This window comes from Folsomia candida, unplaced genomic scaffold, assembly GCF_002217175.1.
Source record: "Folsomia candida strain VU population unplaced genomic scaffold, ASM221717v1 Fcan01_Sc022, whole genome shotgun sequence".
In the NCBI taxonomy this organism is placed as follows: Eukaryota; Metazoa; Arthropoda; class Collembola; order Entomobryomorpha; family Isotomidae; genus Folsomia; species Folsomia candida.
In genome coordinates, this window is record NW_019091214.1 from 1,371,155 (window position 1) to 1,443,243 (window position 72,089).

The window sequence follows — 72,089 nt, forward strand, 5'->3', positions numbered from 1 at the left end:
CCACTATGCAATGTCTTCAAATGCAATTCCTAAAATCGAATCAACTTCATGAGTTTTGAGATAAATGCAACTTTTGAAATTTTAATCTAAACCTAATTTTTGGTACTACAAACAAGTCGATTTGAAAAAAAAGTAAAAATTCATTTTGAGGAAATTTATTGTGAAAAAATGACAGATAATTTTTTTTCAATTCGACTTGTTTGTAGTAGCAAAAATTAGCTTTAGATTAAAATTTAAAAAATTGCATTTATCTCAAAACTCATGGATTTGATTCGATTTTAGAAATTGCATTTGAAGACATTGGATAGGGGTAGAGTGAGATTACGCGCCAACGCGTCATCCATGGGAACCTTAATTATTTACAAACTGTCCCACGATTTGTTAACCAGCTATTTTCCACGAGCGATTTAAAGGAATATAAACTTATTCATTCGTCCAGTTCACTCATCTAAAGTTGACAATTTAATTCTTTAATATTGTATTAAATTACTTTCGACGTTAAAGTTGACAATTTTCAGAGTTTCTAATTTATATTTAAGGCAATTTTAAAATTTCAAAATTCTGGTGACCGGAGTAACCTTTCAAAAAATTTGTAAGATAATTTCCCATAGAAATATTTGTAAAATTTTGAAAAAGTTTGCAAGTTAACAGAATTTACCGATTTTACAGTGACTGCGTGAACTGCCTCAATATTCCAATCAACAAAATTATCACCGTGTCGGTAACGAACCATTCTCCTTTAAAAACTGGATCAATTCTTTCAACATAAATTTCCACGTACAAATCTTCTCCGATCATACTTTTTTTTATTCCCACGTGCTAAAAGTTTACGGATTTCACAAATTTACCAAATCCTCCTTGAACTGCCTTAATACTCCTTAAACAAAATTATCACCGTGTCGGTAACGAACGATCCCCTCATAAAAATTGCATTAATTCTTCCAACATGAATTTACGCGTAGATATCTTTTCCGACGCAACTTTTTTTTTATGACCACGTGATAATTTCCCGTGGGCGATCTGGAGGGTATTGGCTGTCAGTACGGAGTGAGAAATGAGTTGGAAGATCCATTTTTCATATTCCACGCAATTCTCTCTCTCCCGAGGCTAATGGGCCTCAAGTCAGGTAATGAGAAATGAGTGATGATCTCCCTCTTCTTTTATCCCATCACACAAAATAATACTTGTGTAACAACCCTCCATCTATTTACACTGATTTTTTCTTCCCTTCTTCTCGGCACACTCACGTCAAGATAAATGATTCACGTACTCCTTGGTAATTTTGTAAAATGATTCAATTGTGTAAAATAATTTTTCAAACTTTTACGAAATAAAAAGACGGTTGTGAGAGGAGCAGGTAAATAGGTATGAAATGGGGGAACCTATTAAAAGAGTTGGGAAATTTGGTAAATTTGTGGAAATTTTGGGGACGTGAAAATGACAATTTTTACATTTTTATTGAGCAAAATTGAGGCAATTCACGCAGTACTTCCTCAAAACTTTTTGTATACTACGAAAAAATAAGAAATACAAAGGGAATGATCTATATCAATTTTTGGGGAGTATGAAATTATAAAATTTCTCATAATGGCGTGAAGCCTTATAAATTATCGAGTTTTGGACTACGCAGACACCATACCTGGCAATTTTATACCTTATTTCTGCCTTAATAAATTTACTAAACGGCTTGAAAATCCAACTAAATTTACAAAATAATTGGTTTCGACATTCTTAAATTTACCTAAATTAAGTTGTACATTTAGTAAAATTGTAAAATATTTTGAGACAATTCACGCAGCCCTTTGTAACTTTATAAAATCCGTAAACTCTGTATACTTGCAAAACGTTCACAAAAGTTTATAAATACTTCATAGGAGAATTTACGTCAAAATTTTTGTAAACTTGCTCATATCACGGGCGTCTTTTTATTTTGTAAAAGTTTGTAAAATTATTTTTAAAAAAATTCGGATTTTGTAAAGTTACTAAAGAACTGCGTGAATTGCTTAATTGACTCAATTAAAAAATGGGAATTTTACAAAAACCTTTTTTACGTACACAAAATTTCCATAAATTTTATCAAATTCCTCACAAATTATACCAAATTTTCCAAAAATCTTGTGACATGTGTTCCCACATTTTCGTTGTTTAATTATTTAGTCTAATTCCAAATTGAGAACTTTAACAGAAATCTTCAAAAAATATTTTCACGTCACCAAAATTTCTATGCATTTTGCCAATTTACCACAAAAATTGTATCAAATTTCCAAAAATCTTTTGACATGCATTCCCCCATTTCATCCATATTTACCTCCTCGTCACTCACGACGGAGGAAAACCAGTCATTAATTTGCCTGATGGATGAATTCAACTCTAATTATTTGTCCGTAAAGTGTATAATACGTCGTCATTTATCAACTTCACTCGCCCGTCAATCATGCCTCCATCCCCAAAACTCCCCAAATTTCAGATCAGATTACCAACAAATCAACCCAAAAGTCGACCAGAGAAAATCCGCACACACTTTTCCGCCATGATTGATGCCCCCATCGCTCACCAAGCCTTGTCTCATTCTCATTTCTGTATGCGCAGAATTATTATGAAACCCATTCTTCATCATCATCTGCTTCTTACTTTCTGGAGGAGGAAAATGTGTGAAATGAATAAATTTTTTGTGTGTCTACGTCTACACTCGATCAGAGTGGGATAAGATGTACACATGGGAAAATGGAAAGTGTGAATAATTTGGTAACACTTATTTTTACCGAAATGAAAGTGTAAATTCGGTAAAAGTTTTTGTATATTCGTGGTAAAACTTCGGTAAAAGAATTTGTAACCAGTTTTTTGGAAAATGTGCATAGATGGAACTTTTAAGAGTAGGAACAATTTTTTTGCATATTGGTGGTAAAAATACTGGTGGTAAAATTTGGTAAAATTTCGGTAAATGATTATGCAACCAATTTTTTTGGAAAGTGTGCATAGATGGTAATTTTAACCAGGGTTTTAATCAAAAAGTAACGACCCAGGGGTTTTAATGGGTTTTAATGGGTTTTTTGGGTTTTAATGGGTTTTATGGGTTTTATTGGGTTTTATTAGGTTTTACATAAGTAATACATTGAACAACAATTTTCACTACTATTGCAATCCAATTTCAATTAATATGCAAATCCTACTTGTCCATGTTAGAATTTGTATCCGTTTCGAAATAGTCCTGTTTAACTGATCATAGTTTAATACTTTATGAGAATATATATTACCTTTTTCTCGAATACTTCCTCTCATCATAATGAAATCCAAGTTGTTTAAAAGTTTTTAAAATTTAATATTTCAATGCGATCTTAACGTGTATTATCAATTCTGGAAAAAATCGAGTGCTTATGAACAATGAAAGTACGTATGTATTATGATCGAGAATATAATAAGTGCTTTTTACAGACACACTTCTTTTGCTCATAATAAAGTACTTCGCTGTCCATAAGTACTCGATTTTTCCAGAGGTGATAATTAAGATCGCCTTGAAACATTTTAAAAAACTTTATAAATTAAAAAAATACTACAGTATTTTGTTTAATTTATTCGCTGAGATGAGAGGAAGTATTCGGGAAAAAAGTATTAATTATGACAGCAAAATGTAAATTAAATGTAATTAAATTATGTATGCTGAGCATACTATGCTCAGTTAAACATACCTCGTTCCGAAATTATTATTTTTAAATATTTTTGTCACTTGAAACTTGTAATGGCACTCGCTGATTTATTCCTGGTTTTTAAAAATTACAATATTAATCGAATAAACTGCTTAGCTGCCATGAAACAACTTCGTCTAATGTACGACAGCTGTTTTCAGATTTTAGAATAGTTTTAAGCTGAAACACAGTTAAAACCCATTAAAACCCAAATAAAACCCATTTAACATGGTAAAACCCAATGGGTTTTATTCGTTAACAACCCATTAAAACCCATTAAAACCCAAAAAACCCAACCCAATAAAACCCTGGGTCGGAATACCCTGATTTTAACCTCAGCGTAACAATTTTTGTATCTTTTTTTGTGGTAAAAATATTTGTGTACCACATTCGGTAAAAGAATTGGTTACAAACTATTTTTACGTGTTAATCCTATCACATTGCAGCAATTTTTATATTGTATATCCCTTTGGTAAAAATATTGTTAAAAAATCCTACACAATTTCGGTAAAATATTCTCTGGTAACACAATCGGTAAAATATATCAAAAAGTGTACACAACTAATGAATTTATCTCCAAATTATTTAGCGTGCCTTCCACTTACAAAACTTCACTTTTTTACATATCTGCCTCACTTAATTCCACACACACACGGATGCAAATTAATTCTCAAGTGATTTATTACCCACCTGTCGGGCAGGAGGGGGTCAGCCTCTATTGACCTGAACTTGTCACGTCAAACGTCACGTCACTCACGTCATTTTTTTCATGTCACGATAAACAGAAGAGAAATAAGCAAATAATAAATTACTCTCAAATTTCTTTACAGGTGAGGCACGTGCATAAAGCACGTGGGAAAATTGTCACCTATAATTTTTGACCCATGGGTGACCTTTGACCCCTAAAATCACAGCCTCTTAGTCGATCACTTCCTTTATGCGCGGCCACGGCAAGAAATAAATAAATTTTGCTCAAATTTCTGAAACGCACGTGTATCCGTAAAGCAGGTGGCAACATTTTGACCTATAAAATTTGACCTATAGATGACCTTTGACCCCTATAACCTCACCCATTTAGTCGATCACTTCCTTTATGCACGAGCACGGCAAGAAATAAATAAATAAATTATGCCCAAATTTCTGAAAAGCACGCGCACACGTAAAGCACATGGTAGAATTTTGACCTATAATTCCACACGTGACAATGACCTTTGACCTTTACCTCGAAAAATCGACCACATCCTTTATGCAGAGCCACCACATGAAAAAATTGACTTAATGATTTCATTTCGCCTCGAGAGAAGTAATTGTTCTTGTTTCTTGGTCAGTTAAAAAGGTAATTAATACTTTTGATGCGTCTCCCTCGTTCTTTCTCACATCGGACAGATTGGCAGTCATCACACCTTTTATTTAGTTTCGATTCACTTGTTGGGCGAGGTACTCTTTTTCACAGGGTTCGCCATCATAATTCTGGGGGATAAATTTTACAAATTGAAATTTGGAAAAATTTCTGGAGAAATTGGGAACTTTACATATGTGAAAACTTATTTGAAAACTTAAAATTAGTTAGGTTTACTGAATTTCGGCGCTATTCATATTCCAAATATAGTTCAATTTGAATTAAAATATTAGTTTCAAATTTTCCATTGATTTCTAATTTTTGACGAAATTTCCGGTTTTTGTGAAATTCTTTATGAAATATGTATGTTTTCATGCAATTAAAAAATAAAATAAAATTAGTTCGTTTACATACAATTCTTTCCGTAATTCTTTAAGTAAATAAGATTACTTTTGTATAAAATTCATATGTTTTTCTGTACGAAATTTGTCAATTTTCATGAAATTTCATGTAATTTTGTATTTATTAAATTCCCGCCTGTTTTAAAACTTGCGTAATCTCTTGGTCGACGTTGCCGAAAAATCAGGAAAATTCGCGCCCCCGCCGAAAAAATTAGCCGCCGCCACCCTACCTAAACAGGATCCTGTCCACTTCTTCTAGATTTCCTATCCCCACGTTGTCATTCATTACTCTCTGTTGGATCACAAAGTAGTAATTATTCCGTTTCTTGGCTTGATTTTGATTACTACTCTCATTCTTTTTTATTAGCCTTTTTACTCAACTTGCTGAATACAAAATGTGCACTTTGTACCATAATCATTAATTTAAATAATGGTTATCCCACTACCTTCGGCTCACCATTAGTGCACAGATCCATCACTTACTTCGCTCACTTACTTATTGGAGAATTAATGATTGAGTGACTGACACAGATCCATAAAATAAAATCGAAACGAGCTACACAAGTTTTCATGGGGTAAACATTGTTATTATCGTTCATCACTCACTCATTCGCTTTTTTACGCCGAGGGATTGATGTGTGTCGTCGCTAATGATGAGTATAAAAAAAGTAAAGATGGAGTTTAAAAAGGTAAGCGCAATAAATAATAGTCAATGGTGATAAAATTTTCTAAAATTTTCTCAAAATATTTTAGAATAATTAGAAAATTTATGACCAAATTTGTTCTTCTTTGTATGTAAATAAGGAAATTTAAGGTAATAAATAGTGCAATAATTTAGTAGGATTTTTGCATAACTAGAAAATTTCTAGGTTAAATGATGGATTAATTTATTCTTTGTTCGTAAATCTAGAAATTTATTGTAAATTAAGGATTTTTGAATGTGGGAATCAATTAAATTTGTAATTTGGGTTCGATTTGGTAATTCGGTACATTTTACCAGGTTTTTCACGGTAATATGTAAAATGCTATTTTTTACCGGTATCGGTAATATGTTACCGGTATCGGTAATATGTTACCGGTTTTCGAAATTATCCCATTTTTCTAAGAAATGTGCTCCTTAATTAGAATTTTGTACATTTCTGTGTATAAATACTTCAATTGTGTTTAACGTTACCTTACATTGTTCATGGTACGAATTTTTTTACCGGTTTGGTAACGAAGTTCTCCGTCTAAATCTAATCAATTCCCCTCCAACAAAAACAATTAAGTAAATTACGCAGATTTTTTACCCGCATAAATTCCCAGATATAAAAATCTCTTACAAAATTGCTTTTCCTTTTTCCCGACATGCTCATTTAAACATTTTGCTAAATTATTGCAAATTTGCATTCGCAACAAATTTACTTATTTAATGCCGACATACACACATAAATAAACTTAATTTGAATTTTTTTCTTCTGCAAAATCCTACAGATTAGCTAAAATTTAAATTTTAGCCATATTTATGACTCGTATGATACCTAAAGCTTAAATTGCATGTATCTCTATTAAATTTATTATTTGCATAATCCATAACTCCTCCAAGGTCCTAAAAACATCAAGGTGTCCCGAATCCAATTAGACGTTTAATTTACCACATTCACATTTGTAGGCTTTGCAATAAAAATGCACACCTTGTTCAAACCAACTAATTGAACAAACCAAACTAATCGACAGGGTTCCGAAAACTTAGGAAATTTCAATTCACACAATGTTTCGCGTTGTGTTTTTTACGTATGTTAAATATTTTATGTTAAACAGTAATGTAATTCACGTAGTCTTCGGTAACTTTGTAAAATCCGCAAATTTACTAACTTTTACAAAATTATACTAATGTTTCGAAGAAAAATTAGCTCACAAACTAACTCAGATAAATTTTGTCAAAGTATGAAAAATTCTTGTACAAAATTAACAGATTTTACATAGTTTCTAAGGACTGCGTGAATTTCCTCAATATCGCTAAATTATACATTGTAATCCCCACAATTTAGTTTCCTAAATGTTTCCGAAGTTTCTGTATTTAAACTCCGATTTAATATTTTTTCAAAAATTGATATAGCACTTAACTCACTAAGAGGTCGGATAAGTTGAGAGAGGAAATTAAACTGAAGTAAAATTACAAAAATAGAAAAAGGAGAATAATATGTAATTTAAAATTTGTAAAATTGGAATGCAATACAATTTAAAAAAATACGAATAAAAAAATATCAAAAACTAAAACTAAACTTTAACTGAAAAATAGTTGAAAAATTTAGAACAAAATAGAAAATTATGTAGTACCAAAATTCAAAATAAAAAAACTAAGCCAAATTACGTATCTTTTAACAAAAGTTACGATTACTGCAAAATTTGAAATAAAAAAAATTGGCGTAGAAATAAAACAAAATTTTAAAAAATCAGATCAAGCCCAAAAACAAAATTTTAATGAAAAGGAAATGTAAAGTTTACAACAAAATTTAGAATTTTTGTAAAGAGTACAAAAATTCAAAATAAAAAAATTAGGCTCAATTACATCTTTTAACAAAAGTTACCATTACTGCAAAATTTGAAATAAAAAATGGCATACAAATTAAACAAAAGTAAAAAAAAACATCAAAAATTAAAACAAAACTTTAGTATAAAAAAACTCTAAAATTTACAATAAAATTTAAAATTGTTGTAAATAGTACAAAATAAAAAAACCCAATCCCTAATATACATCTTTTAACAAAAGTTACCATTACTGCAAAATTTAAAATAAAAAAATGGCATACAAATACAACAAGAGTAAAAAAAAATACATCAAAAATTAAAACAAAACTTTAATTTTTAAAAAACTCTAAAATTTACAAACAAAAGTTTAAAATTGTATAAATAGTACAAAAATTCAAAATAACAAAAATATTGTTAATACAAAACACATCACTACCTTTTTAACCAAAAATTACAAATAATTTAGCAACCCTGCCCCCAATAACTAACCAATCTGCTAGCTTTTATACCTACCCCACCTAATCAATCGTACATACATACAACGTCACAAAATTAATTGACAGCCATCAATTTCATTTCATTTTTATGAAACGATTTTAATTCACGTGTCAACATTTTATTATTATTTAAACATTTTAAACACGTTCGCTTGTCGCAGGAAACCTTTGAGATTTTTTTCCTGCAGCTGACAGACAAATGATTGATTGGCAGGTAAAGTAAGAACACGACGCAGGGAATGACAGGCACGACAACAATATTTAATAAGGAATATCACAGACAAGCCGAGTAGTCAGTTGCAGTCCGTGTAATCAAACCAGTAAGTACAAAAACCTGATTGGAATACAATCAACAACGAACAAAAAGCATATGTCGGTACGATTCTCGTCTTGCATACTAACCAAGTGAGAATTAATGGGGGGAAATTGGGAATAATTTGTGGAGCGGGGGGATTCATATGTTACGGATTTTTTTTGCAAATTTTGCAAATTTTGCAATGTTTGCAATGTTTGGGGATGTTTGTAATCTGGAGAAATTTGTAAATTTATTTTTGAATTGTTAGATTTGCAGTTTTTGAAGTTCGTAAATTTGCGCGGGGGATTTCATACGTTACGGACTTGTCTTTGCAAATTTTGTAATTTTGGGACTAAATATTTTTGTAATTCGACAAATTCGTAAATTATTTGGACGTCAAATTTTTGGAGTTTTTAAATTTTTGGAACGTCATAATTAGGACGTCGTTATTAGGATTTTGTGATTTTTTTAATTCAAATTGTTTGTATCTAGATTTCTTAAAACTTTGAAATTTCTATATTTTTGGGCTGGTTAAATAATCATTTTCTTAAGTTAGATTATGAATTTTTTTCGTCTTCTTTAAATTTTATTATTGGAAAATCTCTAAAATCTTCAAAATTCCCGCAACTTTGCTAAAATTTACCGCCAAAATTTATGCACATACCTCCACCAAATGCCACCCGTTCGTTCAATACCTCGATTTCATAATAATTCTTACCGTGATGGTCAATCAATCAAGAAGATGTTGCCTCAACATCAACAGCCGCATAAAATGCGAAACTCTCGCTAAGAAAACGACGACGACGACGACAACAATGAGAATTTTAAAGTATCAATTATCATCAAGATGACGACGAGTTTGCCATTTATTCAAATTAATTCGTCCCTCGATCCGTTCATCCATCCACTAATCACAGAATAACCCATTATTATTCTGACACGATAAATTATTGAGCCAAAGGAGATGTGATACATAAATTTATCTGCTACTGGTTCAATCAATTTGTTTATTTGGATAGGGTTCCAATTTTGCAAAAATTTAAGAAATTTCGTAAAAATGCAAAAAAAATTATTAAGCGGTAAATAATTTGGTAACTACAGAATTGATTTTGCATAACGGTGAGTAAATAGAAGTAAAAAAAATAAAGCCAAAATGCAAAATATTTTTGCACATTATTATTTACACATTTTACACATGTTCGCAAAATAATTTATATGTCATTTGCCAAGTTCGGTAGAAATATTAAAACGCGTGGAGAATAATTTGGTAAAATTATTAGTTTACCAGACAGATTTTTCATACCGGTAAATAAAGATAAAATAAATTATTAACCATAAAAAACACAAAATGCAAAATATTTTTACATATTACAGATACATAAATTTACAAATATTTTAGAATTTACCAAATTCGGTAAAAATACCAAATCACATATAGAAAAGAATCTGGTAAAAATATAATTGTTACTGATTTGATTTCTCATACAAGTAAAAAATTATAACCCTCCAAATGCATTTTGCAAAATATTTAATAATTTATGAAATTTAGCAGGAATACAAAATCATATACAAAAAGTAATTTGGTAGCTATTTACCGAATATTTCCCAACTTAACTAAAATTATGTATCTCTTCCCCAAAAAAATTCTAAAACTCCAATATTTTACAAATAAAAAAAACACCATACTTTTCCAAAATATTTGCTACCTCACTTATAAACCAAACAAGGTAGTCACGTATGTAAGTACCTCGACAATAGTACAAGAATTCTGCATATCCCTCATCTGTCAATTCGCACAACTTCTCTAATTAATCACCTCTCTTAAAAAAATGTCATCTCCGCTTAATTGCTATTTCATGTTGATCCAGACACACAATTGTTCTCCAATCGATTTCACGTAACGTAACGTACGTACGTAACAATTAATGCCGCTCTTTTTTGTCGGCAGTGCCAAAATATCCTTGTAAATTAAAGAGGACGTCGTAAAGGAATTTATTACCTACTAAAACGCTACCTCAGTAGTTAGTTAGTTGGTAAAGAATAAGTAATTACAATGCAGCTAATAACTAGTTTTGGGTGCTAGGTAGGTATGATACTTAATTTTTTAACGTAGGCTGTTCACGTCAATTTGTGCAAAAATTTTTGCACACATGCATTTTGAATACAGTTAGTTTTGGTGCTAAATAATTATTCGGTAAAATGATGATCCCAGTGCATGCTTAATGCTACCTTATTTTTTGCATTTTTTTGAAAAATCTGCAATTTTGTGCGGATTTTTTAATTACTTTTTTGCACAATATCGCTTCTACCAAAGATCTTAATATTTCAAAAATTCCTGGAATATTGGAGATACATTAGCTAACTTATATTTCTGATTTTCTTAGTAAACATAATTTAATTAAACTAAATAATTGCGAAATTAGTGGATTAAGTAAATTTCTGTAATTATTTTGGGAAATTGTATCACTAAATTCCCCGTCTGCGCGCCAACCGAGGAGGATTTGCTCTTGCACGAGCTCTCCTAAATTTATTTATATTATATTAATTTTAACTAAATTTAATTGGTAATAACATTAATTTTAATTGGCAATGTGCGAAAATCGTTCTTTATCAAGCTGGTCAACTATTCCAGTCAAAATTTGTTTATTAATTCTTTATTTTAATGTGTTTTTTTACAATCTGAATTACCACGCGGCCTCTGTCCCTCACTCCTCGGTTGGTTGGGGAATGAAAAATTGGTTTGTATTTCAAAATTTAGTTGGTTTTTTGTGCATTTTTCCAACACAATTTATAATTTAAGTAAGTTATTAATTAAAATTTGTCAATTGGTTAAATATTGGATTATCTTATATGTATCTAAATTTTACAAACATTACTAGTCTTGGTATGCAACCAACATAGCCGCGCCAGTAGGTAGCGAGTTAGTTTTGTTTTGTTCATCTAGTTAAATTTATAATTTGACGTCGTTGACGGTAGTAGTAATGGCTTAAATAGGATGTAAGCTCACGAAAATAGGCTAGTGTGCTATGCTAAATTCATTTTTGTGCATTCCCTAGTACTAGTAAATGAGGATAATAAAGGCTATTATTATTATTATTATTATTATAAATTTCCGAAATGATGTTTTTTTTAATTTCGAGTACCTTAACTTTTATTAAAAGATGGAGAAAACTTCGAAGGAAGTTCGATTTAGGAAGTTTTTAAAATATACTTTCTCAATAAATCTAGTTACTTGAAAACTGAGAGGAAATTTGGCACGATCAGTTATGAATTTTGCAAAAACTGGATTGGAATTGTATAATTAATTTTAGTAACTTGTATCAATAAATTTCCGAAAGGTATATTTTCTAAATTTTGATTATGATCATGATTAAAAGGTCTTTGGTTATTTTGCTGTTCACTAGTGACGAGCTGGCTCGAGTCCTATGGATACATTTGGATCAAAATAATTGTAAATTTATCATTGTGCTTAATTGGAAAAGTGAGGAATTTTGCAACCTTAAGAAAATAGAAGCTTTGCAAAAATTGCAAGTTTACGTATTTTTAGTAAAGTACATAATAAATTTCCGAAAGCCGAATTTTTAGTAGTTTCAGTATAGTTTAATAAGTTAAAGATCTTTTTTGGGTCGCGAAAAGTTGTGAACACTTAATTAAATGTTACTAATATTTTAAGTCATGCATGTTATCGGAATTTGAAAAAATTTAGGAATTTATAATAATAAAAACCTTGAAAAGATCTACACATTTTTTAATTACGTTAGAAAATTGTATCAATAAATTTCAGAGAGTTTTAATTTTTATAAAATTATTTGTCGCATTAAAAAATAAAAGTTGATTAGTCCAAAATCAAGAAACAATTCTAATTAAAATGCAGCAAATTTTGGAAAATTGATAAATAATAAATTTCTGAGAGGTGTATATTTTTTTTAAATTCAATTCACTAACTTCACTTAAATATATATTTCATCTTTTTAAATTTCATCCTCCTTCGACACAAAGTGCAAAAATTGAAAAATATATGACTCTACTAAAGTGGTATTGATAAGTAGTACTGTGTAGCTTGGTATTAAAGTTTTACCATACCGGTAGCAAGTTTCTACGTACCGGTATGATTTTAATACCAAGCAGTAACAACTTTAATACCGAGAAATCAATACCTGCCTAACTATTAGTAACTGTACAAGATTTCTAGCAGTGCAGTCATTTTTTAAGCAGTGGATTTATTATTTTACAATGAGTTTCAGGTAGCAGTTTTTTTAAGTAGTGGGTTTATTTTGGATACACGTGTAAATTCATTTTTTTAAATTTTGTTTAAATTTGATTTTTTTAAAATTTTTCTACCGATTTTGTGCTGGTGAAATTGTGAATTTAAAACATTGTGAGGATTTCGCGTCGAAAATATTTTTATTGGAAAAACAACATTTAAACATCTACGGTAAGATGAGTGACTTCCCACAAATCGACTACCAGATTTTTAACAGTGTAGTTAGTTTGAAAAAGTGAGAAATTTTACAAACTTTATAATAAATAGGACCTATGATTCATCATCATCTAACTAAAAAAATTAAGTTATTAAACAAGATTAAAATTATATAAAGGAAAATCATTGCAATTTTTTGTTAAACGGGAAAAATTTGAACATTGAAATAACATATTTCCGACAGGTTCTATTCAAGTATTTTTTTTAAAATAGAGATGGCACATTTTTTATTAGAATAATACTATACGCCCCAAAAAGTGGTACCAATGTTCTGTTTTTTTATATCATTATTTTATTAATTATTGTGGGTATTCACGTCAATTAAAAACACATCTTCGCAACTTTGCGGTGTTTGCGAAATCGGTGTCGACGACTTATTTTACATGAAAATGCGTAAATTGATTATTTACAAAAAATAATTCATTTGACGGAAAAGTATAAGGTTGTCTGGCAACGTTTCCAAAATTGAGGAGAAATTAAAATTTCACTTGACGACGAGTTTGTGAAAAATAGTTTACGACGATAATAGATGCCCTTTTGCTTCGCATGTTTCGTAAAAAAAATAAAGCAATCTGATTGGTTGTCGCATCGCAACTCTTCGCAAACATCGCAAACTTGCGAAGATATGTTACGAAGTTTACGGCTTTTACGAAGTTGACGTAAATACCCACATTGCTTAATGGCGTCAACTTTAAGAAAAATTTGTTAAACAAGGTTTGAGTTATTTAAGGGAAAATGATTGCAGTTTTTGAAAAACCAGGAAAATTCGAATCGAAACTGTAGGAAAAATTGAAATATCATTATTTCATAAAAAAATAATAACTACAAAAAATTGAAGTCATTAAACAAAATTCGAATTACTTAGATAGAAAAGAAAAATAAATTATTGATTATAATATATAAATACTCTCTCAATAATTTTATGACACAATTTTTAGTAACAATTTGTTACTATACAATTCTACCGCTTAGGTAATAATTTATCTCCGAAAGGACAGCATATATGGAGAGGCTAAATTCTGCTCAGCTCCCACTGTCAACGCTGTGCTAATAAATGTGCTTTCTAATTATCCACTTTTCTAATTAATTAGCAATTAGTAATTAGTTCCGAAAATTTTGCTCTAATTAATTCTTTAATTAGTAATTACTTCTGAACAAGCAGATCTAATTAATTTTTAATTAGCTAATTAATTACTTCTAATTACTTCTAATTAAGTTTAACATGGTCATTATTAGCTCACCCTGAGTAGCATGAGAGCTATTGAATTCCTCTTGTCCGTCTGTCCGTCTGTCTGTCCGTCTGTCCGTCTGTCTGTCCGTCTGTCCGTCTGTCCGTCTGTGTGTTCACGAGTTTTTTGCATCAATTGATGCTAATTAAAAATCCCCTTGCCCATTATTGAGCATCTTAACCTTTTAAGCATTTTGACCATGTATGTCATGGCGAACAATTTTACACGAAGTGCCGGACGAAAACATAACAATTAAAAAGATCCGTCCTTAGTTACATATATCAATTTTTTACGAAATTTATTAAGTAATTATTGTCGACTTTTAATCACATCGCAACGTTAAAATATTCGGATTACATCCAAAGACTGACTTTTTCTCGAGTCGTGATTTTTAGCCCGAACCAGGGCTTATGTAATTGTCATGTCAGTCGAACTGTCGAACGAGTTAACCAATTTTGACCAAATTTGGTGCATACATGTATCTGGGCAATGCAACGACCGAATTAGAAGATGGGTTCGATCAGAAAAGTTTTGAACCGGTGGGGGTCATATAAGTGGGTAGGGTCTTTTGCACCAAAATTTCAAAATTGTTGTAGAGAGCTGAAATTTGATACAGAGGTTGCTAATGGCTCCTAATAGAAAAAAATAACTTCAGGTTGGAAAAATTTTAATCTTGAGGGACCCTATGGGGTGACCCATACTGATTTTTAGAAATTACTTTAAAAAGATGAAATCCGGCACAATGGTACTTAATGGCTTCTAATTAAAGAATATGAAGTTAAAAGTGAGTAAAGTGCAACCAGAGTGACCCTATGGGGTGACCCATACTGATTTTTCAAAATCATTATATCGAGCTGAAATTTGATATGGAGGCTGAAAACCACTGCTGGATAGCACATACATACAGCTTAGAGCTTCAGGATGTTAAAGAAGCCCACTGGTCATGGTGGTCAAGACACATGATCTGTAACTTGCTCAAAAATTTGGGACCAAATAATAGAAACTATCTAACAAACTTTTAACCATCCACAACACGGAAGTTGGTGATATTATGTTGGTCAATTCGGAAAAAAATTTAGAAGCGGGCTCTGACTTATTGAGTCAGGGACTATGTCCCTGACTCGGGCTATATGGAGTCTTCACTGTAGGTTTTATCTATTAGGAGCCATTAGCAACCTCTGTGCCAAATTTCAGCTTTCTACGACAATTTTGAAATTTTGGTGCATAAGACCCCACCCACTCAGATGACCCCCACCGGGTAACCAGTTAACCGATTTCGCCCATCTTCGAACTCGATTCCTAACTTTGTCCAATATGCACATGGTAAAAATTTCAAGTCGGTAGCTTGTGTTTAAAGAGAGTTATCCTGTTTACGGACGGACGGACGGACGGACATGACGGTTCCATAAGCCATGACTCGGGCTAAAAAGCTGTGGAAATTATTATTTTCGACTTCCATGTATGTCATGGTCAAAGTATTTTCTTGCAAAAACAATCGCCATGACTTTGATGGTATTGGTCCTGCAATGCAAATTTTTGCGACCATGACTAACATGGTTTTGGTCTTTCGATGTGTAAAAAATATGACATGAACACCATGGTTTAGGAAACTTGGTGTAAAATTTTTCTCCATGACATTCATGGTCAAAGTTCATTCCCCATTTTCGACTATAAAATGTAAATGCTTAAAAGGTTAATCGCACCATTAGTATCGAACAATCCGTGACGCAATTGGTGCGAATCAACTCAGGAAATCGATAGGGAAAAGACTACAATTTTGGAATTACTAGCACCTTTGGGGTCGAATAATTGGATATCGAAAATGATGCGAAATAATTGGGATAATCTATGCAACACGCACCAAAAGTGCTAAATAACTGGAAGAAATAATTACACAATTTTGATCAATCAGTGTGCAAATGGTGCGAATTAGCTAGGAAAATTGATCGACAGCGGAGTACAATTTTGGAATAAGTAGCACCGTTAGTTTCGAACAATCCATTTATCAAAATGATGCGAAACAATTGGTTACATTGATCCAAAGCGCACCAAAAGTGCGGAATACCTAGAACAAATGATTTCAAAAATTTGACACCACGATCGCATTGTTTCCAGACAAAAATCCAAATTGTGTCAGAATTAGATATTTATTTTGTTGCCTTACTCTGCACTGTTGATGCAAAATTGTACCAAAATCCTACAACTGTTGTCCGATTATAATACACCATTGATGGAAAATAATGGAAATCTTATACTTATTTTGGGCGCTTATTCGGCACCTTTGGTGCAAAGTAATATCCTAATTAATATTACAGGGTGAGCTAATTCTAACGTTACTACGGTTTATTTTTTATGAACTAATTTTATAACATGTAAGCATGGCTAGTGCTTAAAAATTCGAATAAGTCGTCTTTCAGCGAATGCAAAATGTAGAATTATTTTGAAATTTGAAATAAATTGCGCACTACCTTTAGATGGCTGTGGTAATTAGAGCTGTAATTAGTTGTGCCGGTAACCGCTTTATTTGGACAAAATTTACAAGCACTTGTTACTTTGTCGCCGTCAACTTTTTGAAAAGTATACCATCAATTCACAGTATCAAACAAGTTTTTAAGGTTCTGTGTAAAGGAGTCCATTATATTCAAAGATATATGAAAAATATATAGCTATCTCGTTGTTTTAATACAAAGGTTTAAAGTTGCAACTAGAAGTGTAAAAAAAACTGTGAAGTTGATCAAACACACATAATTTTTTAACGGGAAAACGAGAAATGTGAATTAAAAAATTGTGTTTAGAAAAAACAAATTAATTAGTCATTGGTTTTTCGATCATTTTAATTAATTAGTAATTTTAAGGGTCAATTTTAAACCATCCAACGAAAATTTAGTTTATTCCAACCAAAATTAATAATTTGGCCAATGATGCAATGGGCAACGGGTTTAATTTTTGTGTCCAACGAAAATGTAAAAGCATCCGACCAAATTTTACATATCATATTACTCTACTTTGCCTATCATATTATTGACAGCATGGATAGATATGGGTATGGATTTTCATCATTCACAATTACCATCACTAACTCTCAATTTTTGTCAGGCCATTCCTTGTTATTTCGCAAAATAATTAACTGTAAATGTCAGATTTTTAGCGACTAAATAATTATCAATCCGACTCTGAAGACTCGGTTGAATAAACCCCACAAAGAAGCAAAAACGTAATCACGAATTTATTTCCTATAATTATGAAATAAAGCACTTACAGAGAGAAAGTTCCGTTAAGGCAATATTTTGGATGTATTATGAAACTTCTGCTAAATTGGTCTAGAGACAGAAACCCTGATAATCCAGACAGTAAATTGTTTCAAATTACACCATCAGTTTCAAATTTGCTGGTCAAAATCATATACTTGGGCACGGGAAAAAGCAGGACTTCGATTTAGGAACCTGGGTGAAACTTCCATGCAATGTATTTCACCAGCCGGAAACAAATCTATTCGAGAGGATGAAATTGATAGAATCCTTGGATTAATAAAAATAATGCATTGGAAAAAGTTTGAGTCGTACGCTTCAAGTAAACCGACGGATTATCTGGATTATCAATCTGGATTTCTTCCAGATTTCTCCCAGCAAATTCAACTTTTTTGAAATTTTCAATATTTTCTGACCAAGGGTATGTACTGAAAAAATTCGAAATTTCAAAAAAGTTGAGTTTGCTATCGGATATGATATAGCAACTATCTGGGATCACAAAAATGTAAATTTCTTGAAAATCTGACCCAAACTCGATTTTTGGCGATGAATTTAGTGCTACAACTCCGGGGGTTTGTGTGCCTTTGAGAGGGTGTGGCGGGCGTAAATGGGCCCATGGAGTCTAACCCTTTTTCACCTTTTCTACTCTCATATAGTACTACAACATATCCAAAGGAGATCAAAATCGGGCCCCGTACAAGTTGCGACCTTCCACTCCTAAGCGCTGTCGAAAAAAGTTAGTTGGAAATGCTTTGATCGTTGACTAAATATTTATGCCTCCTTGTTTATCGTAAAATTTGAAGTACTTAAGGACAAGGATTTCGTTTATTTCTTATTTGGAAATTTAATTATTTTGTTGTGCATTTTAATGAAAGTTGTTGCAAAAAAATCAATTCGTTGCCCATTTCATGATTGACGAAATTATTAATTTTGGTTGGATAAAGTTACATTTTCGTTGGACGGTTAAATTGGCACCCTAATTTTAATTAGGTGGTATTCTACTAATTAACTTTAATTAGTAATTAGTAATTAGACAGACATTGCTATTTAATTAGCTAATTAATTCGATTTCCTAATTAATTAGAAAGCCCTGAATATTACCAAGACCAGAGGCAATTTCTCACCCGCAGAAGACATTTTGTTACCACGCGGCAGAATTGCTCAGCACCACCGCCGGTAACACTCGTATCAGAAAGTTATTGAGAATCAACTAATCGACACGAATAGTCAATAAAATTCTCGATATGGCAAACTAGCGTATAAGCCCGTCTCCCGCCGGGCGAGAGTGAATTTGATGTTAAAAATTCCACCAATTAATATTATTGCTTTCTCTACTTTCACTTCCGTCACGGAAAATTATTTTGCTTCCGTTGCAGACAAACATTTCCAGCTTATAATATAGATATTTAGATGCCAATAATGGTTCCGTGATAAATTGCATATGCCAAATTTTTTGGTCTCATATCGCACAAAGTTTGCAAAAAAATTGCCACTTTATTATCCTCCTCTCCTAATTAGTGGCGGCTCACGACATGAATATTTTTTAGGAAAAAAGCTGTTTTCTTGGTAGCAGAAGGAGATGGGCAATTAATTATTATTGTGTTGTTTCTCTTTATGGGTGAAACATGACCAATAAATTTTTCACGTGGAAATGACACTGACTAAAAATTGAGACGTTTTGCAATTTATTGACGTTTTTGTTATGTGTGCACGTGATTTATTAAGATTTTTGTTAATGGGTTACCTTCTAAGGAATTAGAAATGACGCAAATTTTTAATGTCTGAAAATATTAACTATCTTTTACGTAGAAACTAAAATATAGCAAAATATAACTTTCGGAAATTTATGAAATTTTGTACAATTTATAATTTGTGAAAAGGAGAATAAATAAAATTTGAGACATTTTGCCTGTGCATTTTCCAATACCTGTCGGATGTAGATATAATCTTTTAATCTTTTAACGAATCAAAATTTATATAAATACAACTTTCGGAAACTTATTGTTACAATTTTCTAAGCTGTTACAATTTGAATCTTTTTGAAAATGAGACAGACTAAAAATTGAGATATTTTCCAATTTACGCATATTTTGTTGAAAGACGTTATTAATATTTTTCTTAATTTGCTACACTTTTTAAGGAGACATTGAACTAAAAATGCACCTATCACTATTTCGAATTGAATGAAAGCTTTAAGTCAAATTTGCATATATCTAATTATGCATTAACACCTTTTTTCAATTTAATCTTCCGGAAATTTATCGTATTTCATACAATTTACAATTTGTGGAAATGATATTGGGCCTTGGGCCATAAAAAAAATTTGGGTGTATATTTTTCAAAGAATTTTGGATCCCAGCCAATCAATCTTTTAATCCTTGACTAAATTAAAATTTAGATAAATGCACCCTTCGGAAATTTATTGATACAATTTTCATGTAGAATTTATAAAATTGTTTAAGCATTGTTTTTTGCTCTTACATATTTTCCAAGGTTATAAAATTCTTTTCATTTTTCGATTAATATGTTCATATATTTTAATACCATTGACACCTTCTTTGTTAATTGGTCATAGCTTATGGAGAAAGTTTAGTGTAAATGTATACACCGTTAGAAATCCAGTATTAAAATAACACCGAGAGGTATTCATATATGACTCTACCAAACTGGTAATGATAAGTAAGAGCTTGGTATTAAAATTTTACCGTACCAGTAGCAAATTTTTATGGACCGTTATAATCTTATTACCAACCGGTAGCACCTTTAACACCATGAAATCAATACCTGCCTGACTATACGAGATTTCTAACAGTGTATGTATAAAAATTACAATCTTAAACCGTCGTTCAAATAACCAGAACTTGGACATTTTTTGATATAATTAGACAATTTGGCAATCTACTGATTTTACAAGGTTTAGAAATTATAAAATTCCTAGATTTTTTTATGTTCATTACAAAAATTTTTGGCAATGGGTCACATATTAATGAGACGATTAATTAGGAATTAGGCATATCAAGAGAGATATTCAGCAATCTTTTAAACGTTATAGTAATCAAGATTTATAAAAATACAAATTTCGGAAATTTATTTATACACTGTATCAATTACAGATTAATTTGGTACAATTTTCTAAAATAAATAGAGATTCCAGTTTTTCCAAAGTGCATCACATATTCTGGTCATAAAACTCCTCTCATTTTTTAATTAACTATTGATACATCTGCATTTTAAAAGTCAAAATCTTCAAAATTCCTCGACTTTTTCACTATCAACATTTGTTTTTGCACTTCGTATCTTTTACACAGTATAATTATCAAAATTTAGATAAATACAACTTTCGGAAACTTATTCTTGCAATTTTCTAAGCTATTGCAATTCATTTTTTTAAGAAATTAGACAGACTAGGATTAAGATATTTTTGAGTTTATTCACGCATTCAAAATTTTGAAAACTGTATCTTTCAGAAACTTATCGAATTTGATACAATTCACAATTCGTGGAAATAAGCATGGCTAAAAGTTGAGATATTTTGGAACAAGCATTGGGAGAGTATTGCATCTTTTAATCTATTAAGTACGTATCAAACTTTAGATAAATATAATTTTCGGAAACTTATTCTTGCAATTTTCTAAGCTGGTACAATTTTTTTTTTAATTAAACAAGCTAAAAATTTAGATATTTTTTATAATTTATTCACGTTGTGTTGACGTTTTTTCTTAATTTGTTGCACTTTTTAACGATCCATTTAATTAGAAATATACCGATCGGTTTTTAAATTGGATGAAACCTTAAGGTCAAGTTGGAAATTTTATAAATTACACATTTCGAAAATTTACACATAAATTTTCCAAAACTGGCTGCATGCGTGTGATTTATTTAAGATTTGCATTAACGAGTCCTCTTTTAATGAGACCTGAAAATTGGAATTTCCCAGTCTCGGTACAGATTTATAATCATGCTTATCTTTTAATCATCATGGAAATCGAAATTTGGAAAAATATAACTTTCGGAAATTTATTTAATTTGATATAATTTACAATTTGTGGAAATGAAAATGACTAAAAACAAATATACATATTTTGCACCAAGTTTGCCATATAATCAATCTTTTAGTCCTTTATTTATCATAATTTAGATAAATCCAACTTTCGGGCTCTTATTGCCACAATTTTCTAAATTAATTATTGACGAAATTAAAATTTGAAAAAATACAACTTTCAGAAATTTATTGAATTTGATACAGTTTACAATTTCTCGTAATGACTATAAATTAAAATATTTTGCAATGCACGCAATTATTAAATTAATTACAAAATTTGTAGTTAATTATTCACACTTTATTTTGACCGTACTACAAATATCTTGACAGCATTTAAATAATAACCCAAACGTCTAAAAGATTCAACTTTCCGAAATTTATTGAGACACTTTTCCGAAATACGGATAGAATTTGTAAATTTGGTTAATCGCAGGTTTTGCATGCTCATGCATGCAATTATTTAATTGATCATTGAGATTATTTCGGAAATTTAGTAATACAATTACAGAATTGACCAATTTACGATTTTTGCAAATTTAACTCTAACTTTTCACTGTTAACTTTTCTCTATTTCACTATTAACAATTTTGATAATTTTCGATTAATTATGAACTACACATGTCAATCAGAGTTCCTGCCCAATTATCTTTTAAACATGGTGGTCAAAATTTATTAAAAAATTCAAATTTTGGAAATTCAGAGATACAATTTTCTAAAATATTTATAGGAATTTGCTTAATTCCAGGTTTTGTAAGGGTCATAACTTTCCTTTGGTCGTAAATTTCTTCTAATTTTTTCAATTTTTCAAATCATACATTCATGATGCTAATGATGCAATTTATGTTTTTAAAAGTTTAATAAATTAAAACGACGAAGTTTTCCAATTAGCAAAATTTTGTCAACAATCCACATTGGCACATACGTATGTAAGTGTTACACTAAAACACGTGATCTTTTAATAAAATAGGCACTAAAAATTTAAAACATCCCCATTTCGGAAATTTAGTGATACAATTTTTCAAAATAATTATAGAAATTTACTTAACTCCAATTTTTATATGATTCATGTTTATTCCTGTCACTCAATTTTTTTCCATTAACTAATGATACACATTTATATCTAAATAAATTAATGGCACGATTTTTATTTCCCAGTTTACAAAACTTGTACATATCACCATAATAAATATCGTGTCAATTTAATCGTGCAAATTTACTTTGTGCAAATAAGTCCACTTTATTACACTCATTTTGCCGACATTACATTCCGCGTGGGTTTTGTTACCTCAATATCTTGTCATGTAAACACAAAAGTACATTGGATTCATTTCTGTCCAATCGAGTTGAGCAGGAGGCCGTGCAGAAAAGTTGGCTTAAATCGAAACTAAATTTTTTAAAAATCAAGTTTTCAAACTTTTTTAGCCGTTAAATACGCAGAAATATGAATTATCTGGTTACAGAAATTTCAATTTTTTTAGAAAATTTCAATTATATCAGACTCACTCAAGTACGAATCTTAAGTCATTTCACTAAGTTATATTTCCTAGAAAATTTTAAAACGACTTTTTAACCCATCAATTTCCAAATTTTTAGCTAAGTTTGTATTTTTAGTTTTACAGTTGCACAGCACAAATTGTTATTAATTAGTTAAAAACTCATTATAGAATATGCCCTATTTTAAAATTTCCTAAAAAACATTATTAAAGAAACGTAGATTAAAAATTGAGTTAAATTTATTAGGCAATTTATTTATCATCGTGTAATTTTCATTTTATTAAGATCATAAATCAGCCCAAAATTGAGGACATCTTATACGCACGATCCCCACCAAGCAACCAGTTAATGGGTGGTCTGGTCTTCCTTTTTGTCTTATCGTGATCTATTTACTTCGTGACTTTTTAAAATTGCGTGGGTGCCTAAATTATTTATCATATTCGCAAACTCTCTGGGTCAGTTTCACATACAGAAATGTTTGCTCGAGTCAAAAATCGATTTCATACATACAATGAAACAAATAAAATTGTCCCTGTTTTGGTAACTAGTTTTTAGCAATAAGTCAAATTTTATATGACGATGAAATCAATTTATTTTCACAAGGTGAACTAATTATTTATTTTAAAAATTTCTGTCACGTTTCAGTCAAGAGATCGTTTCATTATTTTGGTACCAAATTTCTGCAAATTCCAAGAAATTTCATAATTCAATTTTTGTGATTTCCATTTTAACCCCGACAAAATTTATTTATAACTTTACAAAAACATCATATATACATATGCAAGTTAAGAGATAAACTATGTTACATACGCACAGGCAGTTTTGTTACCACAATATTTCAACCCAATTTCAAAATTTTGCCAAAAAAATCTCCAGATTTATTTGATCAAATTCCAATTAATTAATAAATTCATGACTGAAGAACTGAATCTACTTACCTGATTTGATTAAGGAACTGCTGTAAAATTTCTCGTTTCGACGTTATTCTTACTCGACTTTACTTTTATGTATTTTCAATTTTTTTTTAAATTTCAGTGAAAATTTATAACTTTATAACTTTATAGAAAATTTATAACTTTTCAAAAATTTCATAAATCCAGAGATCAATCGTTTTGCGATAGTTTTGTGACAAGATTACATATTTTCACAAAATTTCTGTTTTATTTGATCAAATTCTGTAATTAATTAACTCCAAACTTTGAAAACTTCTATTTTACCCCCCACAAAATTTATTATCTCATAAAGACCTCATAAATCCCGAGTTCAATCGTTTTTCCGGTAATTTTGTTACCACAATATTTTCCCAAAATTTCTAAATTTTATCAAAAAATCGGACCAGTTTGATTTGATCAATTAGCAAATTTATAACGTCACGAAACCGTCAGAAATCCATTTCATTAATTACTTGTCAATTTTTTAATAAAGTTCTCAACTCTCTCTCATTAATGCTCCTTGATTTATTAAGTCAATAAGAACTCACTCCTTTTTTTATTACTCGTTTTATTTATTTCATTCGCATTTCATTGTATGCATTTCTACTTATCTCTTAATTTACGACTTGATAAAATTTAAAATTACATAGAAAACCAATTTCATCGTTAATCATTAATAAAAATTGTAAACTTTATGTGCACATCTTGTCCCAATATCCGGATAAAAATCATATAAAAATACATCATAAATAAACAAGACCAGGCCGTGCATCAAAGGCATCCTTCATTTTGATTTACCGAAATTATTACCAAATAATTTTTGGTAACATTTACCGAACATGAAATACTTTTACATATGTTCAAATTAAATTGGTAAAATTATTTTTTTAATAAATTTTTTACCAAACCTTTTAACAAAAATTTTATACCAAAAATATGAACTTGAACTTTGTTTTCTGATTGGTAAACTATTGTCATATTTACCGTTTACAAATTGTAAATATGTTACCATGGTAACATTTACCGGTTGGTATCAAATAAATTTTTCTTCAAATTAAATCTGTATTTTAAAATTTATATAAAATTTGTTTTCAAATCTAACTCGTACTTTTTCAAATTTGTTTCACAGGAATTTATTTCCTACCCAAATTTACGATTTTGCGAAATTTTTTACTACGAATGTAAACTATTACCGAACAGGAATCACATCCTTTCTGCACACCTCTCTCGCTCTTTATTTATTCGCCTTTTCGTCGCGTCATTATAAAGCATTTTTCCATCCCAGGTTGGCCGCTGGTAATAAAATATGTTGATTTGAACACGATAAAACAAAAAGCGGTCATTTGAGACGATTCTCGCCATGGGAGAGGTTTCCCTCCTACCTCCTCGTCAAAAGGGCCTCACGCATAGCATGTGGTCAAATTTCACACCCACAGATTCTCCACCCTATTTTGTTATAGAATTACACAAAAAGCAGATGCACGTAATTTGTTTGGTAACATTTTACCAAGTAATGGTAAATGTTTTGAAATTTTGGTAAAGATTTTGATAAAAATAGTCTTTTATCAAATTGAAATTTGTATGCAAACCGAAGAAATTTTAAGAAATATTTATGTCCGATAAAATCATTATGTCAATTGGTAAATTTTAGCTCGTGCCCTTGTAAAATCCTGGTAACAATCTTGGTAAAGATCCTGGTAAATCCTGGTACATATTTGAGTAAAAAATAATTTTGGTATGAAATTTATTTCATGCTAAAAGTTCTCTTCTTCTACCCCAAAGTTTGCTGCCATCGTTTCTGCATGGCCCTAAAATAATACACCAGTCGCTTTTATTTTATACGTACAAATATGTGTGTGTGTACTCGTCAGATTATTTATTGGAGGTAATAAAGCCATAAAATATGTCCGCCGTAAAAACATAAAGACAAAAAAGATAAGCTTCTTCTTCTTACGTGCAAAGTATTAAAGAACTCACGGCACTCGAGAAGAAGATCGTGCACGCAGAATGTCATGTCATCCACCTTTGACTTCTAACTAACCCCTCATTAATTAAGTAATTAACGTTTAAAATTTTGGTAAGAATTTTGGTTAAATTTTGGTTAAATTTGGTAAAAACTGGTAACATCGATGGAAAAAGTATCATTTAAATTTGGAAGTCAAACATTTGTTACTCAAAATTTGCAAATAAAAATCTTCTTGGTCGAATCAGAACTTCAAATTTTGGAAGTTTCAAGTAAAAATCTTGCAAATCAAAATTTTGCACTTTTACGCCATGCTTTTTGCACGATCCTACAAAATCGCAATAATAATGTGTGTTCGTAATATCGTAAAAAAGAGCAGGATTTGATAAGAATTTGCAAAGCTGAGCAATGTACAACTGGTAACCGACTAAAGGATGATGAATCCACGGCGAGGGTGCTTAATAAACGAGGAGACAACTTTTTTTGCATATTTCATACGAGAGAGACATTTGACATGGGTAGTGTTATAAATTAATTGTTAATAAGTTGTTGTTGGGGTTGTTGCATTTATGTATGTAAATGGAGACGAGGAGGAAAGACAGGGTTGCGAAAATTCAGATAACGAAAATTTAGGTAAAATTCGGCAAAAGTTTTAGATAAAAACTTTTGTAGATTTCCGCAAAATTTATGGTAAACTTTGGTAAAAACTTTTGTAGATTTCGGTAAATTTTTTGGTAAACTTTGGTAAAAACTTTTGTAGATTTCGGTAAAATTTTTGGTAAACTTTGGTAAAATTTAGTAGAAAAATTAGGTAAACTTTTAGGTAAAACCTGTTAAAATTCGGTAACAATGACGGATTCTAATTTAAATATGTATAACTCTTAAAATGTAACAAGATCACAAATTTCCTCTGTGCAAATTTATTCCGTGCAATTTTTTTCAGTTTCCAAGCCTTATAAATTGAAATAGCTTCAAGATTTAGCCTGACTGAAATATAACCTGATTAATGTACGCAACTTAATTACAAAACAACTCAAATTTGCGTGTGGAAAATTACTTGCACAATTTTATAAAATTTTTATAAAATTTCGTCAAAAAATTATTGTCCTTAATTATGATTATATAATAAATAATCTTATTCTTTTACTTGAGAATCTGAGAATCTCAATTCTTATAATTGAGAAATAAATATTATTTATTTCTTAAATTCTCATTCCGAAACCTAAAATTCGGTTGTGTATTTCGCAACTTATTTTCAAAACATTTCCAAAAATTTGCATTTCACAAAATTAAGAAACATTGGAAAAATTTAAACTTTTGCAAATCTCGAATTATCTTACATAATTTTTACAAAAATAAGAGCTCATCTTTTCCACAAAAACTTCTTAATAATTATTTGTTAACCAAACTTTTCTTAAAAAAATTTCAAAAAAATTATATTCGCACCCTGCCTCAAACTAGTTCCTCTCTTTTGTTTGTAAAGTTAAGTAGCCTTCTTCTTTTTAATTCTGCTCAACCCTTTCTTCTTCTTCTTCTTCTCGGGATGATTAAAGTAAAAAGTAATAAAATGTTGACGCCATTATCTCCCCTTGGTCGTTTTATGTTGGTAATCCTACAAGTAACGCCACAATAAAAGACAAGTCAGTAAAACACATGGAGATTTTTATATTTTGACTGTCTGACTGACTCGCCGAGTGGCATTTAGCTTGTTTTATGGCAGCGCGATAGTGTGCAAATGATGCTAATTTTTCTCGCAAATTTCTCCCAAGTGGTTCTACCTGCCATAATTTATGACGGATGTCGTCAAATAATGAGACAAGAGAGACGACGGCGTATGTATCACTTGAGTAAAAAGGATACTCTTAAAAATTGTGGGGATGATGAGTAAGCAATTTGTTTTTGTGGTGATACAAATTTTGGTAACAATACGTACTATTTTACTAGTTGGAAGTTAGTAACATTTTGTAATGAATACGGTATTTTTTGCTAATTTGGTCATTTGTTTACCAATTTTTTACATGGGTTTGTAAGGATATTACTACCTTGTAGAGATTGGTAAATTTGTAAAATATGTATCTAAAAATTTTGGTAATGATATTCAGTAAGTTTTGGTAATGTTTTTGTATAACCAGCAATTTTGGTAACGTTACATATCAAATTATATTACCAGTTGGTCAGATTTTGTAATGAATCTGGTATTTTTTTACCAAGCTTATTTTTTACATGGTTTTTTAAGTATTACTAAATTGTAGAAATTTGTAACTATACAAAATCTCTTGGTAATATTGTTTGGTAAGCTTTGGTACATGCTTGTTACCAATTAAATGAGTTTTACCAATTTGGTTTTCTCGTTGCTACCAAAATAATAAATAATGTTTTTTTTTACATTTTGGTACAAATTTCATTTCTAAATTTGTTACAAATTTGGTCGTATTTTTTTTTAATTTGCGACCATTCTTTTACCAAATTTTGTTCTCGTCTCATGTTTTACCAATTTCCGACATCCTCAAAAATCCCTGAAAAACTTGCTTCCCCAATTTTTAAGAGTAACATTATAAAGTTGTGCCAATCAATGAAGTACTAATGACGACTGTACATTTAATAAAATTGATGCCTCGTCCCATCCGCCTCACACACACACAATTTCACTCGTATCACATATTTATCGTCATACATATTTACAACTTGTAACCCTCGCCTTAAAATGTGTCACCCTTTTTTACACGCCTTTCTTAAATGGCAATCGCATGCAGTAAAACTTTTATTATTTAAGGTGAAAAATTGTGAAACTCATTTATTTATTAAAAATTAAAGATAAATTAATTGAAATTGATAGGAGGACGAACCACGTAGTCAGATTTTTGAGGAATAATTAAGTAATAAAATTGGCCACTTAAGTAGTGGACATTTTCAATATTATTACCGCGGAGGTAGCGATTTTATTAGCAATAACTTTATTATTTTTGAAATCAAATTTATTACGAAAATCCTGATAAATTTAAATTTAAATCAATTGATTGTTTTATGATAGAAAATTTGAATTAAGAAATTTTATGAAACAATTTGAATTTGGGAGATTTGCATATTCTGACAAATTTTTCAATTTTTTAGAAATCAATTGTCAATTTCGTTCCCATTGCATATTGATTTTTTAAAATTTTTTCCAAGAAATATTTCGAAACTAATTTTTTATTAATAATATTTCAGATTTAAAATCCTCATAATTTTCTTAATTTTCATATTCCACTAGTAATAAAATTCGAATATGCTTCATAAAGAAGTCAGATATCATTAAAAATTCAGCTTAATAAAATTCCACAGTGCACATATTTCTTAATTTTACGAAAAACATATAATTTAATTAGTGACAATTTTTCCCAATTTTCATGTTTTATAAAACCATTCTATTTTTTATAAAATTAAATCCTTCATAATTTTCATATATCATTATTAAACCGGTAAAAAATATGGTAACAAAAAAATCAACAATACGTTAACACACCACCGGCGGATAATTAAACAAGTCAGATTTCCTTACAATACAAATTCAATTTCATAAAAATCCAACAATATCCGGTTCTTGTTTGCGTCGAGGGCATGAATTCGCATAGTAATTGCATCCGCTCACTTCTGCTTCTTCGAAACAATCGTGTCAACCATTTAGTAAATTAACTCTGTAATCATTTATTTATTCTTAAAAAATTCTGTCGTCGGCTATAACAAAGCAATTAAAAGAGGCAACGCGACGCTAACTAACTAACTCAAGGAGCAACGACAAGTTTAAAGAATGTCAGTGAAGTATAGCGACAAAGAAATGAGCATCTATTTAAATGCACGTTAAAAAAAGTTTGGTAAAAATTCATTCAATTGTTTGGTAAAAAATACTGGTAAACCTTTCGATAAAAATTAAATCATTTAAGAATTACGTTGTTGAAAATTATGTATATGGACTGTTTGGTAAAAATCGGGGTAAAGGTTTAGTAAGTAAAACATTAGTAAAAATATCGGTAAAAAGTTCGGTAAAAAATTTCGGTAACAATTTCGGTAAAAATTCAGTCATACAAGAATTACGTTAGTGCAAATTAAGTGGAAAAGATTGCTTAGAATTTTACCTAACTAATGGACTTTTAAAATATTGATAACATACATCAGTTTACTGCGAATTCCACATTTATATATCTAACAAGGGACACTCACGACCTGTCGTTTGAGTCCAGGGTACCCACTATGTTTTTTAGAATCTACTAGGACCCCAGATAAAGGATTCATTCATATTTCCGTGTAAAACTCATATTTGGCGCCATGGCGTGGCGCCAAATTCGCCAAATTTGATGGTTTTTAATTTTAAAACCGCCGTACCTTTTGAAATCCTGGACGGATTTTCAAAATTTCTGGCAAAAATCATGACAAGGAGTTCAACTTTCGTATTCTATGAAATTTTTTCCAAAATTATCGCTTTTAACTTTTCGCAAAATTTCGAAATTTCGGGTTCGTCGAAAAAATGCTAAAAATATCTCAAAAATTAAAATATTTTTATTTTTTTCTCTAAAATTTCGACTTTTCTGATCATTTTAAGCATAAAATTTTAAAAATCCGACATAAACTGCAAAAGTTATGGGGGTTTGAAATTGGTCGAAAATGCAAATTTTTAAGTTTGGCGCCACGCCATGGCGCCAAATATGAGTTTTACACGGAAATATGAATGGATCCTTCATCTGGGGTCCTAGTAGATTCTGAAAAACATAGTGGGTACCCTGGACTCAAACGACAGGTCGTGAGTGTCCCTTGTAAGTTATTAACTCCTACCAAGATATGCAAAAATGTAATAATGGTGTCTAAATTAAACAAATTTTCGACTTTGGTACACACCAATTTGATCAGAATTTTTTTTACGTTTAAAATTAAAAAGAAAAATGCAAATTCAACAGAGAAGAAATGATTAATAAATTAATACACTTTAAAAATGTTCGGTAAAACTCAAATTATTCAGTATAGACTAATTCGGTAAAAATTCGGTAAAATTAAGCCATCACAAATTTTGGGGAAATACACCAAGTTGTTATCATTTTTTAAGCTAGCTTTGGTAATAACCTTTTTTAGTTTGGAAGTATTTTTTTGATTTGGTAATAACCTTGTACCGGTTTGGTAGTAATTTTTTGTCTGGTTAGCTATCACGCGCAAAAAATAAATCATCCACAGACCTTAAAGCTATAATTTCTAAATAATAATTAAAAATCATGGTAATGGTGTCCAACTTGTACAATTTTCCAACTCTGACAATCAATTTTTACCAAAGTGATTTCAAGATTCTCTACCAAACTGGTAACAAATTTTCTACCAAATTGTAATAGATTTTTCCCGCCACATTATTTAGCGTGTAAAGTAACAAAATTTAATAAATTTATGCGAATAATAATTCAATCCGCATAATTGTATCAGGAGAATCAAACGAATACCGATAACGGCGCATTGTTATTTTCCACCCACGGTAATTCCGCTCAATTCAACATCAATTCAATATCTTGACAAGATTTTTTTCCTCTGTCGTCATTTTTAACATGATTTATTAATTTATTGGACGTGTATGTAGCGGCGAAAGGTGGATGTTCGCTTGGATAAATAAATAGCGATACGATGCACGCCGACAGGATTACAAAGTTTGGACCATAATTTAACAAATTATTTACTGCGCAACAATGGAAAATAATTCAATCAATGAAATGTATTAAATATTATTGCAAGTCAAAATATTTGAAATTTTCCAATACCGGAAATTTTCAAATTTTAATGATAAATTTCTAAAAATTAGTTATTAATCAAAATTTGGTTCTTTAGTAAAATCTGTCAGATTGAGTTGAAATTTTTCATGGAAAATCTGTATTCTAAATATCGGCAGATCGTAAACATGTTTTTTTCTAATTCTTGTAACGTTTGCAAACTAATCTTACAAAAAAGGTATCTAGTTTTGATACATTTTGCAAAATTTTGACAAACAAACTTATAAGAATTTTGTAAAAGTTTGAATAATTCACCAATTTTACAATGTTTGTAACCAAATTTTTAATTAATTTATCTTCCAAATTTTACCAAACTTTCGTCATTTCATGTAAAAAATTGTACAAAACATCGAATTTGGAAACCCGCCAAATTTTGTATGCCGCCAAATATTAAATTTGTTAAAACCGCCAATTATCAAATTTGATAAAGCCGCCAAATTTTAAATTTGACCCTATCACCAACAAATGTCATACTCACAATACTATTAAACCTCTCAACTATTTGATCAACTCCATTTCACTCATTTGTCCGCCAAGTTTACGATTTAATTCCGTTTTATTACCTAAAATTAACAGCTTACTCATTTATTCAGCATACGTACAAAAGTCAAATAAAATCTACACCCCGTCCTGTTACGTGTCCATTATTTGTTATTTGCTCAAATCAAACCACCGAGTCTGGGCTTCAGTCATCAGTCAAATTGGACTTAAAACGTATTTTATCACCTTCACATTTAAGCCCAGGTGGCGGTTAAGCTAAATAAATCGCTTAATTTATCAGGAATTATGCTATCCTTCAAATTTGACTAATGCCGACACGGGATTTGGATCAATCAAACAGTAAAAAAGAAGGTGAAGTGTTAAACCTGCAGTTTTTTGGAAATGCCGACATAGCAATTCACAATTGGAGAAGAAGACACTCTTAGAAATTTTGGAAATTTTGTTCAAAAATTGGCCAATGAGGAGAAATTTTCAAATCCGATTCATCTGTGTTATGTATTTTATATATCTTTAAAATTCAAAACTATAAAACGGAATTCAAATTTGACAATTTTACTAGCTTTGTATTTTTACATTGTCAAAAATTTAGTTTTTGAGCGTCTAAGATTCCCCTAATTTTTCACACTTTGTCAAATTTGCAGTGTAATTTTTCAAATTTGTATTTGTAATTTTACCAACCAGGCAAATTATTCAAATTCAAGCATTCTAATTAATATAAAGAAAATTGCGTGATTTTGGAGCCAGATTCCAAATCATCAAAATGATTAAATACATTTTTGATTTTAAAAAGGTTAAACATGGGTGGGGTGAAATTTAAAATCTATGCAACATTAAAATCCGATAAAGTCACGCAGGTAATGATTTCTCGGTAATAAATTTGGTAATAATATTTTACCAGGTAGTAAAAATTTGTTAACTATTATGGTAAAACTTTATTACCAAGCCATTACCACACACGGTACAACTTATCATTACCACTTTGGTAGAGTCATATACTTGTGCTTTTCGGTAATGTTTATTACCAGATTATTTACAGTGATCAAATCATCATCTTATATAACCTTAATAAGTTACTGACTTTTTTAACAGAGAAAATTCGACTCATGCGTCCCCCAATTTTATTTACCGCGCAATTCAAAATTTGTCACAAACAATTAAAACCAAACATTACTCAAACAAACTACGTCTATGTATTACCAAATTTTCAAATCAGTAGTTTTGCAGAACCAAAAATTGACTTGAAATTAAAGTATGACAAGTTGCATTTATCTCAAAACTCGTAAAATTGATGGCATTTTAGAAACTTGCATTTAAAGAGATTGAACAGGGGTGGAGTGAGATTTTAAATCTATGCCACAACAAATCGTCATCCAATGTCACCTTAAGGCATGAATTTTAAGCTGTAATTTTCAGGAAAATAATTATCCCAATATTTTTAGAGTGTATAGAAAAATACAAATCCTGGACATCCTAAATTATGGCATGTCATATTATTTTACTATTTACATTTTTCAACTTGATCCCATGATCATGATTGATTCACAAGAAATTTATTCACAAATGGGCCCGATTTATGTGTTTGTTTATTTATCCGATAAGGGAACAATTTTAACAATGCGTATGTTTGTAGCTGTAAAAGTACTTAACTTTATTGGGCCGGTTACGTGGTCAGACGAATTAACGGGTAACTGACCTCGGATTATGCAGTTTATTATTTTTATTATGGGGTTGAAAGAAGAAATACGCCAATTTTTAGTGCGTATTTACTTACATAAAATATGTGAGAAGATGGATTAAATTGTCGTAAAAATGGCTTGATTTTTATTGAGGCAAAAAACTGGAATTTTCCTGAATTTTTACGTAATTGAAATTTTACACGATTTGCAGATTTATATCCAAAACTATTTTGCTGTCGGTTTTTAGTGTCATTTTTCAAAATCTTTGCTTCATTGCATTTTAAAATTTCATAGGTTATAAATTTGAATTTGTCATGATTTTCAGTTTTTACCAGTTCCAATGGTTTAATTTTATCGATTTTACCGGTTTCAAATTGTTAATTCTGTCAATTTTACCAATTTCACTTTGTTAATTTTCACAACTTTTTCCAATGTCAGTTGTTATTTTTTTCAATTTTTTTCGGTTTCAATTTGTTAATTCTGGTAATTTTTACCACTTCCAGTTTTTTAATTTTCTCAATTTTCACCAGTTCCTTTCTCAACTTTTACCAATTCCAATTTTTTTTAATTTGCTCAATTTTTATTCATTCGTACATTTGACATTTATACCTTTTGTGCATTTCTTCATTTTGCAATTACTAAATTTCCTCATTTTTATCTAATACATTTTACTTTATATCAAATTTTCAAAATTTAAATTACAATTTCCGTGAATTTGTCAATACTTACAAAATACTCTCAGCATGTCATCACGACACCAATCAATCGATACGTTCAACCTTTCTTAATAGCTTTTAAAAACTTAAAAAGCTTTATAAATTTCTTAACTGCCATGAGATTTGGTAGTTAGTTTGAGTGGTGGGTGATTGTGCTGCTGTGGGTTGTTAATGTATAATTGTGTGTTGTTTGTTATGTGTCTGAGGACTGTGTTTATTTGTTTGTGGTCATAAAGTGTTTATTGCTCCCGTTTCCGCTCCTTTACGGCCCACATTAAAAACCAGCCCGGCTTTTATTACTCACGAGATCCATCCATATATTCATAAAATATAACTCGACGCAGGGACCTACGCAATAGGCGTCGTCAGTTTTTTAAGAAGTTTTCCAGGTCCAAAATTTCCTACCGGAACGGCTGTGAGTTATGTAGGGTTGTAAATTTGGTAAAATTTGGTACAATAGTCTGGTAGAAATTTTGGTAGGAAACATTGGTAAAATTTGTTTACGACGAGATTCAAATTTTGTTTGGTAATAGGGTAGCATAGTTTGGCAGTATAATTTTGATGCTTTCATCAATTTACCAATTCGGTAAAAAAATTGTTGCTGAAATTTTAAGCAAGTTACCAATTTGAAACCTTCTATTATCAGAAGTCTGATCAATTTGAGCAGTTAGAAAATTCGCTACTGCCAAAATTCTAATGAATAAACCAATTCGGTAATCTTCTTTTACCAAAATTCTAACAAGTTGACCAATTGCATAATCATGTGTTACCAAACTTCTAGCAAATTTATAAATCCACACAATCCTCCTCTATTACCACAACTCCAACAAGCTTTAAGACCTTCATCTCCCACTTTGCCAATCCAAACAATCCTGCCAAGTTTACCAATCTGGTCTTTTACCACCGGTAATACCCATCCTTCCTGCACACTCCTCACCTTACCAAGAAAACCGGGCCTGTCATAAAATCCATGGGACACATATTATCAGAATCACACATAATTCCAAATCTCTCTCTTTAATCACACCACCACCACTTTTACGACCACTTTCTTACATAATGTATCAAAAAATCAACCTTGTATCAAAAACATTTTGCTCGCGGCTTCATAATCCTCTCCGTTTATGACGAACCTCGTAAAAATCTGCGATTTAAATCCGACTGTCAAGAATTTTTTTAAATGTTGTTAATCGCCAAAGAATTAATTCCACATTTTTATTTTATAAAGTTACGCGAAATTTTGTGGTTTAATTGGCTGCTAATCAAGTTCTGTGGTCGTCAAGCTTTTAATGCAGTATCTTTTATCAGTAATAGGATTGCGGTTTTATGTTAGATACATGTACGAAAATTTGTGTAAACTGTGCAAATTTTGTAAAATTTTGAACCCCGAAAATTGATTATAATGTATAATTTATGTAAGTCTACAGAGTTCACGTCCAGCATTGTAACCCCAAATTACCCTTTATTAGAGATTTATTTTAAAATTTATTAAATATCAATTGTTTTAATTAAAAATACACATTTTGAATAAGACGCACATATCAATTTGATCCATTTTTATAATTTCTCACAATTCATAAATTACAAAAATTCGTCGAAAAAATACGGGCACAGATTTCTATAAAGTTTCGTAAAATATCTTCATTTGCACGCCAATCTTAATAATTTTGAAATATTTTATTTAGTCCAAATATGTCTATATAGGTTGGGAGAACACAAGTGTAAAACAAACGTTTGAGGTTTAAATTTCTAAAATAATTTGTTTTTCAATTTCAAACTTTTCAAAATACGCAATCATAAAATTTTACCAAATTTAATTTATTACAAGGTCAAAAAGCCCTGAATCACGTCCAATTCATTAATATTTAGTTTAACGCGTTAAAATACAATGTAAATAGGTACACAATTAAAAAAAACATGCAATTTTACCAGTTAGAAATTTCCAAAAATAAAATTTTCAAATTTTCAAGATACATACTTAATCACAATTTTACTAAATTTACTACAAGGCCAAGATACTCCGAATCACGTCCAATTCATTAATATTTGGCATCATCTTCCCCGACAAACGACGACAAGACAATGAGTCGTCGTCATCATCGTGGTCGTCGTCGTCATCGTGGTCGTTGTTGTGGAGTAGTTGACGATAATTCGAGTCGATGTGGACCTGTCAAGTTGTCAGGGGAGATAAAAACTCGATACGCATCGCTTACTTGGCCAGTTGACGTTGACTGACAGCCCAGCGATGCAGACTTTATTACGTTATTAGACACAAGTCATAATTTAACGAGTCCTGTAATGTGGCAAGTTTGGCCTTGTCGTGATAATATGGATGGAATTAGATATGTGTGTACTGTGTGTGTGTGTGTACAGGACAAAGGAATTGGTGGGTAAATTCACGGCAAAAATTTGTAAACCTTGTAAATGAAAAGTTAAACTGAAACATGCTACGGTAAACTTATTGGAAATTCGGTAAATTGTCGGTATATAGGGTAATTTTGGTAAATTTGGTAAATTCCTTAACTTTAGTAAACTCCGTAATCTTGGTAAATCCTGTAATTTCGGTGAGTTTTGTAATTTCGGTAAATTTTGTAATTTCTGTAAATTTTGTAATTTCTGTAAATCTTGTACTTTCGGTAAAGTCTGTAATTTCAGTGAATTTTATAATTTCCGTAAATTCTGTAATTTCTATTCGGCAATTCAGTAACAAAAAAATTCAAAAATTAAATCAACCAAAATCTGTTTCAAATTTAATTTCTAATTTCGTGAAACAATTTACAAAATGTGAAATCAATCATATTAAAAAATATGATATTCATTCCTAAACATTGATGAAGAAATATACTCCATTACGTATTAATTGATTCTGAAAAAATCTCTCCAATTTTTAAATTCCAAAATTTCAAATTCACAAAATAAGAATTGAATAAGAACCCAAGCTGACCTTTAACTACTAAAGTATATAAATACAACCAAAATATCAAGTTTGACGTACCAGTTTACCTAAATTATTCGTAATTTCATAAATTTCACCCATACTTTTTCCTCAAAATTTTCAAACTTATCCATCATTTCTTCCCGTAAAACAAAAAAACTACAATTTTTCCCATAAATTTTAACAACACAATTAACAACTCATCGACAAAAAGTTATGCAAAATCTTTGCCAGTACTCTTGTAAAATTATTCGTAATTTCATAAATTTCACAATTTTTTACCAAATATTTTTACAAAATATTTTACCCACAAAAAACTGTTTGCTCAAAATTTCCAAAATTTGATCCACCATTCCTTCAAAAAAAGCTACAATTTTCCCCATAAATTATTTCCCTCCTTTTTAAACAACCCAATTAGCAGCTCATCGACAACAATGTACTCACATTCACTCATGGTAACGATTTAATCTGAACAAACAATGCTAACAACTTCCTCTCGTTGAAAGATAGCACAAAATCGTTTGTTGCAGTTGCTAATTATTTTTATCACGCCGTCACAATCACGTTATTAACCCTCGTCATTCGTAATAATCACTCGTATCAAAAATGTGAACGGAAATGAGCAGTCTTCATAAAGCAAGATACATAAATTTGACAAAGTGGTGGAGAAAAAATAAACAAGAAAACTTGCTGTCATTGAGATTGAGACGAGATGGTAATTAAGCAGGAAATTGTGTACGTACTTAAAGCAACATATCATAAATATAACGGATAATGTGGTGCATTAAATAAAGTTTTGTGGGTGTGTGAAATAAGAAGTTTGGAATGTATGTTTTGTGGTTAAAATTCAGGTCTGGATGCGTAAAATGCAAACAAAAAATGCACAAAATGAAAATTTTAATGCACAAAATGCGCAAATTTGAATTGATTTGAAAATTTGAATTTGAACAAATTTGAAATCTGCAATGCGCAAAATGAAAATTGCAAATTTGAATTAGTGAAATGTATGGCACGCTTAAAATGCAATGCATACAATGAAAACGATGGAATTTAAATGCAAAAAATTGAAATCTGAATGCACAAAATGCATAAAATGCGCAATTTGAAATTTGCAATGCATAAAATGAAAATTGCAAATTTGAATGATTGAAATGCATGTCACGCTTAAAATGCAATGCATATGTAGAATAAAAATTAAGATGCAAAAATCGAAATCTGAATGCACAAAATGAAATATTAATACAAAAAGTGCATAAAATGAACAAAATTGAAATTTGAACTCAAAAAATTAAAATTTTAATGCACACGGTGCACAAAATGCACCAAATTTTGAACATTTCTACGTTTAGAATCATTTTTCTTCACCTGCCAAAAATTCTGCACAGCTTTTTTTTTGCACTCTACTCACTCACTCACTCACTCAGATATTGCACTTTGCTGCATTTTTCTTCATGCCATTTTGTGCCCCAAGTCAAAGGAGAATGATTAATTAACAAGTTATTAGACAGACGGGGAGAGAAATAAAGTAACGGAATCTCTCCAACTTGACAGCTCATAATTCATCATTTCAACTCTACTCGGTACTCGTATCATATCACATTTCATAATTCTTTCAATTCTCAATCTTGAACAAAAACTCGGCATAATGCGTAACAAAACCTTTGAAGGGACCATGCATAAAATGTGGAATCAATTTCGAGCAATTGGTCAAAATTCGGCAAAATTCCATGCTAAATTAAACAATTTATGGGTAAAAACCATATAAAAATCGCTAATTTTTCCAATTAAAGACACAGGTTTCCCCAGTTTACGATACACTTCTGGCCTGATTTTACATAATCTTTGCAAATTGACAAAATTGACGTTAAGTGTAGCATGGGTCAAAACTTGGTTAAAATCCTCCCTAAATTAGACAATTTACGAATAAAAACCGTTCAAAAATACTAACTTTTTCCAAATAATGGCTTTATTTTCTCCATTTTACAATGCATTTCTAGCCTGATTTTCCTTCGTAACCTTTGTAAACTTCACAAGCTCGTATTAAGCATAGGATTGATCAAATGGGATAAAAATTCAGTTAAAATTCGTCCAAAATTAGACAATTTGCGAATAAAAACCTTATGAAAAACTCTACTTTTTTCCCAATAAATTTTCATTAAAATTCCACTTCTACACTTTTCGACACGTTTTTAGCCTTCGTAATCGTTACAAAAATTCACCCGATGTATGCACCTGCTCACAATTTTTTCCCCTGCTGAAAAATTAAATTGCGCAATAATTAATTAATAACAAATAAATAACTTGGTACATGTACCTACATTACATTACGTACGCCTCATGACAGCTAATTTAATTGGTGGTTGCATTTTTCAGACGTGCCTTGACAAGTGATAAATGACATTTTATTTACGATGCGAGGCAAAAAAATTGATACACGATCGTCAACAAATTTATTTTTCGCTTTTCTTTTCCGTAATGAATAAATAATTCTTTTTATTCGAGTTTTTTTCTTCATCTGCTTCGTGACATCCTTATAAATTAATTTTTAACGAATCTCGTCATTTTTTTGGTAATTTTTAATATTTATAATATTTATTTTCGAGGTAAGTTAAGTTATTTATTATATTTTATAAAGGGTCATCAGTGACTATGGATATTTAAATAGATTCACGGAGATGTTTGTAAACTGTGTAGAAAAATTGGGAAAAATAACTAAGGTATGCTGCAAAAATAAAGAGACATTTTTTTGTAACGTGTATTTTTGTAAACTTGATAAAAACTTCATGAAAGGATTTAAATTTTTGTAAGATGTGAGCTTGTAAAATCCCTGATTTTGTGTAAATTTGTAAAATAATGTTAAACAATTTACACATTTTATAAGAGGTTGCAAAGATCCAAATAATTGTGTAACACCTAAGAACTTTTCGTCCATTTGGCCGATTCACGTTTATTTTTGTAAAAGGTGTGTAAACTGTGCAATTTTTTTTTAATTTTACGAAAATCAAGACACTCTAGATTTCTAAAATTTCTGCCCCTTCCAATTCAAATAAATTTTAAAAAATATTTCTTTAACCTTACAAAGTTTACGAAAATTCCCATGAATTATTTCCAGTCACTCTTATTTTTAAGTTTACTTTATCATATTAATGACACATTATTGGTTTTTTGCTCTTTTAAAATGAGCCTCCCCCAAAGAAAGCATAACATTTTAAAAAAATCTTTGAGCATAATTAATTAAGTAATTATTTACTAAATAGTGTGACAAGGATTTTTTTGGAAATATAAATATATTTTCATGATTTATGACTTAATTAAAGATGATCAATCTTTGTGGCATTGGTCACTTTTTTTGACGCACAATGACGCAGAATTTATTACTTAATGACATGACTGGAACCTTAATTAAGTGTAATTTATCTTCTTCTTAAGGGACGTTTCAAGGTGTCGTTTAGTTATTAGTGATGACGAACATTAATTTATAACACGCGCCAAATTTAAATAATAATTGAGCCATTATCCAAAAATCTCAAGGTTTTCAGTTCAATTACGCGACACTTTTTTTTAGAAATTATTAAAATGACTTAGCACGCCACACTTAAATATTTAACATAACACAAGACACGTTTTCTCATCGTACCCCGCAATTAGGGGCGGGATTTATGGATGAACTTGCGGTATCTTCTGTCCATACAGGGCCGCATACGGGGACGCAGAATATAGTCCCGCTAACGAAGCCGGCGGGGGAGGTCCGAGGGGTCCCCCCGGTGGAAATAATCCTCCAGGGTGATGATGCCCCATTGCCTTTGCCATCGCGGCCGCCGCCGCATACGGATTATACCGTCCCGCCGAATCCAGCGGGGACAACGGCGGGGTAGGGTACGTTCTATGATGCCCGCCCAATCCGGCTAGTAAACTTGAATATGCCGCGGCCTGCTGTTGCTGCATCATGGCGGCGGCCAGTGCCGCCGAGGAGGACGAATTTTCCACCGAGGGTCCCGCCGTGCTGGGATGTGTGCGTAAGTGCTGTAATAATTCCTCGCTACTTCCGAACCTTTTCCCACAATAGGATTCGCCCACGATCCAATTGCAGACGTAGGGGCGGGATGCGGATCCCCCGGGCGGGGAAGATTGCGATGTTTGGACAGAAGGCGGGGGAGGATAAGGCGGGAGGAGGGAGGGGAAAAAGGAGGCCGGCATGGGCATCCCGCCAGCCGTAGAATATGGAATCTTGGGGTGGTCACAGGCTTGCACGCAGCCTATCGGGCAGGACAACCCTACCCCGGCGGTGGATGTAGGTACCCCGGGAAATGAAAACCCCGCCGCGGCCGCCATTAAAGCGACGGCGGAAGAAGACGAAGAAGAACTAGATCCTGCGCCCCCACCCGCTCCGCTGAACTGACACCCTCCGCAGTACGGATCTTTACACACGGGGACAATAGATTCCCCTCCGGAGGCCGATTTTACCCGGGAATATCCAATATATGGGGACCCCGTGGGGGGAAAGTGGTGCTGCGGGGGGAGGAGGTGACTTCCCCCGGGGAACAGGGGGCGGAAGGCGGGATGATTATTTTCAAATTGGGCGACATGATGGGGCGGCGGGGGCGGGTAAAAGGAGGAAAATGGGGTCATCTGTTTGCGATAATCGTTCCCTTGCAGGACTTCGAGACCGGATCGGATTATTGGGGAGGCGCCTTGATCCTTTTCTTTATCCTGTTTTGGCGACACTTTGCCGCCGGAATCTTGGCGGGATTTTTTAACCGAGGAAGAAGACACGTTTTCACTACTCCCGCTGGTACGTTTTCTTCTATCGCTGGAAGAACTACTGTGATGCGCCGTGGTCACGTGGTTTTCGACAGATTTGGTAGTATCACTACTTCCCTCGGGGGATTTTGGGGAGGTTTTCTTAGGTACGGAAGATTTTATCGTTGACCCGCCCCCGCTATTTTTTCTGGATTCGTCTTTCGGCGTGATTTCGTACGGGCGGAAAGATGCCGGCACGCTGGAAGATGGCGGGGAGGGAATTTTCGAATTATTATTTTCCGGGCTAAGTTTCCCATTCTGTTTTGGCGTCGTCGTTGTGTTCGTCGTGGTTGCCATGGCGACGGAAGAATGGGACGACGTTGTCGAGGAGGATGACGATTTTGGGCGGGACGTGGACGTGGACGAGGCCGCGTCCGAATTATCGGAACACGTAGAACTTTTCCGTTTTCCGGAGGAGGAAGAGGACGAGTTGTCGAGGAGCGTTTTTGTCGCGGGGGTCGGCGTATCGGATCCGATTTGGGAACATGTTTGGGCCAAGAGGGCGAGCGGGGATTGTTTCGAGTCCAGCTGGAAATTTTGAAAAAAATTAGAAAATTAGATATGAAAGAAATTTTCGGGTTTTATTTTTATGAAATTTTTCAGATTTTTTTGGGAAAAGCTGCTATTCTTTACGACGACGATACGCAGAACCTATCACATTCGTAAAAGTATATAATTCTGTGGTAAATTTAATTTGGGAATTTAACCCTGACAAAATTTTAAAAATAAAATACAAACAAATTAAGTATGTAAATATGTAAATAATGGTGGAAACTTAAAATTTATAAACTAGTCAATTATCTCTGAACCGCATAATACATCTGTAAAAATGGCGAATACCGTTTATAATTTTGGATAATTTTAAGTTCGGAGTTTTAATCAGGTTTACAAATAATAATACAAATCAGCACAGGACAAATTAAATACTGTGCAAATTTGACGCTAAAAATGAGGAAATACCAAAAATTCTATTCAGCCTTTAGATTTCGTAGGCGAAAATTAACAATCTTTATAATCAAGACAGAGGTGTTTAAAACAATGAGTTGATTTTGGAATTTCACTCGTAAAATTAAAAAAAATTAAATCCGACGGAACGAAATAAAGTATGCATAGTCGTACTGAAGGAACTCATGTAAAAGTTTGTAACCTTGGTAACTTCGTAAGGTTTGTAAGTTTACAAAGTTTTACACACATTTCTAAGGAAATTTGGTCCACGAACTTTTACGAAACATACAAACGCATGTTTTTGGTTTGTAAGCAAAGGTTTCAAAAAGTAAAAATAAAATAAAATACAATTTTTGCATGCATGCCACCATGGAATCTGTTAGGATTTTGAATATAATTTTTTTAGTAATTTTAATTTTGGAGTTTTAATCTGACAAAAATATAAAACGAATGAAATCAGGATGATTTAAATAATGGGAAAATTTGACGTTAAAATTTAGGAAATATCAAAGGTTGTAAAATTTTGTGTGAAAATTAACAATATTTAGGGAGGCTCAGTATATAAACAGAAATTCAGTATTTACTTTGTTTCATAAAATCTTGATGGAAATTTAACAAGATTTTTCCCCAAATTTTGGAATGGAAATTTAAATTTGCTACATAATCTAAGATATGAGAACTTCTTTTCGTTAAAAGTGAGGAAAAGATAAATTTTATAATTATTGCAAATTCTGAACCAACTTTTCAAACCAAATTTCAGTTTAACTTTGATTAAAAATGTGAAAACCAAATTGTAACTTTAAAATCGTATGTTAATAATAAAATGAAAATATGCTATAAATTCTTACAAATATTGATTTAGGTAAAAACTGGGCCATTAAAAAAAATACTAAATGCTTTTTTTAATTACTAGTATTTCGAAACAAATTTTGAATTTAGCCCTTAAACCAGAATTTGGCTAAATTAGAAATCATTGAATCTTCTATGAAATGTCAGGTTTCAGCTTTTTTACAAATAAATTTTCGACGCTGGACACAAGCATACACAATTTCTTAGAAACTTCACATCACGCAGCTCTTGGTAACATTGTAAAATCCCTAAATTCCGGTAAACTTACAAACTCTTACCAAATTTTACAAATATTTCTGAGGAAAAATTAGCTCCCAACTTTTTGTAGATTTACTCAAATCAAGGGCGTCTCTTTATTTTGTAAAAGTTTGTAAAATTATTTTACAAAATTTACCCACTTTACGAAGTTATGCGTGAATTTTAGGGATTTTTTTTTGCCCTGGACCTTACCGTGGATGGAAGTGGACCCAAATAATCCGGCTGGATGTACTGATTCGGACCGGAGCCCAACATGATGCTGGAACTACTACTGTTATTATTGTCGCCTAAAAGCACAACCATCACCACGGTTTAAACGACACGAACAAATTTCTGAAAATTTCCGAAATTATTTATTTCACAAGGTTCCGTTCAAGTCCTTGCAAAATTTGCGATTAATTTGCATGCGTCTGTCCAGTTAGCGCAGACTTAGGAGTTTTCATACTCTTGAAATTATGGAAACTCATAAATTTTTCACATTCTCAAAAGTTTCCTTAAATTTCACGATTATTGCGTGATTGTTATTTTTTAAATTGTTCACGGATTTTTGGGAATTTTCATATTTTATGTTTTTGTTGTTAAACAAAACTTCTATTCGCATCTGTCCGTTTATAGGAAATTCTCACAATTCTTAAATTTTTCACATTTTTAGTTTTTTAAAAATCAGTAATTTGATGGAGTGATCGTTACGAAATTGGTCTTTTTTTAAATTGTTGTTTTTTTCTTCGTGGACTTCTTGAAATTTGTAGAAGTGGATTTTTATCCTTTTTTCATAAAATTTTTAAAATTTTACGTCTTAAACGTCGGTAATGAGATTTTTTTTGAAGTTGAACAATACAAAATTATGCCATTCCATTTAGATATATTTGCGCGATTCTGTAATGATGAAACTCTAATGCTAAAATTTCCAATGAAAATTTCCAATTTTATTGTAAAGTTCTCGCAATCACTTGCATTACATAATTTTTTAATATCTCCTCCATACTTCGCGGAAACAATTTCCAGAAACTTTGTTTTCTTTTCAACTTCACCACCACAACTCAAGCTTCTTCTCGTTTCCAGTCTAAAAAAACTCCAGAATTCTTCCGCGTTCCTTCCTCAATTTCCAAATCAATTCAGAAACTTATGTTGCATTGTCTCCAAAACCTTTTCAGGCCACAATTGTTATTCAAAAGTAGTAAAACTTCACAAGTTTCCAGTTCCACTCAAAATTTGATATTTCTTAAACCAAAAATAACTTCCACAATTCAGACGGTTTAAAATTTTGATAAAATCTCGTCCAAATCCAACTTTTTCTAGGTTTACTTCACAAATTTCGAGTTCCGTTCAAAATTTTGTATTTCTTAAAACAAGCAGGATTTCCACAATTTCAAAACTTCGATACAAACTTGTCAAAATCCGACTTTTTCTACGTTTCTCTTTCACTCTTTTCTCCTACTTTGTGGGCAAAATAATCTCAACTTTCCCCAATTTTCACTCCACCGAGCAGCACGACTTTCTCCTGTGGAATCTCTACGTGGACTGAATAGTGTGCAGGAAACGAGTGAGAATCTCGTCTCGCCAGAAGCACAGTCCCCACAGAAAAACAAACCCCTCAATGCGCAAGAGATCCCCAGACGGGGCTGGGCACAAGGGATGTCGTACTTCTTGATATGGGTGAAAATTTGTGTCACGTTACCCCCTGTTTTGTTGGGGGGAGATGGCGGCTAAATTTGAAAATGGCATCCTTTACGGACAGCCTCCTTAGTAAGAAGGAATGTAAAAGGAAAGCTCGTTTTTACTCTGGATCGACTATAGCTTCCATCTAGGAAGAGAATGGTGGAATTTAGAGAGATGGTAAATTCACGTCAAATTTTTGGAAATTTTGGAAATTTAGAATTTCCTGGAAATTTGAACACAGTTAAATTGATTAAAGTTGCAAAATTCTAAGTGGAAATTTATGTTACAAAGTTGAGTAAACAAACAGATTAAGGATTTCGTGTAATTCTTCTAGCATTCAGGAAGCCTTGAATTTCACATGTTGCAAAAATTCTATGTGGAAATTCACCTCAAATTTAATAGTAAACCATTCAAATTTTGAAAACTTTGAAAATTTTGCAGATTTAGATTTTTATATAATTCTAACATTCGGAAAACTTTGAATTCCACCAGGACCAAATTTATTAAAGATGCAATATTCTGTGTAGAAATTCAAGTTAGTTTTAATAGCAAACCATGCAAATTTTTTGTAAATATCAGATTTCGTGTAATCCCAATTTTGTGTTACTTACAAGTTGAACAAAATCTTGTGTCAAATTAACCAAGGAGAAATCCAAACTTATAATTTTCGACTTTTTAAGCTCTCAAGATTATTTTATAAAAACTTCTATCATTTTTTTTAATTATCATAAAATGTTCTTTCATCATAAACTGCTAATTTTGTATTTCGATAAAATTAGATGCACGTCAAACTGAAAAAAAACCTCACAAGTTGAAGACTTCTCTGAAATTCTTAAACTTCCGAAACACATTTGGATTTATTTAAATCACTCGGCAGAAAATCATGTACATTCACCAGAGAAAATTTTAAATTGCATATTTGCAAATGGTTTTAAAGTACGATATTTAACCGGGAAAAGTAAAATATTAAAATTTAGGAGACAAACACCCGGAACCTGAATTTTTCAGTGCAAGCAAAATATCTTCGATTTTTAACCAAATTTTGACACATCGCTTTTGTATCTATAATCTGTAATTCATTGAATTATGAAATCCGAAAATTCACTTTAGACGTTCAACTCCTGAGGAAATTTCCTGGATTTTTCAAATTTTACACTCTTAGAAATCCGGCATTAACATAATAGGCTATTATTAATAGCAAGTCTATGACTCTGCAAAAATGACCACCAAAAAACCGAAAACCAAAAACCAAACGCCAACAACCAAAAACGAAAATCAATCCAACGAAGAGCAATTCGAATTGGAACTGTTCAAACCTGTGTTAGAAGATAGTGAACATTTTTTTTCGGTAATTTTAATTTTGGACTATTACTCTGTCCAAAATGTAAAATCATTGAAATCAAGAATTAAATATACGTTAAATTGTACTGGGAAAATTCGAGCTTGAAATGCCAAAATTATGTTTACGCATTTTAGATTGTTACTAAAGACTGCGTGAATTAACTTACTGCGAGAAAAATTTGTAGGCTAATTTTCCTCAGAAATATTTGTAAAATTTTGTAAAATTTCGTAGGTTTATAGAATTTACGGATTTTAGATTGTTACCAAACACTGCGTGAAATTTGAAATATGAAAAAATTGGTCAAACTCCACATTAAAATAAAAACTACTAAGGCAGGCTTTTAGGACTAGATTTAAATTATTTCGAAATGTGAAAACTTTGTTGACATATTAACATCCAGTTTTTATCTTATTTTAGCCAATAAATGTTTTTTTGCCAAAATTTGTATACAATTTTAAATGATGTTTTCATTTTAACAAAATTTGGTTTTCACATTTTTAACAAAGTTCGCACTCACTTGAAATTTAGCGTCAAAAATTGGTTCAAAATTTTCAGTAATTATAAAACGTTGCGTCACTTTTGGCAAAAAAACGATTCTCATACTTTAGATTTTAATTTTCGTTCCAAAATTTGGAGGAATCTTCTTTACAAAAATTTCCATCTTGTTTGTTTATCTCACATGAAAACAAGTAAATTATAAAGGCTGGCAATTTTCATATACAGAATTTTACAATTTTTGGTATTTTGTAAATTTTAACATCAAATTTTCCCAGTATTTAAATTGTCATGATTTAATTTTTTTTAGTCAGATTAAAACACCAAAAGTAAGATTGATAAAAAAACGATATTAAAAGTCTCAACAGATGTGGATCAATTTATAAGCAATTTTTTTTGTTGAATTGGTTTTCGATTTTTTCCAAGTTTCCATCATTTACATAACTTGTTCTGATTTTATTTCTAAAATGTTTGCACAGAAAAAAATTCTGCAATTCGACGTTGAAAGTAACGAAATACGATAAATTTTATTAGTGATTAAAATTTTGGAGGTTAAAATCAACAATCTTCATAATTAATAAGTGCTTTCAAGCTACAAACAATGAGCAAAATAATTCAGTTCGAAATTTAATTTGGAAATTTTACTCATGCGGAAGAATTTTGTAAAATTTTGAATTAAGAATTGCAGAATTTTTTTCCGTGCAAACATTTTAGAAATAAAATCAGAACAAGTTATGTAAATGATGGAAACTTGGAAAAAATTGAAAACCAATTCTGCAGACAAATTTTGCCTATAAATTTATTCACATCTGTTGAGACTTTTAATATCGTTTTTTTATCAATCTTACTTTTGGTGTTTTAATCTGACTAAAAAAATTAAATCATGCCAATTTAAATACTGGGAACCTTTTTCTTTTACCTTTTTCTCACTGCGAGAAAAATTTGTAGACTAATTTTCCTCAGAAACATTTGTAAAATTTCGTAAAATTTTGTAAGTTTACAGAATTTATGGATTTTAGATTGTTACCAAAGACTGCGTGAAGTGCCACACTGTGAGAAAAATTTATTTCAATTTTACACGGTTTAATGCATTACAAATATGCCATTGAGGCAATTCACGCAGTTCTTAGTAACTCTGTAAGAGGAGTAAATTTATAAAATTGTTTTACAAACTTGTACAAAATTAAGAGACGGCTTTGATCTGAATAAACTAACAAAAATTTGTAGGCTAATTTTTTTCAGAAATATTTGTAAATTTTTGTAAAAGTGTGCAAGTTTAGAGAATTTATGGATTTTAGATTGTTACCAATGCCTGTGTGAATTTCCTCACAGCGAGAAAATCCAATGGAGAATGTACACAACCTGTCATCTTCATAAAAATATATAATTCCGCTTTAAATTTAATATGGAAATTTTACCCTGGCAAAATTTAAAAAAAAATCAAATCAGAGCAAATTAAGTATTTATGCAAATGATGGAAACTTAGGAAATACTGAAAACCTATAAATTAGCAAAGCAAGAAACTTTTGGAACCGTTCAATCTGTGAGTATGTTACTGATCGTTTTCTTTCAGTACTTTTAATTTTGGGGTTTTAATCTGGCCAAAATACAAAAGAATGAAATCCCTACAATATAATTCAGGTGGAAATATAATTTGGGAATTTTGATCTGACCAAAATTTTTGAAATTAATTCACAACGAGTAAAAATGGTGGAAACTTTGAAAACATTGAAAACTGATTTAACGGAGAAAATTTGTTGATGCGTCAAGTCCAATCTGTTAAGGTTTAGAAATCTTCTTCTTTTTTTGTAATTTTAATTTTGGAGTTTTACTCTGACCAAACTGTTAAAAAAATAAAATCTGGACGAATTAAAATACTGGGGAAGTTTGACGTTAAAATTTAGCGAAAACCAAACATTCCAAAATTTTGTATTCGAAAATTAACAATTTTTAAAAATTTATACAATCCAACCACTCCTGCAGAAATTTTGAAAATAAAATAACAACAATTCCTCATCCCAAAATTTCGTATCAATTTAAAGAACTACGTGACTAGGAGAAAAATTTCAAAAATAAAATAAGAACAAATTACGTATGCACGTAAATGGTGGAAATTTAGGGAAAAAACGAAGAACGAAGACCGAAAACCAAAAACTGAAATCTATAAATTGTAAGAAATACTCGACTTGGACGAGTTCGGACCTGTAAGTTATTACATATCGTTGTCTTTCAGTAATTGTAATTTTGGAGTTTTCATCTGACAAAAATGTCAAACAATTGGCCAACATATTTCAGGTGGAAACTTAATTAGGGGATTTTACTCTGCCGAATTTTTGAAAATAAAATCAGGACGAGTTAAGTATGCATGTAAATGATGGAAATTAAAAAAAAACGGGAAACCGATTCAATGGAGAAAGTTTCCTGGTTGTGGTTGAGCAATTCAGATCTGTTAAGATTTTAAATATCGTTTTTTTCAGGTATTTTAATTTTGGAGTTTAATCTGACGAAAACATAAAAAAATGAAATCAGGATATTTAGAATACTGGGAAAATTTGGTGTAAAAATTTTGGGAAATGTAAACAAAATTAAGATTTTGTATCTTAAAATTGTGTTTTACAATAAATGTAAACTTTTTTTCAAAATATCCATAAACTTTGTGATAACTAGAAAAAAGGGGGAATATTTTAGTGTGAATCCTCGAAAACAAATTTTATTAGAAATGATTAAAAATGTTTCTAACTTTTTGATTTTCATAAGGTATACATTTTTAGAACGTAATAAACTAATTCTTTAAAAAAAACTTAGGTGAAGCTTGCTTAAAAGGAGAAAACAAGATGTTATCATCGTGTAGTAACATAATATGCTAAATCAATGTTCATCTCATGATTTATAATATTCGGTAAACAGAACAGCAAAATATATGCGCTCGGGACCATTTGCCTCGCCGTGGGCCGTGATTAATTGAATACAAATATGCCATCTTACATAAATATTAAAATTTTGCTATAATTAAACTTTGTTAATTTGTGATTTAGCAATCTTTGAATATATTTCTAGAATAGGTCTACATTTTAAAAATTCATGTTGTGCTATTGCATGTAATATTGTATATTATAAATTAACCTATACGCTTGGTAAATATGATCAGAAATCGATTACGATAACAAAATTAACCAAAAAGTTATGTATTGTTCCATTCGACGTATTTGCCGCATGTGTGTAACAAATTCTCTGAACACTAATCAATTTTAAAATTATTTTAATTCACAAAAGGGCCCACGGCGAGGCAAATGGTCCCAAACGCATATATTTTGCTGTTCTGTTTACCGAAAATTATAATCATGAGATGAACATTGATTTAGCATATTATGTTACTACACGATGATAACATCTTGTTTTCTCCTTTTAAGCAAGCCTCACCTAAGTTTTTTTTTAAAGAATTAGTTTATTTTTTGTTTTTAAGTCTCTTTACGTTGTCATCAATAATAATAATAGATACCAAATTAAATCTAATCAATACCACTTTGGTAGTCAATTTTTATACTGGATTTCTGAAAGTGCATACATACAGGTTTACATACAGATCTTGCATCTTTCTATTGTGCTTGTTGCTAATAGAAACGTGGATTTATCATAAGTAATGAAGAACCATTATAATTAACGTATGTACTGTAACTGGTTGCAGATGCTACCAAGAAAAGTTTTTCATTTCTTACCCGATTTCGCTCGGATTTGTTTTAAATGACGCGTTATAGATTTTTGCACATGAAAATCAGGGTCTCGCACTAGCATTGCATGGTAAAAGTGAATTTGCCAGCCATTTGAAAGTTTAGAATCGATTTTAAATGGGTTAAAAGAAGATTGTCATGTCTCTAGACCTGACGGGAATCATCTACCCAGCAAGGTCTGCACGATTGCCTTTTACACCATTTTGATACGATTAGCCGTTATGCCACAATCTTTGGCAGAAAATTTGGAGGGGGGGTCTGTTTGCATACTAAGGCTTCGCCGTAACCATGCACTTTTTCATGTGATCATGGTTATTATGCCTCACCTAAGAAAAATCTAAAACATTTTAGACTCGCTTTTCTTCAAAATCCTCGAAATCTCAAATGTAATAAAACCGTGTTACAAAACAATGTTTAATCTTGTAGTAATTTAATCATTAAGAAATTCTAAGTTTAAAATTTTAAAATTTTTAATCTCTCAAAATTTAAAAAAAACTTGAACAATTTTAAAAATTTATAATTATCATAAAATGTTCTTGTAAGTATCATAACCGTGAAATTTGTATTTGTCTAAATCAAATTGAAAAATCGTCACAAGTTAAAAATTTCTCTGAAATTCTTAAGTTTCCGATATATTAAAACGTGTTTGAATATACCTGTAAGAAATTTATATACATATGTGTATTCTACAGCGAAAGTTTTTGAATGCTAGATTTGCAAATTTTGTAAAATAAAATCATGTAATAGGGATAAAATTAGGCTAAAATTTGGTAAACAAATTCCGGAAACCTATATAAATTTTTCGTTTTGCATTTCAATGAGACATTGTGAAGTTCCCATGTCTCATCTTACGAGAACTACAGAAACATAAATTTTATCCGGACTTTGGTGATACCTTACTTGAACACGGTAACAAATAAAATTAGAAAAAATAATACCAAAATAATTCAAAAAGTTCGTATTATATAAAAACATGGATTCCGAAAAATTCGACGTGATCGAATTTTTCGTCTTAAATTTACTAATCCCCCAGAAATCCAAGTCAGTTGAAAACCTAACAATCCGGATTTTTACTAGGACAAAATTTGGAATACACTTCGGAAACAATTTTGTATACAATTTTTTAGTTTCTTAAAATATTTTCCAGATATGTGACTTCCAAGATTAACATACGTTATCGATACAAACTCCAGAACCAAGACCTGTTATAACGTAAATTAGCTATTAAACTTAAATTCTATAAAATCTACGGCGTACATGCTTGACAAAACTGAAATCTTAAAAAAAAGAATCAAGTCAATTAACTTTGACTTGTTTATTTTCTGAATATTTGCCATAATTTTATGCGGCATGATGCATTACAAATCGGCAATCGAGGCAATTCATGCACGCAATCATTCGTAGCTTTCTAAAATCCGTAAATTTTATAAAATAATTTTGCAAGCTTAAGAAACAACCTTGATCTGAGTAAGTTTACAAACATTTATGAGCTAATATTCGTCAGAAATATTTGCAAAATTTTGTTCAAGTTTGTAAGTTTAGGGAATTTGCGGATTTTACCAAGGCCTGCGTGAATTGCCTCGCTTTCTGCGAAGAAAATGGAGAAAGCTTTATTCTTCACGATGGGAGATATGCAAAACCTGTCACCTCCATAAAAATATATACAGGGTTTGGCACGTAGGTGGATACGAATTTGACCTTGAATAACCCCAGAACGGTTTGTCGCAGCGGGTCAAAATTTTGAACAGACGAGCATGTTAACCTCAAATACTTGTGTGCAAAAAACCAACTCTCTACTTTCAAAAATGCCTCCCCCACAGCCCCCAGAAGGTGAAACACTCATTTTTACTCTTTCCAAACTTAAATACTCCTACAACCGAATTACTAAGCATTTTAAAAGTGAATGGAAAACGGTTTCGAAATCTACAATCAATAAGGTATTGAAAAATATAGGTGAAAAGCGATAAATTTTGAGTAAACGGCAACCACCATCCCCTAAAAGAAGGCAAAAAAAGTGTTAATTCCGGCCGTGTTTAGGAAAAGTGACCTCTTGACCTCAAAAGACACTCCACCGACCCAAAGGGAAATTTTCCGTAAGGTTGGGGTGTCTAAGCGTTGAGTGAAAGGAGAAATTTAGATTTTGAAGAAACGACGTCGTCGGAAAACTCGTTTGTATCAGCTGGCCGAAAAACAGGAAAAAACTCGCACCCGTGTTTACAAAAAAAATTATTTGAATTTTCTGTCAAGGAATCAGAGTGAGTTATTGGTGACATTTGACGAAGCACTAATTTCTCTACAAGTTACTAATTGGGTTCGAAGAGCTTACTACACGACAAATGCCGAAAACAATTCACGCAAGTTGGTGCTTCCGCGTGAGGAGAACTTTTTTGAACAGTTTATGGTGATGGGTGCAATGTCGGGTCGTGGTGTCCTCCCACTTATCAAAGTCCCCCAAAAAGTGAACGTATCTGCCAAGTATGATGTGGACCGTCTATTTCAATCATTTTTAGAATAACATTTTCCTAAATTGCACGGTAAAAAAATAATTAAGGTGATTTTTCATCATGACGTAGCGTCTTCCCAGACGGCAAAGTTGACCTCAGATTATGCAAAGGACCTTGAAGCTAGATTGGGGATAAAAATCATTTTGAATAGTGAAATACCTGTACAATCCCCAGATATAAGTCAAATGAACTTATTTGGGGTCGAATACTTGAAAACAAAAATTTTTATGCCGAGACCGAATTTTTTAGACCGAGTTTGGAAAAAGTTAAAATGACTGTCTCAACTTCTGGGGGCTGTGGGGGAGGCATTTTTGAAAGTAGAGAGTTGGTTTTTTGCACACAAGTATTTGAAGATAACATGCTCGTCTGTTCAAAATTTTGACCCGCTGCGACAAACTGTTCTGGGGTTATTCAAGGTCAAATTCGTATCCACGTAAGTGCCAAACCCTTCTGTAATTCCGCTGTAAATTTATTTTGGGAATTTTACTTTGCCAAAAATTTTAAGAATAAATTAAGAAAAAATTGCGGATGAAACTTAGGAAATCCCTATATAAATTATTCAACGAAGAAAATATCATGGATGTCATGTTGAAATCTGTCGAAATGTTTAGTCATTTTCTTCCAATAATTTTGATTTTGGAGTTTTAATCTAGCCAAATGCAAAACAATGAAATCAGAGCAAATTATGCAAATACTAGGAAAATTTCACATTAAAATTTATGAATTACCAGAAATTCTAAAATTATATGGCTGAAAATTAGCAATTTTGTAAGCCAATTTTCCCTACAAATGTTTACAAAATTTCGTAAAAGATTGTAAGTTTACGGAATTTGCGGATTTACTAAGTTACCGAGGCCTGCATGAATTGTCTCACGGCCAGAAATGGAGAAAGCTGTTCTGCTCTGTGCATTCTGTCCAGTAGTAAAATATATAATTCCGCTCAAAATTTATTTTAGGAATTTTATTCTGCCCAAAATTTTAAAAACAAATTAAGAGCAAATTACCTATGTAGAAACTTAGGAAAAACCGAAAACGAAAACGAACCAACCGGTCAACCAACCAGTCAAGCCAAATTGGAAAATTTGGCAAAACGCTTCGACCAAAACGCTTCGACCCAAACCTCTCTAATAGCAAATGGAATTCTGCCAAAATAAAAACCAAAAAATCTATAAACTACATATTCAACGAAGAAAAATTTGAATTGGATCCGTTTCTAATCTGATGTATTCTAATCTAATCCGTTCTAATCGAGAATATCGTTTCCAGTAATTTTAATTTTGGACTTTTAATCTAACCAAAACGTAGAAAATTAAATCAGGATAATTTAGATGATTAAAAAATTTGACATAAAAATTGAAGATTTACCTAGTCTATTCATATAAAGTGTTACTCGTCTCGTACTTTTCAACCCGATACGATAAAATTAAAAGGTAAGTTGCATTTTGTACATCCATTCAGTGACTATCATTGATGTTAACCTCTTTTAGCTGACCTTACTATGTCAAAAGATGAAGGAGCTTTACCATACGCCCGCGGCAATAATTTTTCACTTTTTTCGTGAGGAGAAAAAATCACAAAATTTGAGTAGTGTAGCAATTCAAGGACAGCTACGATCTGGTTACCTAAACTATTAAAGTATCCCTAGAGATAGTGTCTATCTATGGTATAAAAGTTTCGGTGGTCAAAGGTCATGGAGGACTCTAGTGATGTCCGAAGCTTTGAACGTCAGAATAGCACAAAATCTTCTTCGGACGGCAAAGACTTTGACCATACAATTGACCTTCTATCTTCAGCAATCAGAAAAGTACTGAAAAACGACCCACACAAAAGGGCCTTTAAGCTTAGTAAGTACCACATGGTCACCCATCCCCGGAAAGACGCTAGGCTCAAACAAATTAACTCCTTCTTCAAGCGGCACGGGAAAAAAGCAAAAAAAAAATCTCGGTTTATCGATGAGAATTCCTTCATGACGGATAAATGTCTGAACCAAAAAACTAGCTAATTTTACATTATATAGTCTAGGGATTAGCTAGTTACAAAATAGAAGTTCAAATATTATCTTATCGGGGTCCATTCATGGTTTTGGCGGGAATCGGCGGGATTGGGGAAAAATCGATAAATTTCCTCGACTATGGAGAGGAGATGGTTTTAAAAAATATTTGGCTAACGTCTTGGTGAAGGTGGAACACCCCCTCAACCAGTCCATATTGGATGTAATGCCACCGATCTTAGTGCGTGGCTCTACATAAATAAATACCTCGAAATTCGTGAAAAACTGGATTAAAATCCATATTTCTGACTCCATTTCCATTTTAGGTTTGACCTGGCATTTTCGAACCGAAATCGATGTCAACACCAAATGTTGATTAAAGTCGAGGGAAAGGTCTGTGCTTATCCCCATATATGCGTCAGGGTCGCAAAAAAATTTCTGACCCGGGAATGTGACAATTTCTCAATAAATTTCGTTCGTGCCGCGGCGGTTGCTTGGCGTTCGCGTCTTCAAAAGTTTATCGGCATATGGCACTCAAATTTTGAAGTGTGACACATGTTTTCTATTCGAAATTTAACTGGCTTTCCAATGAAATAAAAATTAAATTTCAATTTCCAAAAATGAAAGCGTTCTACGCGTTTATACCAGTAACACTTTATCTGAATAGACTGGGTACATTTGATAATTGTGTTTTAAAATACATTTTTAAAGTGAAACTTTTATTTTTGCCAAAATATCCATACACTTCTTCATAACTAGAAAAGGGGAAATATTTTAGTGTGAATCCTCAAAACCTTAAACCTTATTAAAAATATTTCAAGTTTTTGAAATTTCCTAAGCTATAAAAAATATGCATATTTTTTTACTGCGTGAATTGCTTCATAACGAAAAAAAAGTTTCCAAAGGAGAAAGCTTGATTCTTCACAATGTGATTGATGCAAAACCTGTCATCTTCATAAAAATACCGTAAATTTGATTTGTGAATTTTACTCTGGAAAAATTTTACAAATAAAAGAACAAATTCAGAATGGTATCTGTTACCTTGTTTTAAATCGTTTCTCTCAGTAATTTTAATCCGACTAAATCCGACTAAATCTTAAAAAAATGAAATCAGGATAATTTAAATACTGGAAAATTTTGACGTGAAAATTTAGGAAATATAAAAAAAATTAAGATTTTATATCTGAAAATTGTGTTTTAAAATAAATTTTAAAGTAGAACAATTTTTTGTGTCAAAATATCCATAAGCTTCGTAAAAACTAGAAAAGGGGAAAATATTTTAGCGCGAATCCTCAAAACAAAATTTTATTTTAAATGTTTAAAATCTTTGCATTGCGAATCCTCAAAACAAAATTTTATTTTAAATGTTTAAAATCTTTGCATTTTCAACGGATGGTTATAAAAAACTATCCGTATTCTTTTACTGCGTGAATCACTGCAAGAAAAATGTGTCCAATGGAGAAATCTTTATTCTTCACGATGTGAGTTATGCAAAACCTGTCCCCTTCATAAAAATAATGTAAATTTAATTTGAGAATTTTACTATGGAAAAAATTTTTAAAATAAATTCAGAGCAAATTAAGTATGCACCTCAATGGTGGGAACTTAGAAATAAACCGAAATACCAAAAACTATAAAAAATTATTCAACGAAAAAAATTGTTCGGAGTTTATGTATCTGTTAATTTGTTTAGTATCGTTTTCTTTCAGTAATTTTAATTCTGGAGTTTTAATCTGACCAAAATGTAAAAACTGAAATCAGGATAAATAAAATATGGGGAAAATTTCCCGTTAAAATTTAGGAAATGCCAAAAATTCTAAAATTTTGTATCCGAATAACCTTTATGATTTCTACACTCTTAGAAATCCAGTATTAAAATAAGACCAAGTGGTATTCATATATATGACTCTACCAAAGTTCAATTGACAAGTATGACCGTGTAGTACCGGTATTAAAATTTTACCACATCAGTAAAGAATTTTTACGAACCGGTATAATTTGAATGCCAAGCAGTAGTAACTTTAATACCGGGAAATCACAGATTTCTAACACCGCTGTCTTTATTTCTGTAACGAAATTTGAAACGTGAAGACAAAATCCTTGATCCACCTGTTGTAACGTCATCATTTATTGTTTAAATCTGGCCAAATTTATGACCTCAAAGTTTGACAAGTCTGAAATTTTGAAAAAAAATTTGAGAAATCATTTTACTCTGACGTGTATGATTTATAAATATTCGTCATAATTTTACATGGGTTAATGCATCTCAAATACTGACTCGAGTTTTTGGTAACCTTGCAAAATCCTAAATTTTGTAACATAATTTTGTAACTTTAGAAAATGAAGAGACGCGCTTGATGTGAGCAAGTTTACAAAAATTCTTAAGCTAATTTTCTTTAAAAATATTTGTAAAAATTTGTAGAACTTTGTAAATTTATGGATTTTACAAAGTTACCAAGGCCTGCGTGTCTTGCCCCAGTTAATTGACTTGTCAAGTCTTGCTTAATATCATCACCGGTAAAATATGGACGAACCCCAGCCAAAATTGGTAAACTTCACAGCCAGATTACAAAAATTGGAATTTTCGATTAATTCCGGAAAAAACCTAGATGAGGGACTTGATCTTCAAATTGTTCCATAATTGTGCAATTTACAAAACTTCTCGCAAATTACGATCCTTCTTAAAATATTTATTCAATACAGTAATAAGTTTCCGCCGGAAATGTCAATTTTGCTTCGTCTTCCTCCACCATCTACATCACAAATAGTATGGTAGTCGTTGATCCAGGTACTGGGGAAACGCAAGATTATGCCGTTTTTAAAGCAGTCTTTTTACCGCCACCTGGCACAGCACGGCACGGCCATGCCATAGCACACTCATAGTTAATTTAGGCATCTGGGGATACGCACGTACTCACTTTTCACTCCAGTCAAAATTATCAAATATCAAAAATTCGAAGAATTTGTGCCCATCGTGTCAACCTTTTCTGAGTGACCAGCGGACACGCAGGTAATGTAAGCAATTTTATATTTGGGGGTGTTAGTTGGAGGTAGAAGGAGGATAATTGACAAATTTTGAATGTAAAAGTTTATTTTCAATTATATATTCAATTAATTTGATTTTGTTAATACAAATTGGCTAGAGATTCCTCAATGAGGGAAAAAGCCTTGGTGTTGTGCCAGTGTTGCCCATCAATTATATTATACTTACAAATTTTTAAAAGAGTTGATATTTTCAATTAAAGGCAAAATGTCTAGTAATGAAGAAGCCAGTGACCTTTCTCAATCAGTTAAGAACCATGAAGTTGCACTCGAGGCTCTGAAGGATGTCCCTAAAATTTTAAATGAATTGTCAAAGAAATTTAAGATCAATCAGGGGGCTCAGCAACCACCCGGAAAGTCAAGTTGGTCTCTGGGGCTCTCAGATGAAGAGAATGAAGAGGATGCAGATTTAAATAATATTATTTACACCAAGAGTGATCAAGGCTCTGATCTGAATACTATTACTGATACCGATAACGGTAATTACTTATTTGTTATTAATGTCTATTAATATTCCTTTGAAAATGAAAGAGGTTACAAATTTATATCGCCAATAGATAACAACATGGAGTTGGAAACTTTGTTACAAGATATGGAAAAGACAATCGATTTTGGTCCTGCTGTAATGCAAAACGTTAGTATTGGATTTGTTAAAACTGCGGTCAGGCCCCTAACCAAAGAGACAAAATCAAATTTGAAAGAGAGGATCAAGATTCCGGAAAATTGCAAGGAGTTTATTGTTCCGAAAGTAAATGGAGAAATTTGGAGATTACTTCCAGCGCAGGCCAAGGTGTCAGATATTAAGCAGCAGCAAAATCAACTTGTTCTTAGCCAGGGATTGTCAACTTTAACAACAATATCAAATGTAATTGCATCCAATAAACAAAAAATCCCGAATGAAGTTGTGAGTTCAATCGTAAAACATGCCATGGATTGTGCAAATATATTTGGGGACCAATTTCAAGCGCTCAGCACTCGTCGCAGATTTGAGATGAAAAGGTTTCTAAACCCAGAATATTCTAGCATTTGCTCTGCTCAGGTATTTTAACGGTTAAACATCTTAAGAATTACTAATCATTAAGTAAGAAGTCGGTTCATACAACTGTTTGAAATAGTTTCCGTCATCGGAATGGCTTTTCGGCTCAGACTTGACAGAAAACCTAAAATCATCAAAAGCCACATCAAGTTTAATGAGAAATACTATGAATTCTAACGTTCGTTATCGACCGTATCAACAAAGTCGACCTGCTCAATTTGGACAAGGACCCAGCTCTTCTTTAAACTTGAGTCGCCCGTTCCCATTTCAGTCCCGAGGAAACGGGCAGCGACCGAGATTCGAGCGACGCCAACAGGGACAACAATGGAGACCCCAGCAGTCTTACCAAAACAATCAAAGATTCAGGAAATTTTAAACGAGCCGGTATGTAAGGCAGGTAGATTAAAAGAGTTTTTGAAACAATGGGGTAAAATAACTAGGGACAAATATGTACTGGATATTATTAGTGGCTTTAAAATTCCGTTTAAAAATTTCCCATTTCAAGCAACTGAGCCACGTATTCCTAAATATTCTGTTCAAGATGAAGTGTTAATTAGTGAAAGTATTTCAAAGCTCCTCAGGTCAGGAGCAATTGTTCAGTCAAATGAAGAGGCAGGCCAGTTTTTGTCAACAATATTCACTGTTCCTAAGCAGGATGGGTCTAGGAGGCCAATAATTAATTTAAAATTATTGAATGAATTTGTTGAGAATCCCCATTTCAAAATGGAAAGTGTTAAAACTGTGGTAGCATTAATTTCTAGCAATTCATTCATGTCAGTAATAGATCTGAAAGATGCGTACCACGCTATTCCAGTTCACCAGGATTTTCAAAAATATTTAAAATTCAGGTGGAAAGGGGTTTTATATAAATATACCTGTATCCCATTTGGACTTTGCTTAGCTCCGTGGCTTTATACTAAGGTGAATAAACCTATCATTGCATTTTTAAGGACCCAAGGGGTTTTGTTAGTATCTTATTTAGATGATACGCTAGTGGTAGGAAAGGACCGAGAAGAATGTCTGTATTATTTAGACTTGTCATTACAACTTTTCGAAAGACTAGGTTTGAATGTGAACCGAGAAAAATCTCAGTTACAGCCATCACAGCAAGTAAGATTTTTAGGATTTAATTTGAATTCTCAAAAAATGCGAGTAGTTCTACCCGATGTCAAAATACAAAAATTAGTTAGAAAATGCAAAGAAGTACTTGAAAATGATAGTCCTCGTTTATTATGTGTAGCAGAATTAATAGGAGTTCTTGTGGCTGCTTGTTTTGCGACACGGTACGGAATGATTTACACGAGACAATTAGAAATGGAAAAAACCTCTGCTCTAAGAATTCGAGAAGGTAGATATAAGGGTAATATTGTTCTTAGTTCAGAAGCAAAACAAGACATAGGCTGGTGGATTAATAATATCTCTAAAGAATTTAATGAAATGAAGGAATTTTGTCAGGATGTAGTTATATTTAGTGATGCTTCCCTAATTGGTTGGGGGGCAGAATCAAATGGTATCGAAGCCAGAGGTAATTGGACGAACGAAGAAAAGTGTCGTCACATTAATGTACTTGAATTAGTTGCTGCATTTTACAGGTTAAGGTCATTTGTAGATAAAAGCAATATTACCGTTCTTCTACGAGTTGATAGTTCGAATGCGATGGCCTATATCAATAATCATGGGGGTTGTCGATCTCCTGAGTTGCATGCAGTGGCGAAACAAATTTGGAAATGGTGTGAATGTAGGAATATAAGAATTCGGGCATCATACATTAACACAAAGCAAAATGTTATTGCGGATCGGTTATCTCGTACAAAATTGGATTACTCGGATTTCATGCTTACAAAAAATTATTTTGAAAATATTTGCAAAGCATTTGGTCAGCCAAATATTGTCTTGTTTGCTACTTATCAAACAAAACAATGTGAAGTTTACTATTCGTGGAAACCAGATCCGTTTAGTGCCGGGGTAGATGCATTTACATTCAAATGGGGAGAGAAATTTTATCCCTTCCCACCTTTTAATTTGGTTGGAAAGGTTTTAAACAAAATAATATCTGATCGCACAAAAGGAATAGTTGTAGTGCCGTTCTGGTCCACCCAGCCATGGTTCCCGTTATTTCAGAAACTCGTAGTTTCAAATATTTTATATTCTGGGCCGAATAAAAAATTATTATATGATCCTTATTCTAGACAATTTCATCAGATCACAAACAACCTCAAACTAATGGTCGCAATTTTGTCCGGGAGTCATTATCAAGATTAAATTTGTCAGAATCTACTACAGCAATTCTGAAGGCGTCAAAATCAGACGGAACCTGGCAGCAATATGAAGTAGCTTTTAGGAAATGGAATGCATTCTGTCAGGAGAAACTTTGGTCAATGTGGGAACCGAATATTGAACATGTTTTATATTATTTAACACATCTGTATGAGGCAGGGTTAAGTTATTCCACTATAAATTCGAATAGATCAGCTTTGTCACATCTTTTTGGCGAAGTACAAGGTACATCCGTCGGTGAACACAAATTAATTGTTAATTTTATGAAGGGTGTTTCTAAGTTACGTCCGGCTGCGCCCAGATATTCAGTTACTTGGAATCCTGATTTAGTTTTATCATATATACAGACATGGGACACCAAGAATTGTGATTTAAAGAAATTAAGTCTAAAATTAGTATCCTTATTGGCACTGTCCACAGGTCAGAGAGTTCAAAGTTTAGCTTCGATTAAGGTGTCAGATATAGTATGGACAAATCCCATACAAATAAAATTGTCAAAAGTTTTAAAAACTACAAGTATCACTAAATCTAATCCTGTATTAGTTTTGCCATATTTTACACAATTTGAACTCTGTCCAGCTAGAACTTTGTTACAGTACAGGGACTCGACCCATGCCATTAGAAATGATAGTGATTTGTTATTTTTATCTATTGCAAAACCTCACAAGCCAGTTGGTTCCCAAACTCTTAGTAAATGGCTGGTAAATGTATTAAAATTAGCAGGGGTCGATACAGGCATATTTCATGCCCACAGTTTTAGGCATGCTTCAACCAGTAAAGCTTCAAATCAGGGCGTAAACATTGATACCATTTTAAAACGAGTCGGCTGGTCTATGGAATCTCAAACATTTGCAAAGTATTATAAAAGACCCTATGAAGAGGTAAATAATTTTGCAGAGAAAGTATTGTCGTTAAGTAAGGTTTCGAACTAACTTATAAATGATAATATTTATTATTTAGTTAAGCTACGAAATATATTCTAATGCTAATATTGTATGATTGCATAATTGGCTGTATGTATGTCATGGTTTGTTGAAATTATTAAAATATGTCTTACAGTTTGTAAATTTGATATAAAATGCATGTACTTTCTTTATTTCCTCCTCGACGCCACTTTAAAATCTACCATACTATTTGTGATGTCGATGGTGGAGGAAGACGAAGCAAAATTGTAGATTTTGCGAGGGCGAAGCCCGAAGCAAAATCGGAATTTTGTGAGTCTTCCGTAACCGGAAGACATCACAACCCTCCAACCCACCCCCAGTAGTTACAGGCGTCGACTCGAGCTTTAAATTATGAGTGTGCTATGGCATGGCCGTGCCTTGCTGTGCCAGGTGGCGGTAAAAAGACTGCTTTAAAAACGGCATAATCTTGCGTTTCCCCAGTACCTGGATCAACGACTACCATACTATTTGTGATGTCTTCCGGTTACGGAAGACTCACAAAATTCCGATTTTGCTTCGGGCTTCGCCCTCGCAAAATCTACAATTCTTTAACAAGTTAGTTAGTTCTTGATCGGAGTAAGTTACTAAAAATTTGCAAGTTAATTTTTCTTCAAAATATTGATAGAAATTTGTAAAAGTTTTAAAATTTACGGATTTTACAAAGTTACCATTTCAAGGCCTGTGTGCCTTGCCTCATTTACTAGACTTTTAAAGTCTTATTTAATTTCGTCACCGGTGAAATAAGGACTAAGTGATTGGTAAACTTCACAGCCCGATAACAAACAATAGAATTGGAGAATGATTTTCGGCGTAAAAACCAGATAGTGGTTTCGATACGTCAAAACTGTTTGCTCCATAATTTGAAATTTACAAAAATTTTCGCAAATTCTGTTTTATGTGTAATTTCGTAATTTTGTTTTAAAGTTTACGAATGTTACAAAGTTACCAAGCCCTGCGTGACATAAGTACCTCATTTAATTATCTTGTAAAGTCTTATTTAATTTTATTACTGGTAAAATAAGTCAAAATTGGTAAACTTCACAGCCGAATCAAAAATTTAGACTTTTACGATTTATATTCACATAAAAACAGATTGAGGGTCAATGTACGAGAAATATTTCGTAATTTAGAGTTTACAAATAATACCAAGAAATCTAGCTCTGCCCGACTATACTAGATTTCTAATTTAGAGAATTTCAGCATGTTTTAAAATACATTTTTAAAGTACAGCAATTACTTAGTCAAAATATCCATAAGTTTCGTAATAACTGGATAAAACGTGGCCATTATTTCGAAAAACTTACGTAAGTCCACTAACCATGGAGGTCTCCCAACGTATGCTCAAAGATTTGGACCAAACTGGTGTCAATCGATCACAAATTTAATTAGTATGAAATTTGCAAATAGCACTATCTGCCAATATGCAAGTTTAGGTTATTTGCATCCGAATAGGAAAAAACAAAGGAAAGTGTAAAATTTGTCAACTTTGTGGCACGTTTTATCTTCCTGTTATGCAAATATCTCCGCCAAACCTGCGCATTGGCAGATAGTTTCATTTGCAAATTTCATACTAATTAAATTTGTGATTGATTGACACTAGTTTGGCCCAAATCTGTGAGCATACATTGGGAGACCTCCATTGTGAGTTAAAATTCTGCAATTTATCAAAAAAAAATTGGATTAGGGAATTAAATTAAGTTCAAATTTGGTAAATATTGCAAGCTAAATAACTTTCATTAAAGTACTTAACTTTTTAATCACGAAAATTAAAAAAAATTGTATAATCGTAATTTTATTTTCGCGTGAAAACCTAAATAATTTTAAAAAAATTCAAATTTTTGTATTTTTCTTAGGAATTATAAAGACTTATAAAAACTATGCGTATATTTTTATAACTAAATATCTAACATTTCATCAAAACTGAAAAATGTTGATTTTGAAAGTAGCTTATGTTTTCGTTCCTCTTTATCTCGTAGCAATTTAACCATTCAGAAATCATAAATTTATAATTTTTGGCTTTTTAACCTCTCAAAATTTAACAAAAATCCTGATTCGTTTTTTACATTCATAATTATCGTACATTGTCCTTACATCAAAACTGAAAAATTTTGAATTAGAAAATGAATTGAATTTGAATTAGAAAAAAACTTTCGTTCTCACCCAGCTTAATCTACTTGCAATTTAACCATTTAGAACTCCTAAGTTTATAATTTTTGGCTTTTTAATCTCTCAAAATTAAAAAGAAGCTTGTTTCATTTTTTCAATTCATAATTATCATAAAATCTCCATGTATCAAAACTGAAAAATTATGATTTGGAAATAAAGTTTATGCTTTCATCCATCTTGATCTCATTGGAAATTTAACCATTTCGAAATCTTAAGTTTATATTTTTTTGGCTTTTTGAGTTCTCATAATTAAAAAAAACTGAATTCATTTTAAATTCATAATTATCATAAAATGTTCTTGTAGTGTGAAAACTGAAAAGTTTTTTATTTTGACAAAGTCTTATCCTTTCATCCCTCTTAATCTCGTAGCAATTTAACAATTAAGAAATTCTAAGTTTATAATTTTCAACTTTTTGATCTCTCAAAATTAAAGAAAACTTTAATCATTTTTTAATAATTATCATAAAATATTCTTACATCATAACTCTGAAATTTTTGTCTTGACTAAATCAGATGTTTGTATCGCAAACAAATTGAAAAGCGTCGGAAGTGGAAAATTCCTCTGAAATTTAGTAGTTTCCGATATATCTAAATGTGTTTGAATTTAACTTACTTCGAAGAAAGTTAGGTAAGTATAGTTTATGAATGGAGTATAGTTTATGAAATCTATCACTAGTTGAAACTTTGTGGGTGAAAATTAGCAATTTTTACAATCAAGATACTTTCAAGCTAAAAAAAATTGCACAAAATAAGCAAAATAATTCAGCTCTAGACTTATTTTGGAAATTTCACTGGTGCACAAATTTTAAAATAAAATAACAACACATTAAGTATGCATGTATGTAAATGGTGGAAATTTTGGAAAACCCAAAAACTGAAAGCTGTTCACCGGAGAAAGATTTGGTCGATATTTAATCTTTCGATATGTAGAATATAGTTTTTTGCTTTAATAATTTTAATTTTGGAGTTTTACTCTGGCCAAAATGTAACAAAAAATCAAATCAAGACGAATTAAATGCTGAGGAAGTTTGTCGTTAAAATTTAGGAAATGCCAAAAAATTCTATTAGTGGTGGAAACTTTGTAAGTGAAAATTAAAAATTTATGTTAAATTGTTTAAAAAATTTTATTAAGGAACGTCAATAGGTACTTTCAAGCTTTAAAAATAAGAATAATGAACGAAATGAGCATCTCTAAATTTAATTTTGGAACTTTACTCGTGGACAAATTTGAAAATAGAATAACAAACATTTTAGTGTGTATGTAAATGGTGGAGGAATCTTAAGGAATACTATTCAGAACAGAAAACTTCTCAATGGGATTAATCACAACTGTGAAAATTTTGCGGATCATTCTCTTTGAGTAATTTTAACTTTGGAGTTTTAATCTTACAAAAAAACTAAATCAGGACAAATTATCTAAATCGTGGGAAAATTTGACCCTAAAATTTGGAGAATACCAAAAATTTTCAAATTTTGCATTTGAAAATTGACAATCTTTTTAATTTATACACTCTTACAGTCAAAACTTAAATTTGTCAAATCAACACCGCCGGTGTCAATAAGTATATGATTTAATCGCCTTGGTTAAAATGTTGATTCCGAGTTATCATGATTTTTATACCGGTCGTTATAATGTTATTACCGGACGGAAAAATTTCATTACCACTCGGAATCATAATTGTAACCAAGGCGGTTAAATCATATACTTATTGACACCGGCGTTGTTAATTTGACAAATTTTTGTTTTGAGTCCAGTATTAAATAATAGCAAATGGTATTCCAATATGAGTTTGCCTAAATGAAAATGAAAATCAAAAAATAAAATCTACTACAAACTATTCAACAAAGAACAATTCGAATTGGATCTTTTGAAACCTTATAAAATCGTGAAGATAGTTTTCTTTCAGTAATTTGAATTTTGGAGTTTTGATCTAACCAAAACGTAAAAAAATGAAATCGGGATAATTTAAATACTTGGTAAATGCAACGTGCAAATTTATGAAGTATCAAAACAAAATACGATTTTGTACCTGAAAATTGTGTTTTAAAATAAGTTTTTAAAGCAAAACAATTTTTTGTCAAAATATCCATAAACTTCATCATAACTTGAAAAAAGTGCAAATATTTTAGTAGTGTGAATCCTCAAAACCTTAAAAATGATTTAAAAATGTTTCAAATTTTTGAATTTTCCTAAGTTACAAAAAAATATGATTGGAAGAAAAAAACGACGACGAAAAAAAATGTGTCCAATGGAGAAAGCTTTTTTGTTTACGATGTGAGTTATGCAAAACCTGTCGTCTTCATAAAAATATTGTACATTTAATTTGGGAATTTTACTCTGGCAAAAATTTAAAAAATAAATTCAGAACAAATTTAGCATGCATGTAAATTGTGAGAACTTAGAAATAAACCGAAATACCAAAAACTATAAAAAATTATTCAACGAAAAAAATTCGGAGTTTGTGTATCTGTTAAGAAATAAACCGAAAAACCAAACTCTACAAATTATTCAACGAAAGTTTGTTGGGATTAAGGATGAATCTGCTAGCTTGTTTAACATCGTTTTTTTCAGTAATTTTAATTTTGGAGTTTTAATCTGACCAAAATGTAACAAAACTGAAATCAGGACAAATTAAATATTAGAAATATTAGAAAAATTTCCCGTTAAAATTTAGCAAATGCAAAAAATTCCAAAATTTTGTACCAGAATAACTTTAATAATTCGTCCACTCTTAGAAATCTAGTATTCAAATAATACCAAGTGGTATTAATATATGACGCTACCAAAGTGGTATTGATAAGTAATAAGCTAAAGTAATAGTCCGGTATTCAAGGTTTATCATATTTCTAGTAAATTTTTTATGACTGGTAAAATTTTGATACCAAGCAGTAGCAGCTTTAATACCGAGAAATCAAGGGCTGCCAAATTTCTAACAGGCTAAAGAGTCCCAATATGTTTAAAAAATATTTTGAATAAAGCAGGTTTTAGTCAAAGTATCCATAAATTTCGTAATAACTAGAAAAAACGTGGCCCTTATTTCGAAAAACTTGAGTTCTGTAATTTATCAAAACAAAAATTCTATTAGGAAATTCACCTCAAATTTGGTGAGTATCACAAACCTAATACTTTCATTTAACTGCTCAACTTTAAAAATCTTATAATCGTCATTTTATTCTCACATAAAAATCCAATTTTATGCTAAATAATTAACACATTTTTGAATTTGTGAATTTTCGTGATTAATAAAAAAGACAAATGTTTTTATAACTAAATATCGAACACTTCGTCACAACTGAAAAAAGCTTATCTTTTCATCCCTCTTAATCTCGTAGCAATTTAACCATTCAGGAATTCTAAATTTATAATTATCGGTTTTTTGATTTCTCCAAATAAAAAAAATGAGTCTTTTTTAAATTCGTAAGTATCATAAACTGTTCTTGTATTATCAAATTTGACAATTAAATATGTATACATCAACAGTAGAAAACCTAAGACAAACCTTTTAATATCATTTTCTTTCGGAAATTTTAATTTTGGAATTTTAATCTTCAAAATGTAAAAAAAATCAAATCAAGACAAATTAAATACTTAGAAAATTTGCCGTTAAAACTTACAGAATGTTAAAAACTCTATTAGTGGTTGAACCTTTGTAGGTGAAAATTTACAATTTTCAGAATCAATATGGACTCTCAAAAGGTACTTTCAACCTATAAAAAATGATCAAAACGAGCTAAATAATTCAGCTCAAAATTTAATCTGGGAATTTCACTCGTGCAAATTTTTTAAAAATAAAATCAGAACAAATTAAGTAAATATGCAAATGGTGGAAACTTTGGAAAACCCGAAATCCATAAACCAGAAAGCGATATCAGATCTATCCCAATGTTGAATATCGTTTTCATTTAAGTGATTTTAGTTTTGGAGTTTTAACCTGGCATTTTGTCCAAAATGTAAAAACTAGCTCAAAAACTAGCAACTAGCTCAAATCTGAGAAGATATTTAGAACAAAAAAAGTCCGGGCAAATTATGTAAATACGGACAGAAAAATTTAGGAAATATCCAAAATTCTAAAATTTTGTATTTAAAATTCTGAAAATCAACAAACTTTGTAACTCATACACTCTTATTTCTTATTCGTTGAGTATCTTGCATCAATTTAACCATTGAGAAATTCTAATTTACAATTTTCGACTTTTCTGAAAATCAACAAACTTTATAACTCATTCACTGATTTTAGTTTTGGAGTTTCAACCTGGCATTTTGTTCAAAATGTAAAAAAATCAAGTCAAGGCAAAAAACAGAAAACAGAACTCCGAAATACAAAAGGTGACTAGTGATAGTTTTGACGAATTCAAAGTTGAATATCTGGCAGGGGGTTGAATTTTGGACTGATTTTTGGCGAGTTATGAGATAATACTCTCAGGAAGATATTTCCAAAATTTTGTAGCGATAGCTTCATAAATGCCCCCTCCAGTGCCCTCAGAGTTGGAGGGAGCCAAAAAAACACTTTCCAAACTTATTTATTCATATATTATGATAACCAAAGAGGTCAGAGGTGAATGATTGTTAATATTATAACCCCTGATAACCATTGCATGTAATAGTAAAATAATCCGCAATGAATTACATAAGATGGGCCCTCCAGCGTCGCTGATATTTTTCCATGAAAAGTGATAAATAGGACCGTGCACAGGAAAATTGACCTGCTGACCTTGAAATCGGACCCACTGGGTCAAATGAAGATTGAGGGTAAAGCTGAAAGTGTCCTACGTATGATTAAATAGAACAGGTAAGATTTTGGGTAGCCAGTTTTGGAGAAGGACCCGAGCTAATCAGCTGACGCGGAACCCTAAAAAACTCGTGAACTTATTTAAAAAATTAATGGTCAAATCTTGTTGAAAATAAATTTGTATAACTTTTTTATGTCCCCTGCTGCAAAACTATTTTACCTACAGGGTACAAGTGACAAAATAATAAAATCACCGCGTTTTGATTAGTTAAAAAATTTTTAAAGTTCCGTTTCAATTTCCAGGAGAAGTTTTATAATCATTTTATAGGGTTTGATAAAAACTCAGTCCGTGGGGTGTAACCACTTATCAAAATTTTGTCAAAAGTACTTCCAGTGCAATATACTATATGCACGTTGAATAAAAACAAGGTTAGGGATTTTTAAAATCAAAGTGGTAAAATGTGGGGGCGTTTAAAGTGGAGAAGTTGCGGTCACGAGCGCATTCCATTAGGACAAGTTTAAAATTAGATTACAAAACGGACTTAAACGATAAGCATGAGAAAAAAATTGTTTTATATAGTGAAGAGCATGCTGAGTCCCTTAATAATAGTCGCAAAGACTATTTTTGCATCAGGACCTAAGCAAAAAATTTTTTCTTCAACGCCATTTTGTAAGAGTACTGGTTTGGAAAACTAAAAAAGGACACCTCTTCAAATTTGACCTCGCCTCATTTCGCAGAGTACACAAAACCGGAAGCCAGATATGCTAACCTATAGTTTGAGACATGGGCTTTCACATAAAAAATGCTAGAAATCTCTACAACTAACAACCATTCCGTAATTAAGGTTTGAATTCGTCAAAAGTAAGTCTGATCGCCTTTTGTATTCAACTCTTCGATGAAGAAAAATTCGATAGCGACTAGCTCAAATCTGAGAAGATATTTAGAACGAAAAAAAGTCCGGGCAAATTATGTAAATACTGACAGAAAAATTTCGGAAATATCCAAAATTCTAAAATTTTGTATCTGAAAATCAACAAACTTTATAACTCATACACCCTTATTTCTTAGTCGTTGAGTATCTTGTATCAATTTAACCATTGAGAAATTCTAATTTACAATTTTCGACTTTTCAATCTCTTAAAATAATTTTTTAAAAACTGATTTTCATTTTTTTAAATCATTTTTTTTATCATCATAAAATATTCTTTCATCATAAACTGCAACATTTTTATTTCGAAAAATCAGATGTACGTCAATTTTTTTAAAACCTCAAAAGTTGAAGACTTCTCTGAAATTCTTAAATTTCCGAAACATCGAAATACATTTCGATTTATTTAAATCACCCTTAACAAAATTATATACATTCAACAAAGAAAGTTTTAAATGTCAGATTTGCAAATGGTTCTAGAGTAAAATGTTTAACTGGGAAAAATAAAATACACATTAAAATTTCGGACGGGAACCTGAATTTTTCAGTGCAAGCCAAGCATCTTCAATTTTGAATTCAATTTTGATATATATCTACACCCATTTCGGAGCTATGATCGTAATTCGCAATGAAATCCTATTCAAAAATTCACTTTAGACGTTTAACTATACACTCT

The 72,089-nt window shown here is 31.4% G+C and overlaps 1 protein-coding gene across 1 annotated transcript; it reads right to left on the minus strand.

Moving 5' to 3' along the window:
- Positions 1-40,185: 40,185 nt before the first annotated feature.
- On the minus strand, positions 40,186-46,088 carry LOC110858724 (zinc finger protein Noc). The gene is made up of 2 exons (XM_022107583.2): positions 44,764-46,088; positions 40,186-43,047 (listed from the first exon to the last, which is right to left on the minus strand). Exons 1-2 carry the CDS (start codon positions 44,872-44,874, stop codon positions 41,377-41,379), a joined length of 1,782 nt encoding a protein of 593 aa, XP_021963275.1. The 5' UTR covers positions 44,875-46,088; the 3' UTR covers positions 40,186-41,376.
- Positions 46,089-72,089: the final 26,001 nt, after the last annotated feature.

Bases quoted from the DNA above. Each gene is read 5' to 3' on its own strand.
- LOC110858724 (XM_022107583.2), bottom strand. From the start codon at position 44,874: ATGGTTGTGCTTTTAGGCGACAATAATAACAGTAGTAGTTCCAGCATC. The intron at 43,048-44,763 runs GTAAGGTCCAGG...CAAAATTTCCAG, and splicing joins TGGGTCCACTTCCATCCACG to CTGGACTCGAAACAATCCCC.